Source organism: Wolffia australiana, chromosome 2, assembly GCF_029677425.1.
Source record: "Wolffia australiana isolate 7733 chromosome 2, ASM2967742v1".
Classification (NCBI taxonomy): Eukaryota; Viridiplantae; Streptophyta; class Magnoliopsida; order Alismatales; family Araceae; genus Wolffia; species Wolffia australiana.
In genome coordinates this window covers 13,217,539-13,289,627 of record NC_135836.1, presented here as the reverse complement: position 1 = coordinate 13,289,627, position 72,089 = coordinate 13,217,539, and the positions used below count along the sequence as shown (strand labels likewise).

The 72,089-nt window shown below is 43.9% G+C and overlaps 1 non-coding gene across 1 annotated transcript; it reads right to left on the bottom strand.

Annotated features, from left to right (window-relative positions):
• Positions 1-21,635: 21,635 nt before the first annotated feature.
• On the bottom strand, positions 21,636-21,739 carry LOC144700382 (small nucleolar RNA R71). Its single transcript, XR_013580745.1, has one exon. It is a non-coding gene; the product is annotated as a small nucleolar RNA R71 (small nucleolar RNA).
• Positions 21,740-72,089: the final 50,350 nt, after the last annotated feature.

Here is a 72,089-nt window from a genome sequence, read left to right as displayed (position 1 = left end):
TCGCCCACAAATGGATCGGGTCAAACCCAATCCAGATAATGCGGGCCTTTGGTGGGCCACCGCTGGGCCCCCGGATGGCTGCCGCCGCTGAACGGGTCCCGTTCAGATTGTACAGGACCCTGTTCTGCCCAACGGTGGCCCCGTTCCGTCGAACGGGGCCCCCTTGTTCAACCTACGGTGGCCCCGTTCCACTGAACAAGGCCCAGCTCCGACCTGTGGAGGCCCCCTTCAAGCAGAACGAGGCCCCGTTCTGCCATGGGAAGGTAACGGGTCCTCTTCACGCTGAACGGGAACCCGTTCCACCCTGGACGGACCTCGTTCAGCCACTAAACGGGGTACGTTCAAGCTCTAGAGAGCTCAGAACAGAATGGGGTGGTACCCCGAATGGGATTTAACCAAAACAATGCAAAAACAACTTTTTGCACTCCGTTTTGGATGATTTTGATGTCGTTCTTCATCCAAATCAAGGCAGAACCTGGCTTTGATACCACTGTTGGGTTCTAGTGGCCTAGATCTGGATGAACAAGTCAAAAGGATGTGCAGCGGAAGTCCTTTTGCGTGAATCTCATTCGTGATTTCCTCGATCCCGGAGCGAGACGAGTTGAGCTGCTCAAGTGTGCAGCCTCTAGACGTATCCACGCAGTCCTTGGGGTGTCGGATCTCCTCCTTCTCGTTGACAAGCCCCATTCTTTCTTCGTCGGCGCCGTTACATCGTCAAAATCACATCAGGGATGGAGAGGGGTGTGGGGAGAGTGAAGAAGAAGGGGAAAGGCCCTTGAAGAATTCTGGCCTTGGTGAATTTCATTCAGGGCCTTCCCCTATTTATACTAAGTGGGTATTTTTCATCTAAACCCCCAAAACTTTAGTATATCTTCCAACGTCCAAAAGACCATTTGCGTGTGACCCTCTAGGCCCATGTATCAGTCTAGTTAACGACTCCAGTGGCCCAATAACCTTTATTGGCCTTCCAAATTAATTAACTATATCATCATATAGATTAATTCATGTCGAATTGATTTAACCCAATCGATAGGTCGAGACTCCGACACGTGGGGTGCCAAGCTCCACCTCGTGTCCTAGAAGATACAAAGGAGTGTGTATCGACCCACTCATGGAACCTGTTCGTCATCGGTTATCGTGTATGTATAATCCCGCATCCCCTTTAGGCTCCTTGGACGAATTAGGGTGTGGTCAACTGTCAAACCCTAATCGGTCATCAGAGGTATTACTGATATATTTGGAAATCATCAGAGAACTCTTCTCCGATATTTCACTGCCTCGGCCAAGGACTTAGTTGCATCGTCTTCCTTGAGCTGTCACCTCTTATATCGAGAGTGGACGATCCTGTTTTGACCACTCAATCGCCTTCGTGTACTTCTTGATGCAAGCGAACTAAGACCATTTAGAATCCCATGATTAGAGACTCGTTGGCCATAGCCTAACTACAACCGTTCGTCCACAGGACGTCTTTGGTGTCTTAGGTATAAGGACCACTTACACAACCGTGACGTGAATCAACCTGATTGACAGTTCGGTATAATACCATTCAGGGATTCGTACGGATCAATTCAGTGGACTCTTTTCAATAAAGAGCACCCACTATCTATCCCTAGTGTCGCCACACTAATGGCTACGGGACCATCCATACTCCTTATATGGGTGAGGCTAGATAGTGCTATTCTATCCAGATACTTCGATGGCCTTCTCGCATATCCTTCGAATAGGGATGTTTCGAACACATGCTTAAAGACTAGTGATCTCTATATTACGATCCCATCATAATTCACTAAATCCGATCATGTATTCGTGGACTTCATTATACGCATCACACGTGCACTATAATGAATTTGTTCTATTAATGAATATGGAACGAGATGTGGAATGTGTGATTGGCTTGCCGGCCATAGATATTTCCATCATCGGCCTGGGGTGGCCTTGGGCAGCCCTTGATGGGGCGGCCTTGGGGCAGCCTTGGGGCAGCCTTGGGGCAGCCTTGGAAGTGGCGACCTGAGGCTGTTTATGGGCGGCCTCAGGCAGCCCTTGATGGGGCGGCCTGAGGCGGCCTTGGGCAGCCCTTGATGGGGCGGCCTGAGGCGGCCTTGGGCAGCCCTTGATGGGGCGGCCTGGGGTGACCTTGGGCAGCCCTGGATGGGCGGCCTAGGGCGGCCTTGGGCAGCCCTGGACGGGCGGCCTAGGGCGGCCTTGGACGGGCGGCCTAGGGCGGCCTTGGGCAGCCCTAGATGGGGCAACCTGGGGCTGCCTGGGGGCGGCCTTGGGCAGCCCTTGATGAGGCGGCCTTGGGGCAGCCCTGGAAGGGGCTGCCTTAGGGCGGCCTGAGGCTGCCTATGGGCGACCTTGGGCAGCCCTTGATGGGGCGGCCTGGGCACCCTTGGGCAACCTAGGGAGGACGAGCGGGAGAGAGAGCGAGAGAGAGAGTGGGAGGGGAAGAACAGGGGGCAGGCCGACGACGCGAGGCGGTGGCGACGGTGGAGGCGGAGGCAGAGGCAGCGCAGGTAGGGTTAAAGAAGGGATAGGGAGGCTTGGGAAGTCCTCCTAGAAGAGTTAAACAAAAACTCGTTTCTTGAATAATGACTGCCTAAGTGTTTCTTGAAACAATGGCCTATACATATAAGCCTTGCAGGAAAGAGAAAATACAACTTAAAGACGAGAAATTAAAGACGAGACGTGCTTCGTGTCACGCCAAGGGGCAATTGTTGATTTACCGGTGGCGACGTGTCATGATGCGTGACGGAGTGTGCGTGCGTTGAAACGTGCGCAGCGGAGACGTTGCAGCGTGTCTGTGGCGAAGGTGTTGACGTCGGTTGACTGTGGCGGCGTGTTTGTGGCGGAGGTGTTGACATCAGTTGACTATGGCGGTGTGTCCGTGGCAGAGACGTTGACTTCGGTTGATGGCGGCGGCACGTCCGGTGTCGATGCGATGGCGTCCACCCCAACAAGGGCTCTAGAGGGCGTCTGCACTTTCCTTCTCCTCTGTGGAAGAACACGGTGGGCTTTGATCACCATTCCATAGCTACCCTCAATGGTGGATGCCAATTCTGCTGGACATGCATTCTTCCCAAACGAGCGAGTGGCCTTGCCTCATCATTAGAGACCGGCAATCTCTGCACAAGTTACTTCTTTCCACTTCGTATCCCCTAACTTATTGCAGTATTATTACACTCCTCAGTGCTGGTCTACGGCTGCTCATCCACCTTGTGAGAATTATTTGACTACTACATAGGAATAGCCACTGTTTTGTGATAGACTAATCCTTGGCTGCAACGAATTAGCTAGTTATGGGCGACGCTCCGGACGCCACCAGACAATGACACGTCTCCTACGCTGTTGGTCTTCGAGCTGGTCCCTCGGGTCATTGGGAGCCTGGGCAAGGCTCGACACCACCTAGTGTCGTCACCTGGACTCCACCCCGAATCAGTCAGTCGCTTTGTTTTCTTGTTGAATTTCCCCTAAGTTTGCATGCAAACTATCATGCTGTTGACGTTTTCAGATCGTTCAATCCCTGTGGTGTGACGTGACGGAATGACCCACGTCATGTTACATCAGGACGTGTCAGTGAACCCCAGAAGTTGGGGCCTGTGTGTACGTCCGCCTAGGATTCATTGCGTCATGTAGTTACATCCCATTAGGGAATTATCACGGCCTCCGGCATCAGGGGATTTGTTTAAATGCATAAATTTACATGACATCGACATAATTTTTACCCTTCATCTTCTATATTGAAGCCCATGCAAGCCGATTCGTCCTAATTTCAGACAACCTCTTCTTTGCCTCTACTGGTGAAATAGTGCACTAAAATATCCAAGAAACAAAACTCCTTGTTAAAGTCTATTCCATGCTATTTTTATCAACAAGACAATTTTTTGAAGCATCATCCCATATTTAGATAATTTGGCGTTGTGTATTTTGTGCAAGATGAGTACAATGCTAACCACTAACTTTTGCCATTAGCAACATTGGCCTGAAGATTATCACATGCATATTTTGATAATTTATTGAAAATAAATTATTTTAAACGTCCATACAAATTCATAACATCCATAATTCTACCATTTAATCCAGGATTGAACACCTTTAATGGAGGAAAACAATGCAACTTAGGATTCACATCATCAGAAAACTAGGGTTGAAGGAAATAACTTGGAGGTTGTTTCAATTTTTTGCAGTTTTATTCAAGCTAAAAGTTATTTCTAGCATTCATATGCGTCTGTAATCAATAATCATCCCATTTGATCCATAAATGAACAATTTTAAATGAATTAAGCGAGAAAATTAAAAATCATTGAGAGATAATATAAGGGAGAAGCACTGAAAGATTCATCATGATTTTTATTATTCTTCAGGTTTACCCAAGTCCAGGGATGGTTGGTTTGTAATTTGTCGTAGAAAACTTTGAAAGTTTCACACAATAGACCGAAACTTCTAATACACATTTCAAGATTTCAAATGGTGAAGAGGAGGTAGAGGTAACAAGAAGGGAATAAGAGATCAAGAGATGGGTAAAAGGAACATAAATCTATCTAAAAATATTTTATATGAAAAAAACAATATATCAAACAATTAGTTATTGTTAAGTACCCTGTGATATATTATGGATGAATTTATTTGGATCAATAGATGGATTTATTCATATTGGAGAGTTCAGGTAGATCCAATAGGCTCTTCGGGTGAATTAGGTGAAGGGTTTACGGGTCAAGTAAAATAATTGTTTAAGGGCTGAGTCATACGATGTTAAGCATTGTTACTTTATGAAAGACTTTGAGGGTCTAGAAAGACATAACTACATCGAAATTCTATTTTTTGGTATCCAAAAAATAGCATCAAGGACTAGGTGCATTGTCTAAGAAAACTAAGTTTACTTTAGCCTTTACCTAATTTCTTAAATATGTAGACTGTATTTTAGAAATAAACCAGATTCAACTAAATCAAACTAAAGTAACAAGAGTAACCCTATTTTAGTTTGGTCATACCTTGGATACTTAATATAACACAAAATTTTCTTTCTGCATAAAAATCTTATCATTTTTTTCTTGATAAGCATTGTTTACAAGCAAAACGAAAACACACATGACCCCAACATGACAACACGAATGACATGACACATGATGACACTAACATGAAAAGACCAACACGACAAACATCAACACACAAACATGGTAAATCAATGAACATGTTAAGCACGTGCCGACAAAAGTCAAAATAGTCTAATACGCGGAGGTGATTTACACGGGGTATTGGAACCTCGGGTGTCTTCACCTTCCCTTGGCATGCCGATCAGGCTGGACGTGAACCAAAAGGGCTGTTGATGATGATGTTGAAGGCTTTGAAGACGTCTTCGATGGAGTGGGCTGACACGCTCCATCATCATGATGTCTATGCATGTCTCCAGGACAATGATAATGCTACATTATGGATGCTGATGACAAGGAATTATTAGCACTACTAATGGTAATTTCTGAATATCTTACAAACATGATGTTCAAACTAGTTGAGTAGCAATACTTGGAAGATGGGTTCTGGCGTCTAGAGACCAGAGTAAAGAATCCCATGACTGGCGACAGAAGCTTGTTTCAAGAAGTAGTGGAATCTCCAAATGGCTGTGTGAGATTCAGAAATGGGTCTACCTTGTAGATTTTCAGCAAAGGAAACATTCTATTGAGTCATCAAGATGAAACACCATTGAACTTGGGTAATGACCTCGTGTCGAGAAATTCAAAATTTTCCTAACTCACCATGTGAATGATGGTCCAGATTCTTTTTTACCTAAATCCAGGTTGATAAAGCTACATAAGTTGAAAAATGATATGGTCAGAAGCTTGTGATTGATATTGAAAAAGTATATACTACAATAGCCAGAATAAAATGATTACAGTACTAATCTCTCTTGTAGCTCAAGGACGATGTGCTATTCATCAATTTGATGTTAAATGTGCATTTATAAATTGGAATTTGGAAGAAGTTTATCTGAATCAACCTAAACAAAAGGAAGTGACCCATTTCTAATGAAGTTATAAAAAGATATCTAGACCCTGAAACAAGCGCCTAGAGCTTGGTAGACTTAATTCAACAAATGTTTATTTCTCTTGGTCAAGATTCTATTTTACCTAAATCCAGGTACATAAAGCTAGGTAAGTTGAAAAAGTATATGGTCAGAATGATTACAGTATTAATCTCTCTTGCAGCAGAAGGACGGTGGTGTATTCCTCAATTTGATGTGAAATATGCATTTATAAATTGGGCTTTAGACGAAGTTTGTCTGAAGCAACCTAAACAAAAGGAAGTGACCCCTTTCTAATGAAGTTATAAAAAGATATCTAGGCCCTGAAACAAGCGCCTAGAGCTTGGTAGACTTAATTCAACAAATGTTTATTTTCTCTTGGTCAAGATTCTATTTTACCTAAATCCAGGTACATAAAGCTAGATATGTTGAAAAAGGATATGGTCAGAAACATGTAATTGGTTTTGAAGAAGTATATACTCCAATAGCCAGAATGAAAATGATTACAGTAATAATCTCTCTTGCAGCAGAAGGAAAATGACATATTCATCAATGTCATATCAAATGTGCATAAATAAATTGGGATTTGGTAGAAGTTTATCTGAAGCAACCTAAACAAAAGGAAGTGAGACCTTTGTAATGAAGTTAAAAAAACATCTCTAGAGCATGAAACAGGTGCCTAAAGCTTGGTAGACTTAATTTGACAGATTTTTATTTTTCCCTTTTATTCAAAAGAATTTCAGAGGATCAGGCAGTCTACTAGAGAATTTCTGGTAAATATACTTGCTGATTAGTGTAAATGGTAATGATCTCATTAGGACATGTCCAATTATAAACCACGTTGAGAATTTTAAAGCCCAAATGAAGCAAGCATTTGAGATGGTGATCTTGAGATATTGGAAAATTGAGGTGTCTCAAGGGGCTGGACAAATTTTTGATAAGAAGGGTTATGATATGAAGATGCTAGAGAATTATGACATAAAGTATTTTAATCCAACTTCGATTCCTTTGGAGGCATGGCGCAATACTAGCATGAAAGTAATTAATCTGCTAGTGAATCCCATGAAGTATGGAAACATCATTGTAAGTCTAAGGTGTGTGATCCATACCAGACCTGACATATTGTTTTAGTTGATTTTGCTAGAAGATTTATGGAGAGTCAAACTGCTGAACACATGGCATCAGCCATGAAAATATTAGGGTATGTTAAGGGGACACAGTATTTTGCTCTAGTCTAAGAGAAAGGAGGAAAATATGTTCTCATAGGTTATTCAGATAATGATTAGGCTATAGATGGAGAAGTTTAAAAGAGTTCAACTGGTATGGTGTTCTTCCATGGGACGACTATGATCTGCTGGGGTTTGTAGAAGTGACAGGTACTGGTAGTCCCATCATGTGAAGCATAGTTTCTGGCCACCATGGATGCAGCATGGTAGGGTTTGGGGCTAACTCGATTGATAGGAAAGCTAAAGAGCACAAAGGCATTGACTTTAAATTTAAAAATACAAAACAATTATTCTACTGCTTTGTTTAAGAGCATTCTTCTATCTAAATCAGCAATTTTGTGTATTTTTTCTATCATAGAATATCATAAAAAATTTCCTTTTTGACCTCTAGCTCTTTCCGCTATTCATTCCTTTACTCTTGTTCATGATAAATGGGTGTGAGGCCTCTTCAACCACCATGTCTCCTACTGCAATGTCACCAGGCCTTGCGATTAGCAACCTTGAGAGGAACTCTGTATGTTGGGATTGTTTCTCATTCCCCTCCATATTCTTGTGTTTAATCAGCTTAATAACACTCAATTTATGACTTTCATCTTCTCCCTATGCTTCTCAGTTTCCTCCATAATATTGTATTTAATAAGCTTAATAACAACTTATTTGATGACTTGATCCCTCTGGTGTGCTTCACCTTCCATGCTTCATGGACAAGTGATAAAGCAAAATTGGATATGTTAATATGTCGCCGTTATTAACTTCACTTAAATGAAATAATATTTATGAATTTTTAATCTCACTGAAAGATTTATAGCATAGAGTAAGGCCATCTTGTTAGGGATTGGCTCATAATAGTCATGGAATAATACATTAGGAGAATAATACATATGGAATTTTTTATGATTAGTATTATTATTTTTAAATACATGGATAAAGCAGAATGTAGGGAGACATCTCTGGAAATGGATAATCAGAATGTAAGAGTGAGGAACCGTGAATAAATAGAAAACAGCTGTAGGAATGCGTCAGGGAGAGAGATAATTTAATAGGTTATATAATAGTATTTTACTCTATTGGTGTTACTAAAAGGTGAAAACGTGTATAATGAGAACATACATAGATTAGTGAATAAAGGTAATTTGTAATGAATTTTATGAAGTTAGAATTGCAGAGCACTAAAAATGATAACCGTTTGAAAAGAAGATGGGTGTAAGGTGTCTGAATAAATGTCCATGAGTAACAGTATTACATTAGAATAAGATTTTTTCAATTTATGTTTTCAATTTAACGAAGTTTGATTTTGTATGACTATAGTTACATAGCATCTATATCTATCATGAAGAAATATCTGTCGCCTTCAGATTCCTTGTATGAGCACTTAATTGTCCAGCTTTGCTTACTCCACCTCTCTAAATAATTCTTTCATCGACCTTCCCTCTAGAGTGAGGAGCTGTCAACCCCTTGTTGTGAAAGGTTGAAAGAGGAAGTAACCAGACACTGTGGAGGATCTTCTTCCACTTGAGATTTCAACCTCAACTTTTGAGTTCAGCAAGAAAATATGTGTTGTTAACTTGTAAACTCAAGTTTTATAAAACTGAAATATTCCTAGAACTTCCTTGAGCGTTATGAGACCACTTCATGCTGCTTTTTGGTAGTGATTAGGAAGAGATATGCCTTCCCATCATGAAACTTGGTCAAGGGTTGATGGAGCATGCCACCCAGCTCCACCGGAGACACCTACATAGACACTATCGTCATCATCGACAGCCCCACTGGTTCAAGTCCAACCCAACCGGCATGCCTAGGCGACAGTGAAGACGCCCAGAGTCAAATACCCCAGGTGAAAGCACATCCATTATTTTTTGGTTAGTTTGTTTTATCGTGTTTGTGTGTTCTTTTTTGTTGTGTGTGACATCGTTTTATCATTATCGTGTCCATTATTGTATCATTATGATGGGACATGATTATTGCATCATGCATCATTTTGTTTCTGTCTTGTTATCGTATGCCATTGGGTCATTTGCTTCTTTAGATCTTATATTTTCCTTTGGTTTTAAAGGGGTCCTATAAGCATGGGCACCCCTTGTTGGACCTTCATAGGGGGCCCATCTTGATTCCCTATATAAGGGAGAAGGGGGCGGCCTAGGTCATCAGACCAGAAATCATCAAGTTGGAAGTTTGTTCATCTACTGGTCTCGACAAGAAGGAGAAGAGCAGAAGGGAATGAAGCACAAAGAGAAAAAGCTGGAGGAGGAAGAGTTGAGTGCCACCAAACGCCGTGGTTCTGCCATGAATGACACTTGGGGGTTCCATTGCACTCCCATGGTTCTCCACCCCCTTCGTGCATGTCAGACCTGTCACGCATCGTTAGACACTGCGTCACATCCTTAGAACCATCTCGGGATCATCGTAGGCACCTCATGATAGCTATGTCGTATGCATGAGATCCACCAGAGGTGCCCTACGCCTAACCTGCTGGTCGTAATTGCACCACAACAGTGCTCGACATCTCAATGGGACGAGTCGCCACTGACTGCATGTGACGCGACCACCGCTGGAGGTTGAATCTTTGCGAGCCTATACGCATTGACCGCATGCTCATTGTCATTCTCGGATGACTGAACGCCCCTGGTGTCCTGGTAGCGAGGCCGAACATCAATGCCATTGTCACCACAGATCCCTAGGTCATCATGTTAACCTGTCCTAAAGCAACATCCGGCGTGTACCGAGTTTGACCATGCACCCTCTGGTCGAGAGTGTCTTCGGGCACCCCTCGACTATGGGACGACGTGCTGCTCGTCATAGGCTTTGCCTGTCCCGATGCCGGTATAGATATCTGGATAGCGGATATCCGTATCGGATATTGGTTGATACAGTGCCGATATCCGATACCGGTATCCGTCCCGATATCGGCATCCGTCTCCGTCTCAAGGGGACAGATGACGGTACCAGATATTGGATGTGGATATCAAAAACCGATATCCACATTGAATTATAATAAAAATAATATTACTTATCAAGATCTCACATTTCCCAATCGCATAGATAACGTGGACACGGGAGTACCAAAAGAGCTTCCTATTTAGTCATTCATCTCATTATATATATACAGGCGAGTATTTTTAATTTCTTCCATATCGGATAGAAGGATTCGGGTTTTGTGTTAAACTCGAAATCCCTTTATCCCATATGGAAGGAAATCAAAATATTTGTCTCTATTTATTGGATGGCATACTCATTCATTAATAAATTAATTTATATATATAATGCCCTTAAAATATAGCGATAATTGATATAGATATTATTTTAACATTAATAATTTATCGGCCTCATTTAATATATACAAAAAAAATTCTACTATCTTCCTTGTGGGATAACAAGATTCTGAGTTTGCATTAAACTTCGAATCCTCTTGTTCCATTTCGAAGAAAATATAAAGTTTAAACTCTATATATTAACTGAGATTCAAATAAAATAAAGCCATTTGATCCGGATACCGGTTCCAATATCCAGATATCGAAAACTGATATCCGACATCTGGTATCCGTCTTGGACATCCGGATACCGAAAAACCGATATCTGGTATCCAATACCCTGTTCATCTTCACCCCCCGATATCCGATACCGATATCCGTCTAACCCCTTATAGACGGATATCGATCGATATCCAATATCCGATATCCAGCCCCGTCCCATATTTTCACAGATATTCGATATCGGTTGTCCGATACCAGATATCGGACGGATATCGGTTGGACATTTGCTATTGGTCGATACTACGCCAATGGAAATTGCCTTTGGGCACTCTTGACTCCATGACACAATGCTTCTTGCTCAAACTCCTGCACAGAGTGTCTTGGACATCCAGATCCCGGACATGGCACTATTGCTGATATACCCTTGTTGCCTAGTTGCCTGCTGGTCGCATGAATCGTTAGGGTGCCAATGCGTCTGGTTACCATGCTGTTGCCCTCTGCTCACCCGGAGATCATCGTGGCCACGTCTGCAATTGTGCCACGTCTTTGGGCCGCTCATTAGCACTACAACCGCTGCGTGCAGCCGACACAATTGCTGCTTGCACGTGCACCTGTGTCGCTGAGATATGTCATTCGTTTGAGTCACATCACAACTACTCTTCTCTCCCTCACCCTTGCGTCTACCCTTTGACAACACACTCTAGTGCTGCCTCCTTGCAACTTGTCGAGCTACACCAGGCTCTTTCTTGGCACGCCTCCACCACATTTGTTTGCATCGGTCCACACGCCAATAAAGACACTGATGGAGACGCCAATGACGAGTGTCACTGTTAACGAGGTACATCGCTCATCTCTACTCATCAATTATATTACCCTCTTCAGTATGCTTTTGGCTGCACTCTATCACGCTTGGGTTAGATTAGGTAACTGAATATATCGAGAAATCTACGTCACGACTGAATTCCCTAGTATGCGTTGAGCCCATCTGTTAGGTGTGAGCATCAATAGAATTACTTCGTTCGATACCGTAGACATCGTCGTCACTTTGATGAGGGTCAGAAGGTTACCGTCACTATCATCAACTGCCCACCGCGGGGCTTAGAGCTCAACGAAACCCCACGAGTCGGGGCCTGCACGTACGTCCGCCTATCCCGTTAAGGAATTGTCCATCTAATGATATCACCGACAATGTCCGACATCATCTTGGTATCGGAGCATCATCTCGACACCCTTTGGATGACGTCCTTGACGATGTCTGGCATTACGGGTGATAGGGACAGCGACTAGGGGCAGGAGAAGATGAGCTTGCCCCTAGGCTGTTCAATTCCTTTCTTGGAGGGCTTAATAGCTATGAACCCTATTAAGTTTCTTTGGTCATCATCTTGGTTTGCAAGGTCTTGCCAGTTTTTATCTCTAGTTGGCCCATCTTCATTTCTCTACATCCGCTCCCGTCGTTGAGTCATCACTTCATTATTTGTTAGTGAGATGGCCAGGGGGATTGATTAACGTATGGTAATCTGTGCATTACCACGGCCCGGGTTGTATCTCAAGTTACCAAGTTTGCTAATCCCATACTGTAAATTGCAAAAAGAATCAAGCCTATATATATTGCAATATCAAATTTCATATGAACTAAAGAAACAAACCTCCACGTGCATATGTGCACAAGCCTTAATATTGTTCTCCCTCTCTCTCAACCTCTCTCCTGCTCTCCCTCTCCTCTTGTTTCCCTCTCTCTCTCTCACCCTCTCTCCACTCTCCCTCTCCTCCTCTCTCCCTCTCTCTCTCGCACCCTCTTCCTCTCTCTCACCCTCTCTCTCTCTCTCTCTCGCACCCTCTTCCTCTCTCTCACCCTCTCTCCCACTCCCTCTTCTCCTCTCTTCCTCTATCTCTCACCCTCTCTCCCTCTCCCCCTCTCTCTCAAACTCTCTCCTGCTCTCCCTCTCCTCCTCTCTCCCTCTCTCTCAAGCTCACTCATTCTCTCTCCTGCTCTCTGTCACCCCCTCTCTCTGTCATCCTATCTCCTGCTCTCACTCTCTGTCTCTATTCCGTTAGTCCTCTATTTTGCTCTCCCTCTCTCCCTCTCTCATTCTCTCTCACACACACTCTCCCTCTCACAATCTCTCTCTATTGAACTCCCTCCCTCTCGCCCGCTCCCTCTCGCAATCTCTCTCTCTCTTGCATCACAAATTTATGCGCATACAACTTCTCAAACATGCTAGCAGAAATTTGGGTTCTTTACATACACTTGGGTTACGCAAAGTGGTTGATGATGAGTTGGGACGCACTCGACCGGATGGTCCTCCATCAACCCCAGCCACAACAACCGATGGACCTACATGATTGCGTATGGTAATGGTTTTGACAGGCTGGGCTACAAGATAGCCCATCTTCATGATCCTTTTTTTTTTGCTCTATTGCAAATAAAATACAAACACCCAAAATGTGCATAAAGTGTCAATGTTCTACTCATTCTCTTAGTTTTGACAAATCATGCTAATCATAGGAAAATATCAAAGCCTTTATATAATGTGATCTAATGTATGAAACTTGAACTATCAGTTAAACACATAGTTATATGCATCGTAATTCAAATTCATTGCCATGATTTTACCTTAAAATCATTAAATTGCATGCACAATATTTGATAGGTCAACCAGCACTCTTCCCACCTCACTGATCTTGGTTATGTTGTGGACTGCCACAGGCGTGACTGAGTGTGAGATACGTTTTAGGTTAATCAAGAAAAAGAATGCCATGGACCAATTGTGCTAAAATGTGTAGCTGATAACAAGAAAAATCTAAGTACTAAATGGATAAAAAACAATTGCTAAAAACTTAAGTTGAAAGGTACTACTTCACAACATAATGCCTCCATTGGAGCCAAGGAACTTTGGGCTTGTTCCCATGGAGACCATGCATATCCTAAAAATATACATCTGAGCCACTATCCACCACTACTCTGTAAGTGTGAGAACTACCTTTCATGGGCGGATGTTTTTACACTACGCAACCTATGGATCTAGGCTTCTTAATGGTGATCCAAAACATTAAAGTATATCAGGTATGACTAAGTCAAAGGTAGTGCTCGTAGACCAATTCAACCATGGCCTAGATGCCACCAAGGGAGGTTTTATTTATGTAAGGTTTAATTTCTAGAAGAATTTATATTAGTGACATGATTGTAAATATCAAAATAATATACAGACCCCGCTCGCCCACGCCCACGACACAAAGGAAAAAGATACAATAGTTATATTGTTCTATGTTGTTGTGGAAACCGCAAGCGTCAACAGCTCATACGTATCCCTCCAAATTGATGATGTATTATGTTCGCGCTCATTAGGTATCATCTTGGAGCTCCATGAAGGGTACAATGTCTAAGTAGGGCAGCATGCATTCTCAGCAGTAGTTTTCCATAGGATATGCTGCTCGTGGGAGCCGTTGGGCACAAGAGTCAGATGCATGCAGAGAGCTGCCATGCCGAGTCTCTCAATGCAATGGCAGCCTTGAGGCTCTTAGGGAAGATCTTGCCAAGTAGTGACGTAACACGATGAATGCTAGGATCGAGCGCCACGTGTTACATCACAGATTAACAAACAATGAATGCAATGATTATGAAGTATGCATAGTTTAGAGTAAACCAATGAGAAAAGCCGCTGGCAATTGCTGACTATGAAAGACGATCGACTAAAGGTTTGAAAGTGGAGGATTAACGGTCAGACTCCCAATGACCATTAGAATCAACTAGACTCCTACTTAGTGAAGTATACAACATGTCCAGAGGTGTCCTTGACCTATATTGTTAGGTGACCGAACGTTCATCACAAGAAAAACACTACCTCTCGACATGAGGTGACTACTCCTAATGAATGGTCAGTAAATCAGGGCAGCGGAGCAAGTAGGGGAAGACGACACTAAAAGAAAGAATAATATTGCTAAAAAAGGGGAACAGCTGTACCTGACGTCTCAAGACCCAAAAGTCCGTGGCAAGGGAGTCGTTTCACAGAAGATAGCAATAGTCGTTAGCGGACGGCAGGCGTGGGTGTAATACTGTGTGCGCGAAGCATGCTAAGGGCACATGGAGCGACAGACCATGCAGAATAGCACGTAGGGGTGCTAAGCGTGCGGAGCGTTTAGTGCGGCCATGAGCCAGTGTAGTACGTAGAGGGTCGTGAAATGTGCCCGAAACGTGTGAAGTGCACACGAGTTGACGACAACATCGACAACGACGACATGGTGTGGGTGACAACTGCCTTGACAACATGGCATGTACAGAAAAGCAAGGGCGCAGGTCACGCGGACGGGGGCCATGCTGGTGTGGGGCAGGTGGGTGCAAGGAGCGTGGATGCGTGGCCGGGCACAGGCGCGGGACGCGCTAGTGCAGGGCACGCAGGTGCAGGGAACAGTGGCCCAGGCCTGCGGGCGCGAGGGGCGCCGACGCAGGGACCGTTGGCGGAGTCACATTGACGCGTTACCGGCTGTGGGCACGTGAGCGTGGTGAGCCTGGGCACAGGGCACAAGCATGGGGCATGCAGGCGCAATGTGTGCATGGGGCATGCAGGCGCAATGTTGGGGCACATGGGTGCAGGGGTGCACCGGCATTGGGGTGCAATGGGGCAAAGGCGCACGGGCGTAGGGGCACGGCGGTGGCAATGGCGGCAGTGGCGATGGCGACGACGGTGATGACGATGGCAATGGCGGGGGTGGTAGTGACCGTGAATATCAAGAACAGAGCCAAGAAAGGCAGTTCTTGTGGGTTCTTGAATGATAACTGATCAAGAAACTGACCTTCTTGTTGCAGACTTTCAAAATGCAGCTAGGGGAGGTGGTGGTGATGACGGTTCCTCCACGAAATCTAGAAGTGGGCAGGACATCATGGCAAGAAATTCCCAAAATTTATGCTAGGCTAGAAAACTTTAAAGACAATCTCCCAAAGGGAGGAGACAGGAGCACAATCGAAGATGAACTTTCACCTTTTCAATTAAACTCTAATTGGCTCCTTGGGCATACAATCCCTTTACATCGGGGAGGGAGGATGCCCAAGTGGAGTAGAAATAGGGGAAAACCGTCTTGTGAAGGGTTTCCCTTGAAACATACATCGAAACAACGTGAAAGAAAATGACCATAGACGAGGCCGAAACATGGCGGCCCAATCCAAATCATTCAGAAAATAGAAATACAATAAAATAAATGCATAGCTCACAGTTATTGATGATGTCGAGTACTTGAGCGAGCGTAGCGGGCATTGGCTCGAGCTGCGTGACGAGGTCTGTTAGTGTTCTTTGGCATGGTCAGTGCGATGGTCCCCCATCAAGTAGTATAAACGGAATGGGTGTGAGAGCATACAACATAGTTGTGTAAGCATCTGTCGTTTGATTCCCCTTGCAGCTGGTGACAAATGCTTGTGAGGCGCATTGGACACCGTGTGATGGCTTAAGTGGGAACATGAGCATGAGCATACACCAATGGGAGTATGAGAGTGCACAAATCATATTGACTATGAAGTATGAGTCTCATTATATGCTCATATTATGAAGGTTTTGCTACTCGTAGAGGAAGCCACTGTGTTTCACCATAGCCTTGATTGATGTCCAAGTCTAACTCTATAGAAATGTGAGAAACCAAAAATGATACTTCCTCTGTTGTATCAAAGGACAGCACCTTTGCCCGCTGGCCCAAGTCCCCTTTGGCCATACAATCCATGTTGAGCTTGCAAGAACCCATTGGCGGTGGGTACCAATGGACACTATGTAGCCGCATGGTGATGCATGTGAAAGCATCCAAGATGCCCTAGGTGCAGAGTGTGTCACACGTAGGAAGTGAGCATTCTTAAATAGGTAGTACCAGGCGATGGGTTCACCGTTGCAATTGCTTGATGCGTCTCATTACATCTTCTGCACTCTTTATGGACCCCACAGAATGAGAAGTCTATTATTTTAATCTCTATTGGGAACTCTTTGTTGAGAATATTATTCTTTGAATTTTGGTGATATTATTTAGTGGATTATCTATGTGAGTTTGTCTATTTTAAATGGATGTACTGTCTTATCTTTAAATAATGAGGAAAGTCTCTAAGTTGATATTCTAGGAAAAGTTGAGAAGACAACATGAAGAGTACAGTACATTTGAGAAAGGGAATAGCAAGTTTTCTTAAGGGTTGATAAAACATTTGAATTCAAAATTCATATGGTTATATATGAAGCGTAAATTTTGTTTTGTGATAAATATTCCAATATATATTATAGCTCATTCAGAAGTTAAATGAAAAATAATAAAATAAAGTATTGGTGTTCTACTTGAATTCCTCTTCTTTTTCCTTTCATCTGGAGTTTTTTCTTTCTCGTCAGTCTCTCACAATTGGTTTAATAGTTCCATGTCACGATCTTACTCTTCCTTACTCATTAGACGATGTGAATTGTAATTTTTGAAGCTCTACATCTTTAATAGAATGAACCTCTCTATCTTTGTGAAACTTCTGTAAAACATGAAATGAAATACTTCTCTGCATCTAATTTCAGTTTTAAATTAATTTTTTTTTTTGAAAATTTATTTCTTTACTACCTTCATTTTATGTCTCCCATAACTCTCTACAATGCCAGATACATAATTTTGCAGAAATTTACAGCTTAAATTTATTCAGAGAAAAAAGTCGGCATCTATTGAACACCATTGAATTTTGATGAACTGTATGGAATCAAATCTATCAACTCCATACTCTAGTTGGAACTGAGCCACCATATTTTCAAAATACTCATTTTGAAATATCATAACAGAAAATAATCATACTTGTATCAAGGGGAAATCCTGAAAACTAGGATTTTAGGTTAAAGAACCAAACTTAGGAAAAACTATGTAGGAGAGTCTTGGACCAAATATGGAGGCATATTGATGGTGCACGCCATCTTGACCAGTCAAAGACGTCGTCCGCACCACCTGCCATCGTCATCGACCATAGGATGAAATTATGCTCAGTTTTAGGGTGTTCAGATTTCTTTTGTCCCCTCCATCTATTTTTGTTTACGTTCTTCACGATCCCATCCACTTATTTTCTCGAGTCCGTGTCAGCCGTCTTATGGTCTTACTTTATTATACTTTATTTTGTTTGGTTGTAAGGGGGGCACATTATATGAGGGCCCCTTCCCCCTTAATGGACAACTACTTCGTCCCCCTTAAGGACCCATTAGGGGCCCATTAATTCCCTTACTTAAGGGAAGAGGGGGCACCCTAATGAACTCAGACTTGTTTTTCTTGAACAGGTTGAGTTTTGCTATGGAAGACAGGTCTCACCCCCTTGGACAAAAGAGAAGAGAAGAAGGAGGTAAGGAATAGAGGATGATGGAGGACCATCCTGGAGATGGCGCGCCAGGACGACAGCAGCCACGTCGAGCAGCCCACACCGATGCTCGCCACCCGGGGTTCAAGTACCCCGCCGCGTAAGAACTCCTATCTTTACTTATGTACATTTCATGTTTGTTTGTATTTTCGGAGTAGTGGACTGGGCCAATGTTGTTGGGCCGCGTCCTCGTCATTTCCCTTTTACTTTTATAATTGTATTTTTGAATTTGTAAGGAGAGGCCGAACCACGTCTTGTGGCGGTTCGTCCTCTCCCACGTTCTCTTGGCATCCATCCTCCCTATATAAGGGGATGGCATGCCCAACGAACATTTGGAGTCATTGTTGAAAAGTTTATTCACAATTCGCCTCCCCCCTATCGTAGTTTGTAGCGTAGGGGGTTTGGCTAGCCCCATCCACGTCGAGATCACTCCGTGGTTAGCGCCCATGTCTCTCTCATCGAGATCACTCCGAGATTAACGTGCTTAAACGTGCCGTCGAGATCACTCCGGTACGCTTAAAGAAATTCAAGAAGTTGACACCGTCAAAAGTTGAAAAGGCCTTCGTCGAGATCACTCCGGAGGTTCTTGGAGGCTTACGACGACGTCGACGCGACGCCGACCTAGGAGATCCGCTCCATCAAGAGAGCTCTCCCATACCGATCAAGAAACCCGTTCTTGACAGGTTCTTGATCTCCACTCTCCTCCATCTCCCATCTCTTCCACCCCTTTCTTGAAACCCCAACCATCCTCGTCCTGGTCTTCCTGTTCGTCCTCCCACATTCTTGATCCATTTCCCCGCGTTCTTGATCCCTCCTTCCGCGTTCTTGAACCCTTCTTCCACGTTCTTGATCCCTTCTTCCACGTTCTTGAACCGTTCTTCCACGTTCTTGATCCCTTCTTCCACGTTCTTGATCCCTTCTTCCACATTCTTGAACCGTTCTTCCACGTTCTTGATCCCTTCTTCCACGTTCTTGATCCATTTCCCCGCATTCTTGATCCCTTCCTCCCACGTTCTTGACCATTTCTCCCCCCCCTTCCCCCACGTTTTTTAATTCTTAAAATCTTGAAACCTCAACCTTCCGCCCTCACTTTCTTGATCTGCCATCCAACCCTCGTTCTTGAATTCTTGAAATCTTGAATCCTCAACCCTCCGCCCTCTCTTTCTTGATCTACCACCGTTCTTCCCTTCCATTTCTTGGATTCCCGTCACCCCTCCCTTCCCAACCCCTTCTTAGTTGCCCTACCCGGCCAACATCGCCATTCCGCCCCCCCCACTAGTCCAATCACTGTCGCCTTCGCCCCCCTCGTTGCCACGCCTCTCCCCGCCGGGACCCCACATTCGCCCAACGCCCACACGAGGTGGCCACCTCTGCGCGCTCGCCAACCTGCCCGTGCACGCACCTCAAGCCCTTCCGGCCACATGCCCGCCCACTGTACACCGTCAACCTTGCCCGCCATAGTCGTCCCGCGCCCTCTGACCACGCCGCTGGGAGTCAGCCGCATCCAGATCGTCGTCTCCAACGATTCATCCGCACCTCGTTATCAGTCGGGACGATTCTCTACGCCGTGGACTAAGCGACCCAAAGGTCAGTCTCGTCTTCCCTCCATATTTCCAGCATTATTATCTTCTCCAGTCTCGTCACCTGCTATCGCGTCCTCTGCCCAACTTTCCTTTGCACTGATAGGATAGCCACCATTGTCGAGAGTACGGAATTCTTCTGGTTGAAAGGATATTCATTGGACTAGGACGCCGAACACTCCAGGGCCGTCATACGCCCCTCACCGCTTAAGCATCTAGTTGATTTTGCAGGTCATTGGGAGTTTGATCTTAGGATCATTCTTCTCTCGTTGATCGGCACGGCCGAAGCCATTATCCGTCGATTCCCTAACTGCTCATTCACCATTTTCTCATTCCTTGAATTACATCTCACATCATTCGCATCATAATTCCTGTGACGTAATACGAGCCGATGGATCCCGGCCGACATCGTATTACATCATATTGGTATCAGAGCCGGTCGTGTTAGCTTTCGCTTAATACGGTCGGTAGGATATTGCTAGAGATTTTATCGATACTGTGCATGTCATATTTCGAAATTCATCTGCATAGTGCACGTCATCTCATCGCATCTCATCCATCACGTGCATACCATTTGAATATTTCTAGGTTGTGGATGGTTGACCATAGAATGGTTCGTACGCGAGCCCAATGTCAGGAAACCGACTATGTTAAACGAGATGAAGATCGTGATAAGCCGAAAATAGGGGTAAAAATTATGAATTTTTAGCCCTTGTCGTTGTGAATTCTAGCTTATGCAATAAATTTTATAAAACTCTACTTAACATGGCTTGAGCGGCATGTACAAGCCCTGATTAGGATTGAGAGGAGAAATTGAGGGATTCACCTAGGCATTCAATTGCATTCCAAAAGAAAACTCTAAAAAATTTAGTTTTAATTCTTAGGATACTCAATTACCCCATTTTAGTTCTGAATTATCAACTTGCAAAAAACAACCAAACCCAAATTAAAAATTCCTACCAACCTCTCTAATTGAATTCTTTGATCCATCCAATTGAATCAATTAATTCAATCTAGAGCCCACATTTCTTCCATTCTTCTCACCTCTTCTACCCCCCTTTCTCAATTCTCATCTAATTAGGGTGACTTGATCCTCGTTGAAGATCAAATTCACTCTAATTAGGATTAAAACACCAAAAAGATAATCACATTGAACTTCCTACTTGCTTCCCTTGGAGGACACTCACACTTATCACTATACATGTTAAGTAGAGTTTTATAAAATTTATTGCATAAGCTAGAATTCACAACAACAAGGGCTAAAAATTCATAATTTTTACCCCTATTTTCGGCTTATCAATTGGCGTCGTTGCTGGGGAAGCAACGCTAAGGAATTCAACTTGTCTTTATTCATAAACAAAATTGGGCAAGTGTTGATCTATTTTTTGATAAGAATCCTTGTATCAATTTTAAATTCAAAGTGATTTGGTGGCTAACGACTAACGGGTGTTGTGTTTGAATTAGTGGTTTTGTACGAAGCTTAGGTCTGGATTTGAATTAGGGAGCAGTGACATAAATTCCCCTGTAGTAGACTCCGACACACCGAATCATCTTTCACTGAACCCACATTCGTAGAGGAGACTTTGACTAGAACGTTACCAATGGACCCAATAGGCAATGGAACAGGAAATCCTGAGGTAGTTAATGATGGACGTAGGAGGATCAGAGAGTACTCCACACCAGCTGAAACCCCCATCTTAACCAGGGTATCTGCCCCCATTGGAGATGATATGATGTTTAGAATTGATCCACACCAATTTCAGTTATTACCATCCTTTTTAGGGAAGGCAAATGAAGAGCCCTATGACTTTTTAAAAAAAAATTATGAAGCCTGTGATAGTTGCACTTATCCCAGAATTTTAAAGGAAGCTGTGAGAATGAAACTATTCCCTCATGCCCTTAAGGATAGAGCCAAGAATTGGTTTATAACATTAGGGACAAATTTTGAATGATATGGAGAAGAGCTTTCTAAAAAGATATTATACAATGGCGAGGACAAACTCTTTCAGAAGCATGGGAGAGATTAGAAATTTTCAATAGGGAAATGATACATTTAGCAAAGCATGGGAGAGATTGATGGGGCTCATTAGGAAGTGCCCCCACCATGGCATTCAAAAATGGGAGTTAGTGCAAATTTTTTATGAAGGCTTGAATGATGTGGAGAAAGGCAGAGTTGATATTTAAAGTGGAGGAGCAATAGCAGATATGTATGAAGATGAAGCCATGACACTCCTACAAAAAATGTCCGACAATTTAGCTTATCACCAAGATGCCTCCGATCATGTTAGGGTTACCCCTCGGAAAGGTGGATTGTTGGATGTTAGAGGGGTTGAACCCCAGATTACTATGGATCGAATTGAGAAACAGATAGGTGTAATGATGGGAAAAGCCATGGAAAAGATGAATGAAAAAATGATCTCGTTATGGCAAGGTCAGAATAGTGGAGGAGCACCCAACCAAATAAATCGATGTGAAATGTGCTCAAGTGATAGCCACACCAGAGAAGAATGCCCTATGATTTCAGAAGTGAATGCTATAGGCAGGCAGGAAGGGAGCAATGTTCAATGGGCCACTAGAGGAAACTTAGGAGGACAGGGATGGAACAACAACAATTGACCACCCCAACAACAGTTTCAACCCAAGGCGAACAATCCCCATCACCAACAACATTATCAACCTTACCGAAATTTTTCAAATCCCACTAATGCGACTCTCACCAAGGTAATCGAGGAGCTGCAAGAAGACAAGAAGAGGATGATCAAGCTTTTTGAAGAAATGGAGGAGAGGCATCGGCGGGAGATGGAGAAGCTCAAGGCGGAGATCGGTCTTCACAGCAGTCAACAATTTGTGCACGGGGGAGCACCGCAAGGTACTTGTGAAGACCCTATGAAGATGGGCGCCAAACCAGGTAAACTCCCTACTCAGGCCTGTATTAATCCTAGCAATTTACTTTATGTTGATGACATGTGTAGCGTAGTGAATGAGCATATTCATAACATGCATGCCATGACTGAAAAACAAGAAATAGGAGAACTGAGTGCTATATCAAAACTTAGGAGTGGGAAAGAATTGCCTAGTCCATTTGCAGCTGTAGAGAAACAAAATGAAGTGGAGGATAAGTTGGAGGAACTAGAAAAAGATGAGGATGAAGGGGTAGAGGAAAATCTGGAAAAGGAACCCGACCCAAAAACATATTGCCCACCTATCCCTTCCTCGTGCTTTACAAGCGAAGAAAGAAAAATCGAAAGATAGCCTACTTCTTGGGTATTTGAAAGAGGCTACGGTTGAAATTCTTGTTTTAGATGCGATACAGTACATCCCTGATTATTCAGAATTTGTGAAAAACCTGTGTACACCTCCTAGGAAGCAAAAGAGGATTCAACTTTCTGAGAATATTAGTTCAATACTTCTGCATGAATTACCTCAAAAGTGCAAGGATCCGGGAGCACCAATGATTGAATGTGAAATTAGGGGGGAAGTATTCACCAAAGCCTTACTTGATTCAGGAGCAAGTGTGAATATCATGCCTAAGGCTTTATTTGAGACCTTTAAATTTGGTGAACTACAATCCGTAAATTTAGAATTGCAGTTAGCGGACGGATCAATTAGAAGACCATGTGGACAGTTGGTGGATGTGGTGATGAAAGTAGAAAAGTGCTAATTTCCTGTGGATTTTATAGTAGTGGATGTAAAAATTTCAGGTAAAATTAGTCATGCACCGATTATTTTAGGACGCTCGTTCCTAGCGACGGCAAGAGTGAACACTGATTGGAATGAAGGAAAAATTAAATTGCGCATGGGAAAAGAAGAGGTTGAGTTACCAATTTCTCAATTGATGAAGTACCCCAATAGTAGCCAGGAAGATATATATACATGTTCCCTAGATGATGACGATGATGAATGCCATGCCATAAAGAAAGTAATATATGATGTGATGGCGGTGAATGAGAGTGTTTATGAGAGGGAGAAGGATGACCACGATGAAATGAAGGGTGAAAATATGAATGACTACATATCTACGCCCACTGACGAATTAGAATTGAAACCTCTTCCTTCTCACCTTAAATATGCTTTTTTAGGTCTAAGAAAGACATATCCAGTAATAATCTCTTCAACCCTCACCATGGAACAGGAAATTAACCTATTAGACGTATTACGACAGCATAAGAGTGCTATTGGATGGACCATAGACGACATCAAGGGAATTAGTCCTGATATCTGCCAGCATAGAATTTTTATCGAGGAAGGATCCAAACCCTCAGTTCAACATCAACGTAGATTAAACCCTTATCTTTACGATGTGGTGTCAAAAGAGATTACCAAAGGGCTGAAAGCAGGATTCATTTACCCAATTTCAGATAGTAAGTGGGTGAGTTCAATTCATGTAGTACCTAAAAAAATAGGGATTACTGTCCAAAAGAATCAGGATGGAGAAGAGATCCAGACGAGGGTAGCATCGAGTTGGCGAGTATGCATAGATTACCGAAAGTTAAATCTAGCCACAAAAAAAGACCATTATCCTCTACCTTTCATTGATCAAATACTTGAAAAATTAGCTGGACAGAGTTTTTATTGTTTCTTGGATGGGTACTCAGGATATAATCAAATTAGCATTCATGAAAGTGACCAAGATAAAACTACATTCACATGTCCTTTAGGAACATTTGCTTATAGAAAAATGCCATTTGGACTTTGTAATGCACCAGCAACCTTTCAAAGGTGTATGAGTGGAATGTTTTTTGATCTAATTGGTACATGTCTTGAAGTTTTCATGGATGACTTTTCCGTGTTTGGTGAATCTTTTGAGTCTTGTTTGTCTAACTTGGATAAAGTGTTACAGATTTGCGAAGAAAACAAGTTAGTGCTCAGTTGGGAGAAATCCCATTTTATGGTGGACAGGGGGATCGTCCTAGGTCATCATATCAGCAAGGAGGGGCTGGCTGTGGACAAGGCAAAGATCGAGATCATCAAGGAGCTTCCACTTCCATCGACCCTAAAGCAACTTAGGGGTTTTTTGGGCCATGCCGACTTTTATCATCGTTTTATTAAAGATTTTGCCAAAGTGGCTAAACCTCTCACTTTGCTTCTATCTAAAGACAAAGAACTTATTTTGAATGATGAATGCAATTTGGCTTTAATTTGATTAAAGAAGCATTAGTTACGGCTCCCATCTTACAAGCTTCAAATTGGAGTGAACCCTTTGAGATTTTTTGTGATGCTTCAGATTATGCAGTGGGAGCTGTTTTGGGATAACGCAAAGACAAGAAACCGACAGCTATTTATTATGCATGTAAGACTCTCGACGCCGCTCAGGTAAATTACTCTACCACAGAGAAGGAATTACTTGCAATTGTCTTTGCTTTGGATATATTTCGATCTTACCGAATAGGGAGTAAGATTATAATCTTTTCAGATCATGATGCACTTAAACATTTGTTAAGTAAGAAAGAGACAAAACCTAGATTAATGAGATGGATCCTACTTATGCAAGAATTCGATATTGAAATTAAAGACAGACGGGGAGTGGATAATGGTGCGGCTGATCACCTCTCCCGCCTATCATTGCCATCCCTAACTCCCATCACAGATTCTTTTCCTGATGAGCATATTTTAGGAATTTCTACACGGAAATTACCTTGGTATGCTCATATAGTAAACTACTTAGTAACCGGGCAATTGCCACAAGGTTGGGATTATGATGATAGAAAAAAGTTTTTTAAGGATATCAAGTATTACTATTGGGATGAGCCTCAACTATTTAGATTGGGAGTTGATCAAATTTTTAGGAGATGTATACCAGAGGATGAACAATGGAGAGTCTTGGAGTCGTGTCACTCATCCTTGTGCGGAGGACACTACGCCTCCAAGATAACTGCACATAAGGTCCTACAATGTGGATTTTATTGGCCTCATCTTCATCGGGATGCATATGAATTCTGCAAGAGATGCATTCGATGTCAAGCGGTGGTCAATGTAAGTCGCAATGCTTCTATGCCTCTACACCCTATTCTTGAAGTTGAGTTGTTTGACCTTTGGGGCATTGATTTCATGGGACCCTTTCCTCCATCTTTTGGATATGAATATATTTTGGTAGGTGTCGATTACGTCTCTAAGTAGGTAGAAGCCATAACAACACGAAAAAATGATCATAAAGAGGTTGTTAAATTTGTCAAGGATAATAATTTTTCTCGGTTTGGTTGCCCACGAGCCATTATTAGTGATGGTGGAACTCACTTCAATAACAAAGTTTTTAAGGAACTATTAAAACGATATGGAGTTCATCATCGTCTTACCACCCCTTATCATGCTCAAGCCAATGGCCAAGTGGAAGTCTCAAATAGAGAAATTAAAAAAATCTTGAAGAAAATTATTAACCCTAATGGGAAGGATTGGTCGAGCAAGCTGCCTGATGCGTTATGGGCGTATCGGACTGCCTATAAACTCCGTTAGGCATGTCGCCATTCAGGTTGGTGTTTGGAAAAGCTTGTCATCTTCCTTTAGAAATCGAACATCGCGCTTTATGGGCTATCAAGAAACTTAATCTATCTTTAGATGATGCAAGTGAACATCGTTTATTGCAGCTGCATGAATTGGAGTAGTTGCATAATGAGGCATATGAAAATTCACACATCTACAAAGCCAAGATGAAAGCATTCCATGATCAACATATACACAGGAAAATTTTGCCCCTGACCAAAAAGTATGGCTCTATAATTCTCGACTGAAACTTTTTCCAGGAAAGCTTAAATCAAGATGGGATGGACCGTACGTAGTATGTCAACATTTTGACAATGGGTCTGTCCTCATTCGAGATCCAACACATGGAGCAGAATTCAAGGTCAATGGGCAGCGTTTGAAACCCTTCCTTGAACACGAGCCGCATCCCCCCAATGAAGACATTTCTTTAGAAGCGGCGACAACACCATCTACTTAAGAACAAGATTTGCTTTCTTTTCATTATGTTTTAGGATTCATTTTATTTGCATGATTTTCTTTTATTATGATAGCTCCTTACTTTTGTTGTATCTCCTATGGTAACTTTGACCAGGTTGCGGGTGTATGTAAGTCAGCAAATCAGAACTATCGCTAGGATCTCTTATTTATAATGCCATCGGGCCCAATGTCTTCAATATCACTATTTGCCCCTCTAACCTCAATTTTACTCTTCATGATTTCAGTAGCTTTGCATTGAGGACAATGCACGTTCTACTGGGGGGGGGAAGTTAGTTCATTTTTACATAGCAAACTATGGCTCATGCATTTAACTTTAAAGAATTCTACATGAATTGAACCTGCTCTTAACAATCTTTAGCATGCACATTCATGAATTAATTCTCTTTCATCCAATGGTTTGGGAACAAGTGTAGAGAAGTTAGGCTCCTAGAGCGGATCAAGAACATGTTGAGGTGCAACACAAGTGATTTTGAGCGATGTGGATTCAATTTCAAATTGGGGAGGGTGACTAGTAGGTGATTAGATGATGGAAAGTCAAGGGTAGAAGCTCTATGCTTCAAAGGGGAGTGATGAGTGAACTGAGAGCCCCCATTCCATCAGCTCAAATAGCTGATCCCATTTACGTATTTCGTCTCCCCATTAGCCTACTTCCATTCCAAAATAGTGAGCAGTCATTCTCCAAGTCCTATGCACATAATCCACCATCTCCATCCACCTTATTGTTCCACACACTTCACGCCATTTCCATCACAACTTGACTCCACCACCTTGCTTCCGCTACCGAGGATATGCCTATCTCCCAAGTACGTCTATCTTCCTTTCCACGGTATCACTACTATACTGCCTCTTTGTATCTTTTTCTCTCCATAATTCACTCTGCATTATCTAAATCTTATTCTTCTGTGCTCTATCTCTAGACCAATGTCATTGTTATGACACTCATGCTAGTTGTGATAACATGTTTGAAAACCATTTAGATGATGGAAAGTGTTCCATTTTTTTGTCATACCCCCCTCTTCGATATAAAAAAAAAGAGGAAAAGAAGAAGAAGCAAAAAAAAAAAAAGTTTGAAAAAAAAAAAAAGAAGAAGACGAAGAGAAAAGGGGGGTTGACTTGCGCAATTTCTTGTGTTAATATTCCGTTCATGATCATATTGTTCTCTATCTTTGTATCATCACATTGGTCCCATCTCTTCTATCTCCCCCACTTCTTCTAAAAATCTTGGGAGTAGTTTCTCCGAGGTAGCACTGCACCCGTTGGACCATAAATATCTCATTGTTAACGCTCACCCTAACTCTTTCACAAAGTTTCCGTCTCCCCCATCACACGCCTTACAAGTCTGTCATATATCCTTCTCGTTGTCTTCCACATTCTGTGCTCAATAGGAGGAAATGGCGTCTTCTATGCTTAGGAAGGAGAAAAGGCTAATGGAGAGGCAAGTACTAGGTGGCTGCCACCCTGGGAGAGAGTGATCTTACTTGCGAGAGATGTGAGTCCAGCTTCACATGAGTATAGAGAGATTACCTAAGGAGTATAGCGTCATACCTAGAAACAAGTACACTCCCTTCTCACCCACTTAGGCATTCAAACCAAGGAGAAAGAAACCCCACATTCCTGAAAAGATCGGAGCTCAAACTGTCATTTAATGTTGTAGCTCGGCTTGTGATTCATACACTTAACACTTCCAATACTTGTTGTCTGACCTACAGAATGAAAGAAATGATAATGCGGCAGAGTACTTAGATGTTGCTAAGGGACTAGCAATGTCTAAGTAGGGGGGTATATGATAACACCCTAATTTTGATCTTTATTTCATGTTATTAGCATGATTTCATGCATTTCAAGAGCTTAAAATTGGGCTGTTATCATATATTTGCATGAAAATAATGTTTGCAAGTAATTTCTGATTTTTCCCTAATTTTATGTTGATTCTATGAATTTTAAAGGATTTATTGAAGCTTGAAATAATTATGTTTTAATGAAAATGGCATATTTAATATTTTATTTCGACATTTATCATCATGGGAATGAATCAGTGAATTTTCTAGAATTTTTTACAAATTTTTAGGATTTTTCTGAGATTTATTTGAAGAGGAAATGTATTTATTTAAAGGAAAAAAGTATATTTATAATAGAAAAAAAAGTATTTTTATTATTTTCTATCTTCAAGGGGCTTTTTGCAAACTTTCGTTACAAAAAACCCTGAAAACAGCTCTCGGTCGCCACTACAGGCGTAAAGATCCAATTTAAAATTTTTCAGGGTTTTATTGCAATTTTTAATATATATTTTTAATGTTTTTAGGAGAAATGAGAGGAGAGAGAGTGCGCCAGGGGCATATACGCAATTACTTTTGGGCGGCATCCAAAAGCAATTCCAGGCTTTTTATGGAATTTTCTACAAAAAGGAGGATTCAAAATGCGCCAGCCAATGAGAGAGCGACACGTCATCGCGTGTTTAAAAACGAAATTAATAAATAAATCAGTTCTAAATCCAATGGATTAAATTGGTTGAAAATTGATTATTAATAACTTTTGATCCTGAAGTCCGATTGAGATGATTTTTTTATGGATTTGTTCGTCTTGATCCCCTCTTTCTATATGTATGGTTGGTTATTCAGAACGTGCATACCATTTGAATATTTCTAGGTTGTGGATGGTTGACCATAGAATGGTTCGTACGCGAGCCCAATGTCAGGAAACCGACTATGTTAAACGAGATGAAGATCGTGATAAGCCGAAAATAGGGGTAAAAATTATGAATTTTTAGCCCTTGTCGTTGTGAATTCCAGCTTATGCAATAAATTTTATAAAACTCTACTTAACATGGCTTGAGCGGCATGTACAAGCCCTGATTAGGATTGAGAGGAGAAATTGAGGGATTCACCTGGGCATTCAATTGCATTCCAAAAGAAAACTCTAAAAAATTTAGTTTTAATTCTTAGGATACTCAATTACCCCATTTTAGTTCTGAATTATCAACTTGCAAAAATCAACTAAACCCATGTTAAAAATTCCTACCAACCTCTCTAATTGAATTCTTTGATCCATCCAATTGAATCAATTAATTCAACCTAGAGCCCACATTTCTTCCATTCTTCTCACCTCTTCTACCCCCCTTTCTCAATTCTCATCTAATTAGGTTGACTTGATCCTCGTTGAAGATCAAATTCACTCTAATTAGGATTGAAACACCAAAAAGATAATCACATTGAACTTCCTACTTGCTTCCGTTGGACGACACTCACACTTATCACTATACATGTTAAGTAGAGTTTTATAAAATTTATTGCATAAGCTCGAATTCACAACGACAAGGGCTAAAAATTCATAACAAATTCTAGAAAATTCACTGATTCATTCCCATGCTGATAAATGTCGAAATAAAATATTAAATATGCCATTTTCATTCAAAAATAATTATTTCGAGCTTCAATAAATCCTTTAAAATTCATAGAATTAACAGAAAATTAGGGAAAAATCAGAAATTACTTGCAAATATTATTTTCATGCAAATATATGATAACAGCCCAATTTTAAGCTCTTTAAATGCATGAAATCATGCTAATAACATGAAATAAAGACCCAAATTAGGGTGTTATCAGATTGTGATCACGATCTCCTCATAGGGGATCCTCTGCTAGAGGAACCGATAGACGAACGTCTTTCGATCGAGCCAGTGGATCCCGAAGAGGTATCATTACCTCCTACACCACCTAGGGAACCCACCACTCAGGTCCCAAGACATCCAGTTGAAACGGCGCCCGCGGCACCTCGAGCTTCCGAAGACCGGAGATCCTCTACCGCCGTCCCTACTCGTAGGGCACCGGTAGACGAGGCCTATGACGAGCCCTTGGCTCGAGATGTTCCCCGACGACCGGGAAAGGCTCCCGTGCAGGAGCATGCCGCCCCGGAATACCGATCGCGAGACCCCGAGGTCCCACCACCACGATATCGACGAGCGGACGAATGGGAGCACGATCGTGATGACCGCCGACGATCCCCTCCCCGGGAGTATCACCGCGACGACCGACGAGGATCCCCGCCACGGGAGTTCGACCTCAAAGATAGACGGAGATCACCACCACGGGATGATAGGCCAGCACCCCGCTACTACGACGACCGTTCCTATTGCCCGGATAGGAATTACTACCCACCCGAGACAAGGGGTTCTCGGCGTCGCGACTGCCCAGATGATGGGATGCTCAACCCCAACCGCATCCCGGTGCGTGATGCCCCGCACTATTCATCCCGCCCGGGTAGCCCACAGCTGCCACCCGTAGCACGATGACCGGATGTCACCATTTATGGTGACAGCTCCGCATACCCACCCCGCTACAGAGCTGCGACTATTCCCGCTCCGGACCGATACGAGGAGGCCCCAACACCGCCCCGAGCACCATCAAGACATGTGCAGGATTACGATCGCGCGCCACGTCGGGGTCATCACCCTGACGACGATAATTGGTACCCGAGGTACCCCGATCATCCTCCCCACCGGGAGGATGCTTGTCCACTACGGCATAGGTCACCACCGAGACGGCCTTACCGTGACGATTACCCGGATGAACGACCCTACTACCATCCGGTACCTCATCACGATGACTACTACGAGGACCGTCCAGATTATGATCATCATCGAGGTGCACCTCAACGACCTCCTGCCCGTCGTCCCGACGACGAGCATGAGCGGCGACGAGAGGCACATCGCGCGATGATTCAAAAGAGCGTCCGTATGGAGGTCCCAATATTTGAAGGGTCTAGGAACCCTAAGGATTACACAGATTGGGAGTCGGACCTAGAGAGCTATTTCCACCGGTACCGCATGGATGACGACTGGTACCAGCCGATCGATCCCAGCCGACATCGTATTACATCAGAGGAATCAGGAGAATCAGGAATTGGGGAAGAGGGAGTTAAGAATTCTTAGCGCAGGCACACTCTCACTGCAAGCGTGTTGCGGCCAGGTCGACCTCGCATTCCCTCGTGTGCCCTCCCAGTTCTAGCGCTGGATTGATCGAGTGGGAGATGTGGATTTTCATCGCAATGCCCATCCCCCACAAAGGATGCCCGCGTACTCCAAGGCCTTCAAGAGTTGACAAGAGCCTCCAGAGCTGGATGGAAATGGCCAATTGAACCTACCTGTGCAGCAGGTTGAGGATTGGGGGCGCCCGATCCCCATAGAGGATGCTGGCATACTCTAGGGCCGCTACGAGTTATCGAGAGTCTCTAGAACAGCCGAGAACAACCAACTACCTCCATGCGGGGCAGGTTAAGAATTAGCGGCGCCCCATCCCAATAGAGGACATCATCGTGCTCTAGGGCTTTGAGGCATCGCTAAGACTCTCCAAAATGAGACTGGAACAGCCAACGAACCACCCAGTACGGCAGGTTGAGAATGGGCCCGGCACGTTCATAGGCATGATTAACGATGCTAACTACCTTGTCATGCCCGCTGTTCCTAGTGATCCCCCGTGCCTATTCTTGTGGCTGAATAATTGATAGGAAGTGTCCCCGCGATCAAATTTGGAAGGGTTCGTCAATACCTAATGCTCCACCGTCCCGCGACATCTGACAGCCATGCAATAGCACCCAGACCTATGTCACAGGCCCCCCGTCAGATCCCTGGTCTTCTCACCACCGTCTGCTTTTCTTCCTGCGCCAATCCACTAGATGCGTGTGCTCTACTAGGGGACTTGCGCACGTCAACAGATGCCGACTCATGAATGACTGAGTGACCTTGCTTCCACCGCCCTTCCTTGTGATCCTGGTCACCCATCGGTGGTGACCTGCCTAAGTACAAACTCCATTTGTACGCTCCTACACTCTAATCAGTGGAGATAATGATGCTCTCCAACACCTCTCCACTACATCCGCCCCAGTTGCTAGATCGACGAACAACCTGCAGAATGAGCTGCCCGATGATGTGGTATGTCATCTCTCTGCCGCTTGTTACATTACCTTTTGTAGTACACTTTCAACTTGACTCCACCGCGCTCGAGCTATGTAGGTGAGAGAGGAAAGATTTGAGGGAAAACTACAAACACAAGTGAGTGTCTTACCAGTACAAACAAGTCTGTCCATTACGTGCGAGCCCTGTGGGTTGATTCTCCTCGGGCTATAGACATCATCGTTGATAAGCCAAAAAATGTATGTAAAATATGTCGTTGTTTGGGCTTTTAGACTTGTGCAATAAAATTTATAATTTCCCTTAATCACCAAATATGAATATAGAGCAAGTAAGGTTTCGAACCATAGGGAGGCAACAAATGAGAATTTTTATCCAATTTGAATAAATTAATTCAAGAATGAATTAATTTTGCAATCTATAAATCTTAATTATCCTTAATAAGTTCTTTAATTAATCAAAATAACGTAAAACTTAATTTTGATTTTAATATTTGGGTCAGAAAATTCAAGATAAGAATATTATAATTTTAAGCTCAGATTAATTCAGATTATTAATTTCCCAATTATTATAAATTTTAAAAAAAATTTATGAATTAAAATTGGGAATTAAATAATCAAGAAAGAAATTTTTATATTGGAGTTATAGATAGATGAATTTTCGATTCAAATTTTATTTTTAGGTTTTTTATATATTAAATTAAATTCCTATTTAATAAAAGTTGAAATCTAGAGACTGAAACTAAACAAATCAACCTAGAGAGAGAAAGTGAAGAAATTGGGGAAAAGATGAAATTCAACCCTAAATCAAAAATCTAATGAAGCAGTAATGTTTTAAATTAATGTAGAATTAAGGAGCAAAAACCAGATCTTGAATCGGAATCAAAACGAAGTGATAATCTCCTTCAAAACAAACTTCTAGGGCATGTACATTTCGCCAATGCCTTGGCGTTTTAGAATCGTTCAAGAAGATGATTGAAATACAAATCAGAAACTTACAAATTTGAGTTCAGAAGCAAGATCTGTCGACTTCAAGAATCCCTCCTGTGTCCTTCCTGGCCAATTACTTGGGGGAGATGATCCAAAAGTGATTTTCGCCCTTTTCCAAACCTCCATTTAAAGATCCAACCATCTGGATTATGGAGGGGGAAAAGAGGAACCTACCCTCAAAATTTCAACCAAATCGGACATGTAGATCTCAAGATATCAAGGTTTTAGTGAGAAAACATCGGAGCCGTTGGATTTATTTATCTCTCCTCCAATAAGCTTGGAAATGGCGCGTTTTGATTGGCTAGCATGATTATTTCTCGTTTTTTGCGTTCTCAGATCACGCCCTGACACGTTGTTGTGTGCGTCCTCGGCCCGCAATCATTGGCAAGTGATTTCGTCATTTGAATGGCTAGGAATGCTCCATGTCACCCTGAAATAATAAAAAACAAAAGAAAAGGACAAAAGGTCTTTTTTAAAAAGCAAAATATTTTTTTATTCTCTTAGCCGCAATCTTTGACCATTCTTCTCTCTCTCTTCTCTCTTTTATTTTAAATCATAAGCCGCTATTCTTCTCTCTCCTCTCTCTTTAAATATTTTAAATCATAGCCACTGATGTTGACTATTCTTCTCTCTCTCTTCTCTCTTTTATATATTTTAAATCATAGCTGTTTATGTTGACTATTCTTCTCTCTCTCTTCTCTCTATTTATTATATAATAATAACCACTCATTCTCTCTCTCTCTTTATTCTTATTTAAATAAATATATCCATTTATTCGCCCAAATTTTTGGCAAATGACGTGGATACTCCTTAGTAAATATTTAAATATATTACAAATGCCAAATAAATAATATATGTGTTATTTAAATATGTAAAAATCATTTCTTGGCTATATAATGGTCAAAAAAGTATATAAAAATATGCAAAAATTCCATAAAAATCATGGAAACACTTACCAACCTTTAGCCAAGTATTGAAAGCCCTGTAAAAAATATTTCTTCACTGAAATGAAGTTAAATTCCAAAAAAAATGATAAAAAATCAGAATTAATAATAAAATAAAAGGTTAAATGATCTATCTTTATTTTAATATGATAACATGCAAATATAGTCATTAAAACACATAAATATAATGTAAAACTCATTAATTAATCATGTTAATTTCCAAGCTATCAATCGTCCCTTTGATAATGATTCGAAAGGCCAACGTCGCCGATACTAGCGACCCCTCTGGAGCATAGAGCTCGGCATCTCCCTCGACTCAGAGCTTACATGTACGATACGTAGGACATATACTCGTTATGGTTTATCTTCCTGAGGGACTAAAATGGCCGTAGGTACTGAGCCATTGTCGTTGGTACCGAGCGGATGACGTTCGTGATGACGTCCGTAATTAAATTGGTATCAAAGCATCGTCTCGATACCCGTTCGGACGATTATAGCATCATCGTGGGGCATCAAATTGGTATCAAAGCCAGTCTGTGACACCGCACAGTTAATATTCTGTATCACATCATTTCCAAAGAATCTATCTAGGTACCTTGAGGGACTAAAATGGTCATCCAAACACGATCGAGCAAGAAGGCTCAAGACACAAGTTCAACCTCCCCACGATGAACCAAACCATCACCCGACGGGAGAGGCCATCGTATGGCATTCTTGAACCAACATCGTGCGATGCCCGTAGGCGGCCCATCACAGCCACCTACAGAGCCTGCATGGACAGACACACCGATGCGGGTGCCGCCGGACCGCCCATCCACATGGGCAGATCCATGTCCCCTGTGGACACCGACAGTCCCCACATAGCTCTCTGCGGTCACTAGGTGTTTTGTCACCTAGTGAGAATGAGGATAGGGCAACAACAAGCCATCGCCCACATGGGAAAGCTCCCATTGATGAGGCCACACCCTACACCACTACCGCACACGGCCGAGAAGGAGGATGCGGCCCAGGAAGACCACACCCATAGCGCCAACCCTAGGAGGACCCATACGAGGAGCAAAGGGCGTCGTGTGCGTGGAGCAGATGCTTACACGCCCAGTATCTCCAATACGCGCTGCTGCATTGGAGCATATGGCTTAAGGTCGAGCCAGCGAGCCACTCCAGGTCTCTCAACACCCAGAACCTTTGAGGAGCTTCGAGATCGATGCCCGGCCTGACACCCCACACGCGACCCACAAGACCTTCATGCCTATGATAGACGATACCTACGGGATGACTTTGACTGTAGGTACAAGTCTGACTTGCCTGTCTACTGAGATGAACATGTTTGGGAAGATGACCAAAGATACGAGGCTGACTTCCTGGCCCGCCGAGATGACTACGTCAGGCACGACGATCATTGTTCCGCAGCCGACCTATCAGCCTGTCGATGTGAACACCTCTAACACCATGACCGAGGACACAAGGCCTGCCCATTGGCCTGCCTAGACAACTATGTTGGCGTGACGACTGTGGTTACCGACCCGTCGATGCGAACATGTTTGGCGCCACGGTCAAGGATACGAGGCGGACCGACTGACCTGCTAAGACAAACATGTCCAGCACTATGATCACGAGTACGACGCTGACCTACCAGCCCAGCGTGACAACGACGTCCAGCTCCTCAATCGTATACACGATGAACCACCGGCCTGATATGGGGACTACATCTGGCCTCATCATCGGTAGTATGAGGAACCTCACGAGGTTCCCTAGTACCGGCCCTACGCGATGACTGATATCCACACACCACATGACGGTCATCCCTGACACTCGGATGACCACGATCGCAGCCCAGCCCTACCTCGAAGATTCGCTGACCCCCATCAAGAGGATTACCTAGTGCCTGAACAATGCCTAGATGACAATGAACGCCGACGAGGGGAGCACCATGTTCGAATCCATCAGCACGTGCGTGCCGACATCGCCGTCTTCAAGTGGTCAAGGAAACCCAAGGAGTTCATCGGCTGGGTGTTGAACATTAACTTTTACTTCTGGTGGTACCATATGGATGATGACTTGTGCATCAAATATGTGGAGATGAGACTTGGCACACAGGCCAATATCTTTTGGAAAAATGAATGTGTCGCCGTTGAGCGGCGAGGATGACCCAGCACATCATTGGGTGAAATGGCGCAAAAGTTGAGGAGCAAGTGCGTGCCTCACCAAATGTCGTGATTCCTCTCGCAGCTCGACCTTTGGCAAGGTCGGCTTACCGTGCTAGAGTACATGGAGGCATTCGAGGAATGCCAAATGCAGTGTTGATTCGTGGAGGACCTGCAAATCATCAGCTGTCTATTTGCCCAAGGGCTACCGCGGACCCTGCGTAGCAAGGTTCTTAACTACAACCCCGCAGAGGTCGATGAGGCCTACAACTTGCATATGGAGCATCCAAGCGAGGAGGCTACTACGCATGCCACTCACACAGTGCCTCGAGTCATGCAAATTCAAACCACAATACACGTGGCTGTTTTCGCTTCCCAGAACATGGGGGGGCAAGGAAGCGCCCCCGCTACCTTAATGGGTTCTACCCCACTTGCTCATGCCGTCACAAATGACACTTCAGCCTGCAACACCATTAATGTCGGACATTGTCTAGGACGTCGTCCGGTTGGCACCGAGTATGATGGCTTGGTACTGATAATTGATGGTGGTATCAAATGTCAACGGTGTCATCGTCTGACGGATAAACCCTAACGGGTCGCACGTAACAGGTCTCTAATAGAGGACCATCTTGGAGACGTCACAGTGGGACATCATCAGCCACACTGAGCAGATCGCGCCGACGTTCGCCACCCGGGGTTTAAGTACCCCACGTAAGTATTTCCATTTCACTTACGTTTGTTTTCTATTTTGTTGTATTTCTGAATTTCATGGATTGGGCCAATGTTGGGCCCCGTCCTTCGTCTTTCATTTTATTTTCATTTGTATTTCAAATTTGTAAGGAGAGGCTGAACCACGTCTCGCGACGGTTCGCCCTCTCCCCACGTTCACTTGGCACCCATCCTCACTATATAAGGGGATGGCATGCCCAAGGAACTCTTTGGAGTCATTTTGTTGAAGAAAATCACAACTTTTGTCTCCCCTACCATAGGACGTAGCGTAGGAGACTTGGCTAGTCTCAGCCACGTTGAGATCACTCCGTGGCGTAGAGCCCTCGTTCCCACGTTGAGATCACTCTTTGGGAATGTGCGTAATCGCTCCGTTGAGATCACTCCGGATGAAAGATTTCAAGATCCAAGAAGTCATCACTCCCGGGAGCCTAAGAGGTCTTCGTCGAGATCACTCCGAGGTCGTCTGAATGTTGCCGGTCCGTCATCGACGTCGCCTTCCTCGGGATCACCGAGGTTCTCATTCAAGGCTGCCCAAGGTACCCTGGAGCTCCATCTTCTATAAGGGTTCTTGGGTTTTTACTGCCCAAGAACCCCATTCTTGGTATTGCTCCTCCATCTCCACACCTCCGCCATCCGTTCCCCCCCCCCTCTTTTCCATCATTCTTGCCCTGCTTCCCAGTTTCCCTCCACCCCCCTCCATCCTTCTTACCTTGCTGCCCACCCTCCTTCCTTCCCATCGTTCTTTGCTCCTCCGTCCACGCCAGCGTCCACCTTCTTGAACCCAAGAATCCACCTTGCCAGAATTCCTCCACGCCCTGCTGCCTATCTTTCCTCCTTTTCTTTGACCTTGCTCAGCCGCCCACGCCCTCCTCCTCCTGTTCTCCACCACCGCCGCCCTGGACTATCCCGCCATCTCGCCCGCATCTCACCACCATCCCTTGCCACCCTCGCCCACGTGCAGGTCTCTGCCGCGCGCGCCCCGGTCCCAGCCTCCCGCGAGCGCTCACGTGGTCATCTGCCGATTCCGACCACCGCACGCGCCCACAACGCGTTCCGGCGGCCCATCCGCCACACGCTTGCCGCGAGCGTCCACTCAGAGAGTCTGCCCGGTCTCTCGCCCTGAGCGCTCCCCGCATCCCGCCATGCCCGCGCGCGCCGCGCGCCGTCGATCCATCGGCCAGCGCGGGCAGCGCGCCAGCCTGCAGCACGCCTGTGCGCGACCACCTCCCTGCGCGCGTCGTTTGCTTCCCTGCCTACGAGTGCTGCATGCTCCTGGAACGCCCAACAAGAGAGCACGCCACCGTCCACGGCATCAGTCCTCTTCAAAGCTGCTTCCTCCTCGGCTCGACTGATGACTCTAAAATATGTCTTCAAATAATCAAGTTCTCAAGTTTAAATTCATTACAATTATCTTGTGAATTCATGCTAAGTTCATGCATATATATTGTTTTATGAAATCACTAACCCCACTTGATTCTTTGAATCAAGTGGAATATATTTAACGTTTTATGGCTAGTGAACATTCAGAAACAGGTTAAGAAGATCAAGGAAGAGAGGAGGATCAACAGAAGTGGGCAAAAATTCGAAGTGGCAAAAATTACGAAAATGCCCCTGGGCATGACTTAAGAGAAAACCTATAAATACTCTCTTGAGAGAGGAGTTTAGGTGTTCAGAATTTTCTCTAAGGAAACTAGGGCTTGGAGAAGAGGATTTCTGCACCCTCCAGGAGCTGATGAGCTTTTGGAGTTGGAGAGGAAGAACAGACTGAAGATAGCTTGGATTGAAGAACCACGCCTCGCCGCAAGGCCGTGCCCCCCGACGTGGGGAAATCGCAAGCTTCAGCCCTGTAATCCCTCTCTTCTCAGACAATTTTGGTTGGGTTGGAAGAGTCACAAGATCTTCCAATGTTTCCCAACTGAGGATTGTTTCGTTTAGATTTGATTTCAGTTTAAACTTTGTTCCTTTGTTGTTCAAATCGTCTTCCCAAATCTTCCAAAAGAACAGAACTCCTCCGCATCTCCACCACGCCGTGTGCAGCAAAGCCGCGCCAGCCGCCGTGCGCCAGCGTGCACGCGGCGCAGCACGCAGCGCACTGCGCGCGGCACACAGCTGCGCGGCGCCGCACGCGCGCAACGCCGCGCTGCGCGCGCCGCGTGGCGCGCAGCGCGGCAGCGTGCAGCGCGCGCCGCTGCAGCGGCAGCAGCCGCGCAGCGCGTGCACAGCACGCTGCGCACGCACAGCCGCACGCGACGCAACGCGCGAGCACGCAGCGCGCAGCACGCAGCCGCAGCGCGCAGCACGCTGTTGCGTGCAGGCATTCCGTGCATAGGCAGCCGCCGCGCGCTGCATAGTCAGCGCAGGAGGCCGCCAAGCACGCAACACCTTGCGCGCAGGTTGTCCCTGCACGCAAGGTGTTCGATCCTTTGCCCCAAAGGGCAAAGGATCTGTCTACAGAGAAATTCTCTGTAGACGGCTTGATTAAGTTGCACTTTAACGTACTGAAAAGGAATTTCCTGCTGTTTTCTTTTGCTCCCTGTGGATCGACCCTCACTCGCCCTAACTTGTGAGGTTTATAAATTCGTTGAATAAGCTTAATCCTCACACATGTTACTGATAAATAACCAGTAAAAAACACAGTAAAATTGAGCTTATCAACTGGCGCTGCTGGGAGCACGGTATTACAGTAGAAAATTCTATTTTCTGAATCTACAGTTATCTCTCTAAACCTACAGTCATTTTGGTAAATCTACAGTCATTTTTGTGAATCTACTGTCATTTCTCTAAATCTACAGTCATTTTTGTTGATTTTTCTAGAGCTGCAGGACTTGACAATCCTCAGCTCATTGTTATTCTAACTGTTTGTTGTAGATTTATGGTAGTAACACGCTCAAGAGCTGGTGAAAAGTCTGCAGAAAAAGACATTAGAGACGCCACTCCGGATTCTCTGATGACAGAACCAGAAATTCAGCAGAGAAATATGGCTGAAGAGATGCACCAGCAGAATGAGAGGAGGAGGACTATGCTGGATAGGTCCACACCGTCGGGAAGCTTGCGTCAAACCGATGTAAATCTGAACATCGGTGACGGTATTTCCTTTCGATATGACAATGCATTAATTCATTCCTTACCTGAATTTAATGGACTGCCTGCTCAAAACCCATTAGAATTCCTTGATGATTTTCACCTTAGGTGTTCATCTCAAAACGTTCCAGGGATATCTACAGAAATTTTAAAATGAAATATTTTCCTCTAACCTTAAAAGATAAAGCATTTTCCTGGTACCGCAATTTAGGAATCACTTTTAATTCATGGGAAGAGATGCAGGGAAAATTTCTGCAGAAATTTTACCTCTCTCCAAAACTAACTTTTATAGAAGGAAATTCACAACTTCCATCCTCATGATGGTGAGGCGTTTAGTGAATCATGGGAGAGGTTCAATGATCTGTTGAGGAAGTGCCCTCACCATGGAATTGAACAATGTCAACTAGCTCAGATATTTTATGAGTCTCTCTCTGATTTTATGAAAAACAAGGTAAACCTCGCCACGGGTGGAACGTTTTATACTGCATATGAGGATGAAGTCTTTGATATTTTGGAGAGAGTTGCAGAAACTGATTTGCAGGAGATTGGAGCCAATCAGAATGGGAGGAATGTGCAGCCCAAGAGAGCAGGAGTTCTGCAGGTCAACGCCAAGGAGGGAGAGCTACAAGCGGGCCTAAGGGAGACCAACCAGAAATTGGAGGAGCTCACCTCTACCTTGAAGAATGTCTTCCTAGGTAACTCTCCCATCATTAAAGCTAAGATCTGCTCTCTCTATTTTAGCAGGGAACATGAAGATGGAGCTTGCCAAGCCATGGAAGAAGAGGTGAAGGCTTTCAACCAGCCGCAACAACCGTGGGCGGGTCAAAAGCGGTCAAATTTCCAAAACGGAGAGGCCTTCCACCAAGGAAACAAGCCGGCAGCTCAACCCCCGTTCCAGCAGAGACAACAATTCCAGCACAGGCCTCCACAACAGTATCAGGTTTCATCGCAAACTCAACCTGATTTCTCCACATTAACTCCCGTCATTTCAGATATGATCGAAAAGCAAAATCAAAAGTTGCGGGCGGAAATGGAGATGAGGATGCAAGTGATGATGGAGTTTCAAACGAAGCAAATGCTGGATGCTCAAGAGCAGATGAGGAAGATGCTAGAAAGCCTCAGACCTGTCCAATCTGAACACCAAGGTATACCGTTAGATTCTCCTTGCACATCTTATAAACTTCCCACGAAACCGTCCATCAATCCATGCAACTTGCATCATGTGCAGCATTCCATTCATGATGAGACGAATAGAGATGATCCTGAGGTTCTAGCCATCTCAAAATTGAGAAATGGGAAAGAACTTCAGGATCCCTATCGGACTTCTATAGAGAATTCTAAGAAGGAACCGAACCACAAGAGGGAGAAGGAGAGGACCCCTACGTGGAGGAGCCTCTACCTTCTACGAGTGGGCAGCATGTTCCCTACCCTTCCGCTTTAAATAGAAAAAAACCGATATTTGATTATGAAAACCGACTGCTAGAGAATTTTAGAAAAGCCACCATGACTGTTACTGTCGAAGATATGCTTAGGTGTGCACCTTCCCTAAAGAAGTACCTTAAGGACTCTTGCACCATTAAAGCCTAGGAAGTGGTTAAATTATCTGAAAATGCCTCTAGCATTCTTAATGCCATCCCTATCAAAATGAGAGACCCCGGAGCCCCTTTCATTACATGCGAAATAGGAGGAAACACCTTCTCTAAAGTTTTATTAGATACGGGAGCAAGCATAAGTATCATTCCGACCGCATTATATGAGGAGAGTGGGTTTGGAGAGTTGGAGGAAATTCATATGGACCTACTCTTAGCTGACGGCACTGTTAGGCAACCCGAGGGAAGGTTAACCGATGTCATGATCACTGTAGAGAATTGTGAAATCCCTGTAGACTTTATAGTGACAGATGTAAAGATATCGGAGACATTAGTTTAGCTCCTATCATCTTAGGTAGACCATTCTTGGTTACGGCAAAAACGATTATGGATTGGGAGAAGGGGACGGTTGAGTTTAAAATTGGAAAGGAGAGAGTTCAACTGGATATATCGAAAATGATGAAATGTCCTGTAGGAAGCAATGAGGAGTTAAAATTGTGTGCAGAAGATGAAGGAGAGGATGTGGTTAAAGAATACTTGTCACAAGTAGAGGGTAGAGAGCTAGAGGAGGAGATCATAGACCCCCTTCGGTAGAGGTAGGGCCAGAATTGAAACCTTTGCCTCATCCTCAAAGATGCATATCTAGATGAGCAGAAAATCCTACCGGTAATCATATCTTCATCACTATCCTCTGAACAGGAAAAGGACTTGCTAGAGGTACTTAGGGAGCATAGAAATGCCATAGGTTGGACCTTTGATGATATTAGAGGAATTCCATCTTTGATCTGTGAACATAGGATATTTTTAGAAGAGGAAGCAAAACCTTGTAGAGAGCATCAAAGGAGACTCAACCCTTACATGAGAGAAGTTCTTGAGAAAGAAGTGATTAAGTGGTTGAATGCAGGAATAATTTATGCTATATCCGACAGTAGATGGGTGAGTCCTGTACACATGGTACCAAAGAAATCTGGAATTACCGTAGAAGTGAACGAAAAGGGGAAGAGGTGCAGAAAAGATTGACCACAGGGTGGAGGGTGTGCATTGATTACAGGAAATTAAATAAGGCGACAAAGAAGGATCACTACCCACTACCCTTCATAGATCAAATACTAGAAAAACTGTCAGGGCAGCAATATTTTTGTTTTCTTGATGGTTATTCAGGATACAACCAAGTAAACATCCATCCTGATGATCAAGAGAAGACAACATTTACGAGTCCCGTAGGGACATATGCCTTCAGGCGTATGCCCTTCGGGTTATGCAATGCCCCCGCCACATTTCAGCGATGTATGAATGCCCTATTTTCTGATTTAGTAGGCGAATGTTTAGAAATATTTATGGATGATTTTTCAGTATTTGGATCTACCTTTGAGAACTGCCTCCTAAGCCTCACCAAAGTATTGAAGAGGTGCATTGAGTCCAACCTTGTCCTAAGTTGGGAAAAATCTCATTTCATGGTGCAGGAGGGAGTAGTGCTGGGACACACGGTCAGCAACCGTGGATTGGAAGTGGACAAGGCCAAAATCGAAATCATCCAGGGCCTTCCACCTCCAACCAACCTAAAAACCCTTAGGGGTTTCCTCGGCCACGTGGGTTTCTATAGACGTTTTATCCTTGATTTTGCTAAAATTTCTAAACCTCTTACAAACCTTTTATCGTCTAAAAATAATGATTTTGAACTAACACTAGAGGCTAAAGATGCATTTTATAAATTGAAAGAAGCTTTGGTTAATGCGCCTATCCTGCAAGGGCCTGATTGGACCCTTCCTTTTGAACTAATGTGCGACGCTTCTGATTTTGCAGTAGGTGCAGTGTTAGGCCAAAGAATTGATAAGAAACCCGTGGTGATCTACTACGCCAGCAGGACCTTAGTGGACGCACAACTGAATTACACCACCACCGAAAAGGAGCTGCTGGCCATTATTTTCGCTTTAGAAAAGTTTAGGTCTTATTTACTATGTAGTAAAATAACTGTTTATTCTGATCATGCAGCTATTAGATACTTGTTAACGAAGAAAGAGGCTAAACCGAGATTGATTAGATGGGTGCTTTTATTACAGGAATTTGATTTGGAAATTAAAGACAAGAAAGGGTGTGAAAATGTAGTAGCCGACCATCTCTCACGAATCATAGGCGCCCACCTGAACAAATTAATGATGCATTTCCTGATGAATTTGTCCTAACTGCACAAGGAACATTCGTTCCTTGGTATGCACATATTGTCAACTTTTTAGTTTCAGGACAAATTCCTACAGGTTGGACTTCCCACGAGAGAAAAAAGCTACTCAAGGATGCGCGATTTTATTTTTGGGAAGATCCGGAGCTGTTTCACCAAGGACAAGATCAAATTCTCCGACGATGCGTCCCCGAGAGCGAGCAACGAAGCATCCTAGAATTCTGCCACAAAACCAGGAGGGGTCACTACTCGGCCAAGGTAACAGCTCATAAGATTGTTGAATCGGGTTTCTTTTGGCCTACATTATTTCATGACGCAGAAATTTTATAACAGTTGTTTAGCATGCCAAGCATCCATCAATATCAATAGGAAAGATAGAATGCCCCTACAACCCATCTTAGAAGTGGAAATATTTGATTTATGGGGAATTGATTTTATGGGTCCATTTCCTAGTTCTAACGGTTATGAATACATCTTGATGGCTGTTGACTACGTCTCCAAATGGGTAGAAGCCATTCCCTCCAAAACCAATGACAGTAAGGTAGTGACCAATTTTATTGAAAAACACATTTTTTATAGATATGGATGCCCACGAGCGATCATTAGTGATGGAGGTTCACACTTCACAAATTACAACTTTAGGAATCTCCTCAAAAAGTTTGGTGTTCATCATCAGTCACTACCCCATATCATCCTCAAGCCAATGGACAAGTTGAATTGTGCAATAGAGAGGTGAAGAAAATTTTGAGGAAAATAGTGCCCAGATGGGAAAGATTGGTCCAGGAAGCTAGACGAGGCGTTATGGGCTTATAGGACAGCTTACAAAACCCCTCTCGGCATGTCTCCCTTCCGCCTTATCTTTGGCAAAGCTTGTCACCTACCACTTGAGTTAGAACACAAGGCCCTTTGGGCTATTAGAAAACTCAACCTAGATTTGGATAGAGTCGGCAAGCATAGACTTCTTCAATTGAATGAGTTGGAAGAGTTAAGAAATGAGGCTTATGAGAATTCAAAGATTTATAAAGCCAAGATGAAGATGTTTCATGACAAGAGCTTGAGGAGAAGAATTTTTGTGGAGAATCAAAAAGTATGGCTTTACAACTCTAGACTAAAACTCTTTCCAGGTAAATTGAAAACGCGATGGGATGGTCCTTCCTTGTTCAACAGGTTTTGAGAATGGAGCCCTTACAATTTTAGATCCTACGTCTCAAAGACGATTCACTGTGAACGGGCAACGGCTCAAACCCTACTTAGAAGAAGAAGATCTTCACAGCCCCATGAATATTACGTTAGAAAAGCCATCGCATGATAGCTCATGATCCGATTAGTTTTGTTTTTACTACATTTCATATTCTCTATGCTTGATTACTTTCCTTGTTTTGTTTTTGTTTCTGCGTTTTTGTTTCTGTTCTCGTGTGCAGCCACTCCGATCCACGCCCACCTAACACGTCACTGGACAACACGCATGCTGATCGCTGCCCTTCCTTCCATGGTTTGGTATTCCTTTCTCCTTTCTCTCAGTTATGATTTGTCATGTAGGAACATGCCTGTTATTGAGGGGAGGGAGTACATTTACATGCATTATCCATGAAATTTTTTCGTTTTGCATTCACAAACCATGGATATTTGATGATCTTAGGAGATGATTGTCCAATGATATGCATGATAATTCGATTCTTTTCAAAGGGTAGAAATGCAAGAGTGGCCAGCTAGGGAATCCTAGGTGAAGTAAGCCTAGCTAGGTGCACTACGATCCATACCACGACAGTCGTATCTATTACCATTATACTTCTCTCACCTCACCATCCACCTCGGGTTGAGTTAGCACTTACATGCACGAAAATTTTTTAGCTTTAGTGGAGTAGGGTTAGTGTTAGCTCATTGGCAGTATTATTATGACGTGAGTGAAGCTCCTGACCCATGAAGGATACATAACTTCGTCGGGGGAATAAGCTGCCGGTCTACTAAGGACGGCACATGGGTAGTGGATAAGCGCCACCAAACTATCAAGTGAAAGCTGCACTGCGCATAAACAAGCAAAAGCTTGCATCATAGTACTAAAGTTGATTGTCATCAAAATGACCAACAAGCAGCAAATGCCAAATAAAATAAAGGTGGAAAAGCTGTCTCCGTGTGTTTGAGCCGATGCTACTATAGCCATAGTATTGAGCTAGCATTAATGCCACTCTCTACGCCTCGTTCAGTAGTGCGCTTGGGGTGTTAACTCGATCTTATTCCATATACTATGTACTTACTATATGTACTCCATAGATCATGTGCACTTAGTTGAGGTTTAAGGCTGAGATAGATCCTAAATTTCTTCTACGCTGGTCAATTTTAATTGCTGAAAATACTCCTTGAGAAGAGCATGAATCAAAGTTATCGGAAGTCAAAACTCACCTTGAGATCATCTTTTATTCTCACCTGCATGTCATTACTAAGGGACTAGTAATGATCTAAGTTAGGGTGTTTGATGACTCTAAAATATGTCATCAAATAATCAAGTTCTCAAGTTTAAATTCATTACAATTATCTTGTGAATTCATGCTAAGTTCATGCATATGTATTGTTTTATGAAATCACTAACCCCACTTGATTCTTTGAATCAAGTGGAATATATTTAACGTTTATGGCTAGTGAACATTTAGAAACAGGTTAAGAAGATCAAGGAAGAGAGGAGGATCAACAGAAGTGGGCAAAAATTCAAGTGGCAAAAATTACGAAAATGCCCTGGGCATGACTTAAGAAAACCTATAAAGACTCTCTTGAGAGAGGAGGTTAGGTGTTCAGAATTTTCTCTAAGGAGACTAGGGCGTGGAGAAGAGGATTTCTGCACCCTCCAGGATCTGATGAGCTTTTGGAGTTGGAGAGGAGGAACAGACTGAAGATAGCTTGGATTGAAGAACCACGCCGCCGCAAGGACGTGACACCCGACGTGGGAAATCGCAAGCTTCAGCCCTGTAATCCCTCTCTTCTCAGACAATTTTGGTTGGGTTGGAAGAGTCACAAGATCTTCCAATGTTTCCCAACTGAGGATTGTTTCGTTTAGATTTGATTTCAGTTTAAACTTTGTTCCTTTGTTGTTCAAATCGTCTTCCCCAAATCTTCCAAAAGAACAGAACTCCTCCGCATCTCCACCACGCCGTGTGCAGCAAAGCCGCGCTCAGCCGTGCAGCGCCGCAGCACGCAGCATGCGCGCCGCACCGCAATCAGCGCACGCAGCACACAGCGGCGCAGCCGCGCGACAGCGTGCAACGCGCCGCCGCCTGGCGCGCGCGCAGCCGCGTGCAGCCACGGCAGCGCGCCAGCGTGCAGCCGCGCCGCAGCGCGCGTCGGCAGCGCGCGCGCAGCACAGCTGCGCGCACAGCCGCGCAGCACGCAACCGCGTGCAGCACGCGCCGCGCGCACGCAGCGCGCGGCGCCGCGCTGTTGCGTGCAGGCATTCCGATGCATAGGCAGCCGCGCTGCATAGTCAGCGCAGCAGAGGCCGCCAAGCACGCAACACCTTGCGCGCAGGTTGTCCCTGCACGCAGGTGTTCGATCCTTGCCCCAAAGGGCAAAGGATCTGTCTCTGAAGAAATTCTCTGTAGACGGCTTGATTAAGTTGCACTTTAACGTACTGAAAAGGAATTTCCTGCTGTTTTCTTTTGCTCCCTGTGGATCGACCCTCACTCGCCCTAACTTGTGAGGTTTATAAATTCGTTGAATAAGCTTAATCCTCACACATGTTACTGATAAATAACCAGTAAAAAACACAGTAAAATTGAGCTTATCATCGACCGAACCCGCCGCCAACCTGGGCAATCTTTCTACGTCGTGGACTAACGACATTGAGGTACCACTCGTCTCTTCTCCATCCTACCAGTATTATTACCGCTTGCAATCTCGTCCCTCGCTATCACGTCCTCTGCCGTCGTTTACGATACATTTCATGGATAGGATTAGCCACTACCATCGAGAGTAGGGATTCTTGAAGGTTGATAGGGTAATCACTTGATCTAGATGCCGAACACTTCAGGGCTGTAAAACGCCCCTCACTAATTAGTCGTCTAGTCGGTCTCCAGGACATTGGGAGTTTGATCTTCAGATCACCCTCTCCTCTTCGATCGACACGGCTTGCATCTTTATCAGTTGATCCTTCCTCTGCTCTTTCATTCTTTCATCAGTTCATTGACTTGCATCATACGAGAACACATCATATCCCTGTGGCGTAATACGAGTCGTCCGATCCCGGCCGATCGTATTACATCAGTCTCCTCGTGCGTACCGGTAAAACACTCAAGTTTGTCGTAGTTGATACGCCTAAAAATGCGTGTAAATATGTCATTCATTTGATGTTTAGACTTATACAATAAAATTTATAAATACCCTTAATCACTAAATATAGAATATAGAGCAAGCAAGGGGTCAAACCACAGGGAGGCAGCAAGTAAGAATTTTTATCCAATTTTAGTGAATTAATTCGAATATGAATTACTTTTGCAATTAATAAATCTTAATGATACTTAATAATATTTTTAATTAATAAAAATTAAGTCAAAAACTTAGATTTAATTTTCATTATTTCGGTCAAAAAGCTCAAGATAGAACTATTTCAATTATAAGATCAGATTTATTCGGATTATTAATTTCCCAATTATTATAAACTTTGAAGGCAAGTTTTATGAATTAAAAATTGGGAATCAATAATCAAGAAAGGGATTTTTAAATTGGACTTCAAGATTGATGGATTTTCAAATCAAAATTTATTTGTAGGTTTATTGTATTTAGTTAATTTTATAAACAATAAAAATTGAAATCTAGAGACAAACTAGAAAAATTAATCTAGAGAGAAAAGTGAAAAATTTGGGGAAAAGATGATATCTGACCCTAAATTAAAAATCTAATGATCCAGAAATTTTCAAAATTGATGTAGAATTAAAGATCAAAAACAAGATCTTGAATCAGATTCAAAATGCAGTGCTAATTTCATTCAAAACCACTTCTAGGGCATGTACATTTTGCCCATGCCTTGGCGTTTTGGAATCGTTCAAGAAGAATATTTAAATAAAAATCAGAAACTTACAAATTTGTGTGCAGAATCAAGAACTGTCAACTTCCAAAGAAAATCTTGTGTCCTTCCTGGCCAAATCCTTGGAGAAAGCTTCAAAAAGTCAATTTCGCCCTTTTCCAGGTCTCTATTTAGAGATCCAACCATAGGAATGTAGAGGAGGAAAAGACAAACATGCCCTCCAAATTTTAACCCAATCTGACATCTATATCTCAAGATATCGTCATTTTACCGGCGCTTAATCTCCACCGTTGGATTGATTTATCTCTCCTCCAAGTAGCTTGGAAATGGTGGTTTCTGATTGGTTCCGCAGGATTTTTTCTCATTTTCCACCTTCTCGGATCTCGTTCTGACAGATGATTGTCCGCTTCAAATGGCCGCAATCATTGGAAAGTGATTGGCTTCTTTGAATGGCTATAAAGAAGCCACGCCGCCCTATGTATATTAAAAAACAAAAGAAACAAAAGCAACCACAATTTTTGAAGTTTTCATCGTCGATTTCCGCGTCTACAGAGCGCGCAATCATTGGGTATTTGAAAGACTTTTGAATGGACAGAAACAAGTCACGTCGCCCTATTTTATTTTATTTTGTAAAATACGCAGAAAAAGACAAAATAGCCGCAAGATTTGACCCAAACGCGTCGTCAATTCTGCATGCATTTAATGCACGTGGTGAATCGACACCGCATGCGCTTATTCCATTATGTCGGTTAGCGCGTGCATTAAATGCACGCGTTAACGACCTAAAAAAAAAAAGTAAACGTTGCACGTGTATCGGTTAGCGCGTTCATTAAATGCACACGGCTAACTAATTCACGTGCAAAAAAACACCTTTGTCGGTTGCAGCGTCATGTATGAGCTATTGATTGGCTGGTTATGGCATCACGATTTGCGATGCCATAATGAGCCAATAATGCTCATTCTCTCTCCCTCTATTCTTATTTAAATAAAATTCATCCATTTTTTCTCCTGAATTTTGGGCGAATGACATGGATGCCAGTTGATAAATATATAATTATATTATAAAATGCCAAATAAATTATATATGTATTATTTAAATATATAAAAATCATTTCTTGGCTATATAATGGTAAAACAACCATATAAAAATATGGAAAAATCCCATAAAATTAGGAAAGCCCTTACCCACATTTAGCCAAGTATTTAAGGCCGTGTAAAAAATTATTTCTTCACTGAAATGAGGTTAAATTCCATGTAAAAAATGATAAAACTCAGAAATAATAGTAAAATCAAAATGTAAGTGATTTATTTTCATTCGTATATGATAACATGCAAATATAGTCAGTAAAACACATAAATATAATGTCAAACTCATTAATTAGTCATGTTAATTTGCAAGTTATGAGTAGTTTCTCTCAAAACCTCTCTCACTAACCTAGCCCGAGTGTGGTGGAGTACCTCGTCAGCGTGGCTTGTGGTGCAGAGTTTGTCAACGGTCAGCGTCGGTCAATGCGGGTGGCGCGGAGAGGTGCGAGAGAGTGAACGACGGCTCGATGAGTGAATGATGATGTCGGAGCGAGGTAGGGGTCACAACTCCAGCCAGCTACCAATCTTAGTGGGCGTAACCGAAGGGTTGCACATTGTCGACGAAGATGGCAACTTTGACGAGCAGGCAGCAATGGCGAGATCCGCCTTCGAGGCAAGATACCTGATCGGTCGCGGACGGCTGTCAAGGTGGTGTGGTTGGTCGATCGGACTCACCGTACACTGGGAGGGTCGCCTCACTAGCACTGGGCTAACCATTGTAGCATGAGTCAATTAGGGTTGTCTCAACTCAGTGGTGACGTAGGTTGAGCTCTTGGTGGGGAAGTGTCATGGGCGACGAGCTTCAGCAGCTAGGAGTTTGTACACCGCCCAAGGGACGGGCGGCGCTGATTTGGATACCCCAGGAGTGTTGTGCCATCTGTGTCAGCAGGAGAAGTGAAAGGTGCAGGCCTCTAGTGATGTCCATGACCAAGCTTGGTGAACACGAGCCAATGCATTCCCGCGAAAGAGTCACGAGCCCACGTCTCACCGTGGGGTTGGGATGAGGTCACCCAATGGTCCCACTAATGGAACAACAGCTAACATATGCATCCTTTGCTCTCGCAAGTTCTCAGCACCAACAACCAAGGTCGGCGTACTTAATTGGCCTGCGAGGAGCCCATCTTCCAATTGGTGAGCACCTTAGCATCTATGCCCTCCTCTCACAATTTACCAATGTCGGTGGCCTAGGTCAGCGCGCTAGGCTGCTTGGTGAAGAGTACAGCCTCCAATTTGGCACTGGCATCTTCTTCTCACAATCTACCAACGCTAGCGACCAGGGTCGGTGAGCCTAGGCCGCATGGGAAGGAATCCAAAGTCCCTTTAGAAAACGACCAATTGCCCATTAACTTGGGGCAATCCGCCAAGTCGTGAGCCCAAAATTAAACAATCATAGTGGAATAAGTCCTTTGATCATCTCACGGAATTAGCTGGGCAGAATGGCCGCCACGAGGTTGGACAAGGGGGTCATTCAACAGTGTTGATCGTCATCCGGTTGGCCAGTTGCAACGGAAACTCAATTGGGCGGGTCAGGAGTTCCTTCGTGAACCACCAAATGTCCTCGAATTTTTGGAGCTTGAATCCCCAATGAAAATCATACACACTCCCCCAGCGATCAGGGGGTGGGAGAGGCCTACAAGCAGGTTGATCCCTTTCTCTAACCCTCCTCGTTCTCCTTCAACTCCTCCCCCCTCTATATTCTTCTATGAACGAGGGAGGGAGACTAGAGAGAGAACAACAATATGATAAACTTCTTCCTTGTCTTCGATGACGATGGCGTACGTTGCAGACGGCGTCGTCTATGAATCTCGATGGCGTGCGCCATTAACCACTGTCAATCAAGCGACAATTACATGCTTCAAGTGCCAAGGAACAATGTACCGAGCTAGTCAATGGCAAATGATGTCAGACATCGTTGAGGACGTCATCTGACAAGTAATTCACTATGAGATATAACTACGTGTTGACATGAACCCTAGGTGGATCTACCTTCAGGCCCCGACTTGTGGGGAGTTGGCCAAGCTCTGATGACGGGTATAGTGACCTTCTGACCCTTGTTGGAGCAACAATGGCGACTATGGCGTCGAACGAAAATGATGCAACATGTACGGCCGGGATCGACGGCGCGCATTGCAACACAGGGCGGAGGTGAACAAACACGTAATTTGTTATTGAATGCGGGGAAGCACGTTTATGAAATAACGAGAAGTACGGCAATAACTGAAGTAGGACGAAGCCTTGAAAGAGTTCCCACACGTGTCACGTACGATCCGACTCCCAATGACCCGATAGATCAATCGAAGGATGCCATAGGAGCGGGTATCCTTGATCCAACTATCTATTCCGGAAACAAAGTGTCCGACGAGAAGACGAGAGGAGATAGCTACCCCAAACCCAACGTATGGGAAATGGCAAAAGGCGAGGCCCGATGGAGGAGCACGTGAGAAAATATTGCAAGAGGTAATAATACGCAAGAGAGGGGTTAGCATTGTGACCTGCGGACTAAGGTCCGGTAGTCGCGGTGGTCGAAGCCGAGTTTTAATTGGCGTGGCGGTCCGGCGCGGCGAGTCAAAAGATGAGTTGGGGTGGTTGGCCGATGACGTCAGAGCGTCGAGGAGCAAGAGTGTTGCCGATGTCTGGCTCAGCTCGGAGGGCTTCGGACGGGAGTCGGACGGGCGAGGGTCGTGCGGCCGCGGGTCGAGGCACGGGCGCGGCCCTGGTCAGATTGCCGTCTTGGAAGGCGATCGGGCGCCTGGTCGGATTGCCATCGGTGCTCAGTGATGCCGACTGGGCGGATTCGGCCGGCCTGGGCGCGGACCTCGTGGAGGGCGGATGGGCGTCCGAGGCTGGTTCGCAAGCGGTGTTCAGCGGCACCGGTAGGGGAAGCCAGTGGGGGCTGTGGGGCGGAACCGTTTCCCCTCAGTTGGAGGGCAGACGGGCATCCAAAGCCGGGTCGACAACGGTGCTCGGCGCCGTAGGTTGGGGAAGCCGATGAGGGCTTCGGGGCAGAACCGTTCCCCCTTAATTGGAGTGCGGGCGTCCGAGGCCCAATCGGTTACCCACTGGGGCGGCGGGCGCACGGGAGGCCGAGGACGAGGCCGAACGACAGCGGCGGACACCTTGGTGACCACTTGTTGAGGGCGGCGGCGATCGGGCGGTCCCCAGGGTGCAAGGGCGCCTATGGGACCTTGCAGCGGTGCTAGAAGACGTCGGCAAGTAGTGGCGGCGGGGGCCAGAGGCTATCGGCAACGGCAAATGAGGGCGGCAAGTGGCGGGCGGCGGCAAGTGGCGGCGAGCGGCGGCAAGTGGCAGCGAGCGGCGGCGACAAGCGGTGGGCGGTGGCAAGTGGAGGCGAGCGGCGGCGACAAGCGGCGGGCGGCGTGCGAGCGATGGCAAGCGGCGGCGGCGAGCAGCGGCGGCGGCGGCGGCGGTGGCCGCTGATGCCCTTACGCTTCTCCTCTTGTCTTTTTTTTGGTCTTAACAGAAATGCCCTTCCGGATCAGCATTTTTACCTTCGAGTGCCCTTACTTGAATCAGTGTCACACTGAGTCAACTCAGTGGTGACTCGTTGGTACTTAAAACTGGGTTGGACTGAGTTGACTCAGTGCGGGAATCGGTCCGTCTGCCCTGAGTCAACTCGTCCTTGACTCGGCGTCATCCTCCTTTGGCGAGGGTTGCGGCGGCAGCCTGAGAGGGCACTCCGGCGATCTTGGCAGTGGCTGGTCGGCGTCTAGAGATCCAGGGGGTTAGTCTGGCAGTCCGGCGACCCCCTGAGGACTCTACAAGGCAAACTGCGCGCATGGGCGGTCGGTCCTCCTTGTCGATCGAGCTAGGGTCGGCTGGGGGGGAGTCGGCATCTCGGCGGCGTAGTCGGCATCTCGGCTGGCAGGGGAGGCGGCAGTCGCGGCGGCGGAGGTGTGGCATCTCGGTGGCGGCGGTAGTGAGCATTGGCGGTCCCTCCTGCAAGAGACGGAAGGAGGGCGGCGGCGGCGGCGACGTGGCAGCGGCACAGTCTAGTGTAGTAGGTTCGATCTGTAGAACGACGACGACTGGCGGCGGGGGGCGAGGCGGGGACGGCTTCCTCTTCTCCTTCAACGGGTCTCTTCTTCTAACAAGCTGCAAAACACAATTCAACTTCTCTCTAATCTCCTATAGGGCATCTCTTCTATTTTTATAATGGGAGAGAGGGAACCCTAGGGGCGGCCCGTAATTAGGGAAAACCCCTAATCGAGCCGTAAAATGCGGTTTGAAGTACGACGGAAGGGCAAAACACGGAGGCCCTCCCCAAACAAAAACATAATGAGAAAGTTCAGGAAAATGCGAGGAAAATAAATTGGGGACGCCTTCTTGTCACACCATGTATTTGAACTCCAGGTCCTTCTCGTCAGCTCGAGCTTCTCGACATGGTTGCTGACGTGCTGGCGCGGGTTGATCTGGAGCTTCAACTTGCGGATGGTCCCCCACTAGAAAAACTTCCGTTGGAGGTCGCACATAACGAACGAACTCAACTTGTAACTGGGAATCCACTAGCAATGTAGTTTTCACAATGTAATCTCTTACCTAGACTAACCCAAGTGTAGTGGAGTGCAGCCAAAAATAAACTGTAGATCGAAATGTAACGGGGGAGAAAGGACTGGCGTACCTTGTCACTAGCATCGTTGGTCGTTGGAACCTTTATTGGTGAACGGGCTCGTGCGCCAGGTAGACGGAGGCGTGCAGTTGATGGGTGCGGTTTGCTTGACCGACGACATCAGCGCAACACTAGAGAGACAAATGGGGAGAAGACACAAGGAGGAAAGAAGGACCGGTGGCAAGTCGGCACGAGGGGTCGTCCTAGGCTTGGCAGGCAAGGCCAGACAGCGAGTGATGTGGCTTAGAGTGGCTCACAACCGAACAGGTGGCGTGCTTGCATCTGGATGACTTCAGGTGTGGCGGGGATGCGAACGCAGGCGAAGCACAATTTAGTGTTGGTGGTGGCATAGGTCACAGCACCGGGGCTGCACTAGCGTCGTGTGTGCCAGCGCAAGGCAAGACACGAACAACCTGGAAGTGTGGGCGCAGTTAGCTGTTCAGACGCTTCGTTCAACCCTGGGCTGCGATAAAGCTAGCTTCAACCAATGGCGTTTGACACCTGTTATAGGGCCAAAAGACTCAACCCCAGGACTCGGAGAGGGTCAAGGGCGTCGCGTAGAGAGCAATGCATCTGCACGCGAGTGTGGTTCAGCGATGCGGTGAGTCACGATCGCACACATTGTGGTGAGTCACGTCGCGTAGAGGCCCCACTGCACACATCTGCATGCGGTGAGTCACGTCGCATAGAGGGCAATGGACAAGACAGTTGCGGCGAGCAAGGACTGTGATGCGGCGTGGTTTCAATGACGCAAGAGACGGTTCTTTCTTCCTTTTCTACTACAGGTTAGTGGCTTGACTCGGCACGATTCAGAAGCACGCATGGCATGAACGACGACAGCCAGAAAGAAAAAGGATTGCCCGAAACAATCGTGTTGATCAATGGTCAAGAACAGAACTGCGTGGTCACACCGTTTGCCGGTGCACTGACTTTCCAAGACCAGACACCCGATCGTGCGGGCAGAGCAGTGGCAGCAACCTGAGGTTTTAGCGGGGCCACGTTGATCATGTGCATGCAATGTGCAGCGGTCTCTGCGATTGTGACACGAAACATAGGTCACAATCACACCCAGATGCCTAAGAAAAGAGAAGTATGCGTTGACACTGGATCAAGGCCTTCCCACCGTTCTATTCATCTCCCTCTTCTCCTCCTCTTCATTCTTCCTCTATTCTCTTCGGTGACATCAGAAAACGGAGGTAACGGCAAAAAACACAACTTCAGGATCTAACATGAATGTGGTCCTGTCATGACCTTATATAGGGACATATGGACCCCTTGCAATGAGTCTAACAAGGGGGAAGCCAATAAGAGACCCCCCCATTTACAACATAAATAAATAAATTATGAGGTTAAACTATGTGAAAATAAAATGACATTGATGGATATGAAAACACGATGATATGGATGCGTCACGAGAAGTAGAGTGCACTAGTCATGACAAACACAAAACATAAATTAAACGAATGAAAACACATGATGAAAATGTGAACACGTGTGTGGACGTGCTCTAGCAGGGTATTTAAACCCCAGCATCTTCACGAATGCTTTGGCATGACGGTCGGGTTGGACACGGACTTGCGGTGTGATAAGCTCAAATTTTGGGTGTTTTTACTGGTTATTTATCAGTTAAATCATGTGAGGATTGAGCTTATGCAACAATACTTATAACCTCACAGCCTTAGGGCAAGTAAGGGTCGATCCACAGGGAGCAGAGAAAACAGCATAAAATTCTTTTCAGTTTACTGTAGATTATCAGTTCAAGAATTTTAATTTCAGCTTTAATGTTCATTTAAACTAACCTCAATTAAGTTCTACAAATTATTCTTTGTAAAACTTAACTGAACAGAGCCGTCAGTAGAGAATTTCCTGCTGACGGTGTGCTCTTGCCCTTTGAGGCAAAGGAGCAAACACCTTGCGCGCAGGTGCGGTCTGTGCGCAGGTGAATGTTCACGCATGGGGTTCCTGCCCGTGCGCAAGTGCTACCTGCGCGCGGGATGGCTTCCTTATGCGCAGGCTGCTGCTTGCGCATAGCGCGGCTGCCTGTGCGCAGGCAGCTAACTGCGCGTGGGGTTGCTTGCCTGCGCGCGGGATGGCTAGCCTGTGCACAGGCAGTTACCTGCGCGCAGGCACGGCTTGGGCAACTCGCAGCTAGCTGCGCGCAGCCTCTTCTGCGTGCGGCGGTGCTGCGCGCGGCCTTGGCTGCGTGCAGCGTTGCTACGCACGACCTTGGCTGCGTGAAGCTTGGCCTGCTGGCAACCTAAGCGGTGGCCTTGGTTGCTAGGTGCCTAGGCCCTCCTGCAGGAGTCGATTTCACAGAATTTGCTGAAGAACATTTTAGGTTTTCATAAAAACGAGAGGGAAAATCAATCTGATCAAACAAATAACTCAAAGATCAAACTAGAAGATGAACAATCTCATTTGGAACAACAAGGAGGTACCACTCAGCACCTTCCCCTCCAACCTTGATTGTCTTTGTAGGGAGAGGATGCACCAACTGAAACTGAAACTCTCACACCACCTTGTGTCACGCCCTTCCGGCAAGATGACGATCGTCGTGCTCCAACTACTCCTCAGCTTGCTTCTCTCCCAGCTCCAATGCTCATCAGCCTTGGAGGGTCTGCAGAAATCCTTCCTCTCCAAGCCCTAGCTTCCTTGAGAGAAATTCTGGATAACCTACAATGAGCCCTTAAGAGGCTATGTATAGGTTTCTCTTAAAACATGCTTAGTGGAAAAATTAGGGCTTCTTTCTTCTTGATTTTTCGCCAGCTCTTCTTGATCAATTTCCTCTTTCTTTGGCTGCCTTAATCTGTATCTGAACTCACTAATCGAAAATGTAAGATCTAATCCACTTGATTGAAAGAACCAAGTGGGGTTCGTGAATTTGTAAAATAATGCATATGAATGACAACCAATATGGATTAGGTGGATGTGATTGATGCTTTTATGCTCAAAAACTCTAAATGTTTGATGACATATTGAGAGTCATCACAGTGCTACTGATGGCGATGATGACGGCTCCTATGATGTTTCGTCAATGTCATTTTGACGCACTCAATCATTTGTCCTCGTCCCTCCTGATTGGTACCGGAGAGACCAAGCAGAACCAGAATGGAAAAGTGGGACTGTTACCTGGCGACAATTATTGCATAGATGAAGCGATTGTGAATGGGTACGAGTCACCTGACCCACAGGTTGGGTACATCTAGATAGTGGATTCCGATACAACTCCGTCACTCGCTCCACGCCCTAGCGTTTGACGACTCGCTAGCATCGTCACTAACTGCACAAGCACTAGTGGGATGTCCGTCCCACCTAGTGTTACATCACAGTTTAACCGTGTGCCTATCGCATAGAGGCCAGCCCTGATGGCCGACACGGCTCTACGGACATTGGTCTTCTACACGTTTGTCAAAATTAACGGCAAAGCGTGTAAGTTGATGGTGAATAGTGACAGTTGTGTCAACGCCATGTTGGATGCAATGGTTGCCTGACTAGGGTTGGAGGCCATGGCTCATCCTACCCTTTACGATGTGTTGTCCAACCAACCACGCCACCTGCTTGGCTACCCATGCCATTCGCCTAGAAGGAACACATGTCACCCCCATTGGCTTTACCTAGGAGATTCCTCGACCTAGTGGAGACCCTGCATTGTTCTGAGTCATGGATGACCAGAGGCGGACGATTTGCAACCGCCGTGCCATCCTTGAGTTAACAACCAATCGTTGTTGCCCTACCCCATGCGGTGCGCACACGCATGACTCCCGGGGGGCCCACACCATAAGGTTGAGCCCACCCGAGATCGCCAACGGCCATGTCTATCGACGACCCCATACCCTAGCACCCGTAGATTGTGTCCTAATGAATGCCCCCAATATGTTTTGCCATTGCATCATCATCGTCATGTTAGATCCATTCAAATACATGCACAGTGCAAGCAGGCTGCCGACTTGCATCGCCGACTCTGAGTGTCCAATGAGGGCAACTGAGTGATGGTGAGAATTTGGCCGAAGAGTTATGCTCTTGGGTTGGCCACAACGCTATATATTCGTAGCACCACCCCATTCTCGACCCCCCAACGAGTGGGCGGTTACGTCTACATCATCGAAGTCCCTCGTTGGTGCGGGACCAGCTCCCCGTTTAACATGGGGGGAATGACCCCGTACCGAGCCCATTCTCTCCCCTCCGACCCGGCATTTCTAGACCCCATCATTGTGAGCGAGTTTGCAGCGACTACTTTTGTAGCATGAGCCAATTGATTGTATATTGTTTAGGGAAATTAACAATGCAGGGGATGACGTACCGCAAAGCCTCCTACACAGTTCAAGCTACACCAACGACGACCAGGTGTTCTCCAACTGCCGCAGCTAGGTACCCCATTTCCTCAAAGCCAAGTTCTTCCGATGCAGGAAGGATTGATAGTGCAGGCCATCTTCTGACCCCAACGTCGTGCACACCCCCTGCCATCGCCGTTGACCATAAGATGAAATTATGCTCAGTATTATCGTGTTCAAATTTCTGTCATCCCCTTGATCTATTTTTCTTTACATTTTTCTTGATCCCATCCACTCATTTTCTCGAGTCCGTGTCAGCCATCTTATGGTCTTACTTTATTATACTTTATTTTGTTTGGTTGTAATGGGGGCACATTATATAAGGGCCCCTTCCCCCTCAATGGACAACTACTTCGACCCCCTTAAGGGCCCATTAGGGGCCCACTAATTCCCTTAACGGAAGAGGGGGCGCCCTAATGAACTCAGACTTGTTTTTCTTGAACTGGTTGAGTTTTGCTAAGGAAGACAGGTCTCACCCCCTTGGACAAAAGAGAGGAGAAGAAGGGGGTAAGGAATAGAGGAATCAGGAGAATCAGGAATTGGGGAAGAGGGAGTCAAGAATCCTGAACCAAGAAGGATACAAAACTTCGTCGGGGGAATCAGCTGCCGGTCTACTAAGGACGGCACATGGGTAGTGGATAAGCGCCACCAAATTATAAAGTGAAAGCTGCATTGCGCAAAAACAAGCAAAAGCTTGCATCATAGTTACTAAAGTTGATTGTCATCAAAAATGACCAACAAGCAGCAAATGCCAAAGAAAATAAAGGTGGAAAAGCTGTCTCCCATGTGTTTGAGCCGATGCTACTATAGCCATAGTATTGAGCTACCATTAGCACCGCTCTCCACGCCTTGTTCAGTAGTGCGCTTGGGGTGTTAACTCGACCTTACTCCATATACTATGTACTTACTATATGTACTCCGTAGATCAAGGGCACTTAGTTGGGGTAGAAGGCTGAGATAGATCCTAAATTTCTCCTATGCTGGTCAAGTTCAATTGCTGAAAATACTCCTTGAAAAGAGCATGAATCAAAGCTATCGGAAGTCGAAAGTCAACTTGAGATCATCTTTTATTCTCACCTGCATTTCATTACTAAGGGACTAGTAATAATCTAAGTTAGTGTTTGATGACTCTCAAATATGTCATCAAATAATTAAACTTTTTAGTTTTCATTCATCAAAATTATAATGTTAATTCATGCTAATATCATGCATATGCATCATCTTATGAAATCACTAACCCCACTTGATCCTTTGAATCAAGTGGAATATATTTAACATTTTATGGTTAGTAAACATTCAGAGACAGGTTAAGAAGATGAAGGAAAGAGACGAGGATCAAGAGGAGCGGGCAAAAATTCAAAGAAGCAGAAATTATGAAAATGCCCCTGGGCATGACTTAAGAGAAACCTATAAATACTCTCTTGAGAGTTGATTTTAGGTTGTCCAGAATTTTCTCTAAGGAAGCTAGGGCTTGGAGAGGAAGGTGTTCTGCAGACCCTCTAGTAGCTGATGAGCCATTAGAGCTGGGAGGAGAGGCAAGCTGAAGAGTACCCGCTCAAGAAGATCGCCGACTCGCCGGACAGGACGTGACACGAAGCCGGAGTGATTGAGCTGGTTCAGCTTCGTATTCTTCTCCCTCTTGGACAACCTCGGTTGGGCTTGAAGCAACCTGCAAGGTTCTTCAGCAATCTCCAACCAGAGTTGTTTATGTTTTAGTTAATCCAAAGTTTTTTTGTGTTTAATTCATCCTACTTCTTGTTTTCCCTCAAAAAAATCTATAGCCCTCTACTGAATTTGCACTAGAATTTCTCACACGCAGCCAGCAATCAAACCGCCTGCGACCCAGGCCTCAGTCTAGGTCGCCAGCGGCTCAAGCTGCTAGCAGCACTGCGTGCGCAACAGCTGCCCGCGCGCAAACGCTGCCTGCAGCAGCGTAGTGCGTAGCAAGCCCGCGCGTAGCCGCCACTTGCAGCAGCGGCGCACCCAGGCACGCCCGTGCGCAGGCACGCCCGCTTGCAGCAGCTGCCCGCGCGCAGGCACGCCGCGCGCAGGCACGTCGCGCGCAAGCGCCGCTTGCAGCAGCTGCCTGCGCACACACGCCGCCGGCAGCAGCCACGCGCAGGCACTCGCGCGTGCACAAACACCCGCTGGGTGTTTGTGAAATCGCCCCAAAGGGCAAGGGCAAATCCTCAGTAAACGAAATCCTTACGGAATATTTGCTGCACCGAGACTTTTAAAGAAAACTCTGTCGTTTGTACTGAAGATCATTCACCAGCGTTTATACTTGAGTATTGAAATTTAAAAGAACTGATTTGATAGACAGAATTCTTCTGCTGTTTTTTGCCGTCTCCCTGTGGATTGACCCTCACTCGCCCTAAGCTGTGAGGTTATAAATTTCGTTGTATAAGCTCAATCCTCACACGCATTAACTGATAAATAACCAGTAGAAACCACTAAAATTGAGCTTATCAGTACTCCAAGGCCTTCAAGAGTTGTCAAGAGCCTCCAGAGCTGGATGGAAACAGCCAATTGAACCTCCCTGCGCAGCAGGTTGAGGATTGAGGGCGCCCGATCCCCATAGAGGACGCTGGCGTACTCTAGGGCCGCTGGGAGTTATCGAGAGTCTCTAGAACAGCCAGGAACAACCAACTACCTCCATGCAGGGCAGGTTAAGAATTAGGGGTGCCCCATCCCCATAGAGGACATCATCGTGCTCTAGGGCTTTCAGGCATCGCTAAGGCTCTCCAAAATGAGACTGGAACGGCCAACGAACCACCTAGCACGTTCATAGGCATGATGAACGATGCTAACTACCTCGTCATGCCCGCTGTTCCTAGTGATCCCCCGTGCCTATGCTTGTGGCTGAATAATTGAGAGGAAGTATCCCCGCGATGAAATTTGGAAGGGTTCGTCAATATCTGACGGTCCACCATCCCCCGGACATCTAACAGCCACGCAATAGCACCTAGACCTATGTCACAGGCACCCCGTCAGATCCCTGGTCTTCTCACCACCATCGGCTTTTCTTCCTGCTCCGATCCACTAGATGCTTGTGCTCTACTAGGTGACTTGCGCACGTCAACGAATGCCTACTCATGAATGATTGAGTGGCCTTGCTTCCACCGCCTTTCCTTGTGATCCTGGTCACCCATCGGTGGTGACCTGCCTAAGTCATCGCACGCCTTGCCCGTCGTATCACTTGCCTTCGAACTCCATTTGTATGCTCCTGCACTTTTGTCAGTCGAGCTGCGGACTCTCTCCAGCACCTCTGCATCGCATCCACCCCAGTCCCTGGATCCACGAACAACCTGCACGACGAGTTGCCCGATGACTAGATAGATCCTCTCTCCACCCGCTTGTTATATTACCTTTTGTAGTATACTTTCAACTTGACTACACCGCGCTGGGGCAAGGTAGGTGAGAGGGGAAAGAATTGAGAGAAAATTACAAACTCAAGTGAGTGTCTTATCGTTATGGATTTTAGGTTGATTCGGCTCTATGGATTGATTCTGCTCAGCTTGTAGGCATCATTGTCCCTCAAATGAAGGATTGAGAGGCCAACGTACATCATAGTTAGCCATCTTTCTCGAGTTGGTGCCTCCACGTACGATACGAAGGACACATTCATTGAACATCATAGTTACATATAACCGTTAGGATTTATCTTCCCATCAGACAAGGACACTGTCAGCGTCTGACCCCTATCTAGGTACCGAGCCATCCTCCTCAGTACTCACCGATGTCTGACATCAAATTGGTATCAAAGCATCATCTCGATACCTGTCCAGAGGATGACACCAGCGTCGTCCAGAATCACATATGACCTTTAAAGGCCTGTTTACATCCTGATGAAGATAGAAAAAGTTTGGATGCTTGTCGATAAGACTCAACCGGAAGAGCTGTAAATGTCTCCAATCCAATTATCTTCACATAGTGTTCTGAGACAAGACTGTCTGGAGTGCATATGAAATCCTAAAAACTAGTATTTCAGGTTGAAGCACCAAAGTTAGCAAGAACTCTATAGGAGAGTCTTGGACCAAATATGGAGGCATATGATCTTTAGAGACCTGTTTACATCCTGATGAAGATAGAAAAAGTTTGGATGCTTGTCGATAAGACTCAACCGGAAGAGCTGTAAATGTCTCCAATCCAATTATCTTCACATAGTGTTCTGAGACAAGACTGTCTGGAGTGCATATGAAATCCTAAAAACTAGTATTTCATGTTGAAGCACCAAAGTTAGAAAGAACTCTATAGGAGAGTCTTGGACAAAATACGGAGGCATATGATCTTTAGAGACCTGTTTACACTTAATGAGGAAAGGAGAAATTAAGCTCCTTAAGTAGAATACTCAAATAGAAGAGCTGTGAATGTCTCCATTCCACTTATCTTCACATAGTCTTCCAAGACAAGAGTGTCCAGAGTATGTATGAAATCCTAAAAACTAGTGTTTCAGGTTGAAGCGCACAAAGTTAGAAAGAACTCTATAGGAGAGTCTTGGACAAAATATGGAGGCATATGATCTTTGGAGACCTGTTTACATCCTAATGAGGAAATGAGAAGTTAAGATGCATGTGGAGAAGACTTAATCTAAAGAGTTGTGAATGTCTCCATTTTGGTGACCTTCATATAATGTTATGAGACAAGAGTCTTGAGAGTATGTATGAAAAATCTGTAGCATAGAAAATATTATGTTTTTCTAGTTAGAGATCATCATGGGTCTTAGAGACTCTTTGTAGCTGGATTTTAGAACGAGGTAGTTATTTTCTTTCACCAGTGTAAACGATTTTCTCTCAGTGAGATGATTAGTGAGTGTTAATGTAGGAATATAAAAATTAACTTTGGGAAAACGAGAGGTAATATTTTCAAACCACTAATTTGACACCCTTTTTAGTGTTTTCTATATATTTGTGAGTAATATTCTGGGGATATTGAAAATCAATTAGGGCAAACATCCTACATTCATATGCTTCCTGCCCTTTTAAATGGCCTCATGTAGAAAGAAACTAGAATGCTTGTTTTCCATCACAGCATGTAGCTCTTTTTTGTCACTCACCTTTTGTTACATCAAAACTTATCCTACAAACTTTATTTGAGAGACTTGAAATGTCCCCTAAATATCACTAAGGAAGTTATTTGCTAATTCAAAACATTCATCTACACTAACATCCCAGAAACTCCGTATTTTTTTTTATAACATAAAACACTCATGTATATTGTTGATTAAAATTAGTTTATATAGATTGTTTACTTTAGAAAAAAAAATTCCAGGATATTTTCAAATTAAAAAAATTAAATTTTTTTTATGAAAATGCAAAAGATATATTTCTAAACAAAAGTGATAGTATTTCAATACTTTCTATCTATTGTCAAACAATTTTCCTTTGAGTATGTTTTATATATTTATTCCATACATTATACCCAACAAATGTTATTGATAAGCAAAAAATGGTGGGTAAATTATGCAATTTTATATCCCTTGTGGTTGTCAGTTTTAACTTACACAATAAACTTTATAAAAACCTTACATAATATGCGTAGTGATAAGTAAAGGTATCGTCCAAGGGAAGCTAGTAAGGAATCCAATTTGAAGACCTGCTTGAGTGATTTGACCCTAATGAGAGTCAATTTAATCTTCAATGAAAGATCAAATCACCATTGATCTAGAAATCACCCTTGTGCTTGAGTGATTAGATGAGGAATATAGAAAGGGAGGTAAGAGTGATGAGAGGAATAGGAGAAATGTGGGGCTCTAAATTGAATTACTTGATCCAATTTATAGGACCAAAGTAGGCAATTAGAGGCATTCATAAGGAAATTTGATTGTGTTTTGGTTGGTTTTGTATGTTTAATAATTCAGAAATAGCTACACTATTAGATAATAAAATGGGGTAACTTCATCTCCTAAAAATTAAATATTTTTTATACTTTTTCTAATGTGGAATTGGAATAGCTAGATTAATCTCTTAATCTCTCCTCTCAATCTCAGTAAGGGCTTGTACATTTTGCTCAAGCCTAGCGGTTTAGAAGTTCAGACCAAGTTCAACAAGAACGATGAAGAAATTAAAATAAACCATCATTCAAAGTACATTAAAAACTTAGATATAATGAAAAAAGGTACCAAACAAGTTGATCAAAGATGGAGCTCCTCTCTGTCTTGCAGCTGTGATAGAGCACCATCCACAATGAACTCCTCCTCTCAAAATTTGGCTTTTATACTTAGGATACATAGTAAAAATTACCATTTTACCCCCATTTTGTAATTAACTTTTATCTATCAATGTAGGCTTTATCTGAATGATTCAGTCATACCGGTAGAAATAGGAGGTTAAGACGAGCAAATCCATAAAAAAGTCATCTTAATGAGACTTCAGGATAAAAAGTTATGAATAAATGAATTTTGACCAATCTTAGCCATTGGATTGAAGTTCGTTTATTGATTAATTTCTTTTTAAACACGCAATGATGTGTCGGATGCGAATTGGATGGAAAATATTTGAATCCATTTGTGGGTTGAATCTGCAAGTACTTCCTTGGCGAAAAGAAAATCTAACAAAAAAGACAAAAAAAGCGTTAGTGGTACGTTTTAACACGCATCTAGGGATGTGTTTGCACAGCGCGCATGAATTGCAAAATGCCACGTGACTGCCCGTGCGTGCGCCTTGTATGCATCGCACGGACGCTGAAATTACCCCCCGGTGACCCCGTCATCAAGCGCCGGATTCTCATCCGACAGCTGTGATGAGGCCACGTAGTTCGCCCCAAAATTGATTTGTCATTTTGCAGCTAAGTTCTTTTTAAAACGCAGATTTTCCGCATGACGCCGCCCAAAAAATAATTGTGCATATGCCCTTCCTCATTCTCTCTCCTCCAAAGTTTTCCTGAAATCACAAAAATACCATGACAATTTTCAATTAAATCCCCGCAACCTTTTCATGTATCTAGGCCCATAACGAAACTACCGAGAGCCATTTTTAGGGGTATAATTGCAACACGTATTCACGAAAAGCCCATGAAATTTTGAAAATTACTTTAAAACTCATTTTCCCCTTATAAATATATCCTTTTCCTCTTTAAAAATTTATTTCTTCCTCAAACAACTTCCCTGAAAAATTGAATAAAACCCTAAAAATTCCATACAATTCTAAAAAATTCAATACAATTCTAAAAAATTCAATACAATTCTAAAAAATTCACAGTTCATACCCTCACTAATTAACCTCAAAATTAAATTTTAAACCTGTCATTTTCATTTAAAAATATTTATTTTAAGCATAAATAATAAAAAAATCAGAAACTTACAACTCTGATTGAAATACAAATCAAAATTTTGTCCTCTCAACCTCTTTGATTGACACATTTGACCCTATTCTTTGGATCAAATAAGCCAGTTAGAGCCCCCTATTCTTCTATTCATCTGTTCTCTCCTACCTCCCTTTATAAATTTCTCACTTAATTAGGGTGATTTGATCTTCATTGAAGATCAAATTAACTTTAACTAGTGTCAAATTATTCAATTAGATCATCAATTGAATTAACTTACTAGCTTCCCTTGGACGATACCCTTTACTTATTACTACACATCTTAAGTAGGGTTTTATAAATTTATAGTATAAGCTAAAATCAGCAACAACAAGGGGTTCAAAAAATTGTAAAATTCACCCCTATTTTTGGCTTATCACCTCTCACTCCAGAAGGAGGCACATTACTATGTAACATCTTTCCTATGAAAGTAGGAATCATGATAAGCCTAAAAATGCGTGTAAATATGTCGTTGATTTGGCCTTTAGACTTATACAATAAAATTTATAATTTCCCTTAATCACTAAAGATAGAATACAGAGCAAGCAAGGGGTCGAACCACAGGGAGGCAACAAATAAGAATTTTCATCCCATTTCAAAGAATTAATTCAAAGATGAATTAATTTTGGAATTAGTAAATCTTAATTATGCTTAACAATGTTTTTCGTTAATCAAAATCAAGTAAAAATTAATTTTGCATTTCAAAATTTCGGTCAGAAAGCCCAAGATAGAAGTATTTCAATTATAAGATCAGATTATTTCGGATTATTAATTTCCCAATTATTATAAAATGATAAGACAATTTTTATGAACTAAAATTGGGAATGAAATAATCAAGAATTGGATATTTAAATTGGACTTCAAGATGGATGAATTTTCCAATCAAAATTTAGTTTTACATTTTTTATATATTAAGTTAAATTCCTAAACAATAAAAATTGAAATCTTGAGAGAGAAAATAGAAAAATTAACCTAGAGAGAGAAAGTGAAGAATTTGGGGAAAAGATGAAATCTGATCCTAAATTAAAAATCAAATGATGCAGAAATATTCTAAATTGATGTAGAATTAAAGATTAAAAATCAGATCTTGAATCAGAATCAAAATGCCATGGTAATTTCATGCAAAACGAATTTCGAGGGCATGTACATTTAGGGTGTTATCATTATTCTAAGCTGTAATTTGCGATTTCTGGTCATGTGACAGTTAGAAATGGAGCCATCGTGTTTTCATATCATAATTCGTGGAAGCATTCATGCAAGGTAAACTAATGCCTCACAAGTTGAAATAGACTTCATATATATTTGCTTTTGGCTGATAATTCAGCTTCATACATTGGTCAACATTATATGAATTCTTTTTTTCTTTTTTGGATTTAGGATGATTTGAGCAGAAATAATACAATGAATACAAGATAATCCTTTCACGTACATTTTGATGTTTTTTTTATTTTTCAAATAAAACAAAAGGATTTTTTTTATAGGATTATGAAAATGGGCTAAGTAGCAGCCCAATCTGCTAAAGCCAGAGCCATGGGCAGTCCAGACTAGGGACGCCTAAGGATCAGTACAGGCCACTACCACCATTGAGCAGTGTAGAGCTAACATTGCCAAGGCCCATGCATACATGCAAGGGGACGTTTATTCTTTTATTATTTATCATTTAACATTGCCAAGGCCCATGCATACATGCATCACCATAGGAATGTTCTTGCCTGCATTTTTTTTTTCTTTTGTAACCCTTTTAGAATATGATTGTGGCAGCCCTATTGCTGCTAACAAAAAGACACTAATAGAATGAATGAGACAGAGGAGCAGAGAAAGAAAATTTTGATGAGTAGACTGCTCATGAGAGGGATCTAAAGACAATGGTGATGTCACTTGGGAGCGATGTCAGGTAAGTCTGCTACATTCCTATGAGGTTACACTTAGGTAAATACGCAGCATAAAATTAAACCGAAATAAAAACTAAAATTCATATATATATATATATATATATATGTTTCTTTCAGGCATTTCCTTATACAGCTTGGCAGCATCTAATCTTAAAGCAGATTTTCTGCATTTCTTCTTTTCATTTTTAATGCAACAGGCAATTATATTACATTCCCACTACTCCTTAAATCATTGTTCGTCTTAATTTTCTATATTCACTCGCATAATAGGATTTTATACATCTATAAAAACAAAGTTTAACTACAAGGCAAAAAAACTAGTGAAAAAGCCAAAATTATAAAAATAAAGTTTAACTATAAGGAAAAATAAGATAAAATATTTAACCAAATTAATTCAGATTTCATATAAATTATTCCATACTTTTTTAGATCATTTTGAAATTGGAGTTAAGGAAATATTAATTAATTGTTCTTAAACACATTAAAATCTACCTTAATAGCAGCTTTTCGTACTTGATCATAGCAGTAGTAAGTGAGCTTGATCACAGTTTCTAAAACAGTGATGTAACACGACGGCCTAATCATTTGGCTTGTGTGACACAATAGGGAACCGATCGCGGGGTGATGCACTAGCGTGATGAGGTGTGTACAAGTATAATAAAAGTCAACGAGAAATACGTTAATGGCTGTAAGATCCAGGGTGTAGCTCAGGTGATGACATAGAGAAATGCCGCGGCCTGTCCAAGCTCCCAATGACCCGTGTGTCCAGCTCGAAGGCCGAAGGAGTGAGGAATAAGTCACCGCCGGATAGCGTCAATTCCGTCATCACGAACAAGCCAACCCAACACCGTCAAAGACGTGCCTTGACACAAGAAGGTTTCTAACATATGTTGTCATCTTAGGGTCTCTCAAGGCAGAGGAGCAGACCAAGACCGGCACTGAAAGAAGTAACAATACAACAAAAGATAAAGGGAGTGGAGAGAAAAAAGGTATTAACCTGTGGAGAAGGCAACGACCCCGTGCTGGCGAGTAGTGCAACACGGCCGATGAAGGAGGGCCGAGAGGGTTGTTTGTCCAAGAAGTCCATTGACCTTGGACCAGAGAGGTCGAGTCAGCCCCGAGGAGGCGAACGGGCACTATCAAGCGCAGAAAGTGGCCAAGATAGTGGGCCTTGACTAGTGCACACGTGTTGTAGGAGTCAACGATGATGTAGTTTTGCTCGCTGAGGTTTGGTGTCCTCGGGCAGTCTAGGCACTAATAGCCTGGTTGCGGGGCCCCCCTGACTTGTGGTGGATTGCAACACACGTACTTCTTCTCCAAAGGTGGTTCGAGGCCAAGGAACCCACGGGGGGAACAACAGGGACCATCACACCGTGCTGGTGGGGTTGTTGTTGATGGCCAAGATCCAGGCGGTGGCTGGTGGTGCTACGTCGATTATCCCAGACTTGACTTATAAATGAAAGAAAAACAAAGAGGAGGCCCCTGAAAGGGGCAATGGTGGTTTGACGACATAACAAATAATCCATATATTTTTTCTTTCTCAAAAAATAATCTGTCCAAATCGTTGCCCTTCCCCTTCCTTTTATAGTGAATTAGGAGTGCCCTAATGGGAATTCTTTAGGAATTCATAAAACAGTTGGCAAACAATGCAGTCCAACCGTTTTATGAATTGCGGTCAAGAATTGTTTTTCCATAGAAGATATGGAATTCATGCTTTGGAGTATTTTTTTATCTCCCAATTCTATTTGGAATCATACAAACTTTTAAATATTACTCTTTGGTATGATTTGGCTTACTCAAATTCTCTGTCATTTTGGGACCACCTGTAGCTTCAGACCTTCTGCCTTCCAATTCTCCCTCCAGATGAAACTTCTCTCCATTTCTTGATTCCCCACCTCTGTTCTTCTCTATTTAGGGCTAAATACTCTCGCCACTCAGACCAAGAGATTCCAAGAGAAAGAAAAAAGAGATTAACAAATTTAAGTCTTTGCTTTCTTGTTTGAGATACAATTTCCACAATAGTTAGTAAATTCTCCTTGCTTGTAGACAAAGTCAGGTTTCACAGGTAGGAAATATACCAGAACCTTCCTCATTGACATGGGATTATTCATTAATGCTTTTTGACGGTGATTGGGTGGAGATTTGGCTTCTCAGTGCCAATACTTAGTCGTTGTAATTAGAAACAACAGCAAAGGGTAGAAGTGGATGATCTTGCCCCTTGAACATTTGATATGTGTCTTGGAGGGTTCAACAGTTATGATTAGATTGTAGCCATGGATCCTCTTAATTTCCGATGGTCATCTCTAAGTTAGCATTATCCACGATCTTGTCCATGTCAGATTTGATGTCTAGTTGGTCTTGCATCATTAGTCTGCAAGAGCACTCGCAACTACTTTTTCGCTTGTAAAAGACAGAGAGGTATAAAAGTATGTAATTTGAATCCAATCGTTTGATCTTCTTAGAGAAGATCCATGGTCAGGATTAAAATATAATCTTAAGCGATGCACATTTTGACATGGGCTTCGGGCTGGGTCAGTGTGAAGCCGAGAATTGGCCTTCATTGTGACTTATTCTTACAACGGTCGCTTGGCCTAGTAATAACCTGTTATATTTGCCCTTGCTTATCCTGAACATTCATTAAGCTTTAATTGTTAATCCATCAATGGTATATAAATATAGAAACCATATAACATGTAAATTTAAAACCAAAAACAAATGAACTTCCCCTGTGTCCACACACAAATACTGATATCAATTAGCTTGTGTGTTTGTGCTTGTCATGCACTCCCTTCACCTGGGGATGCAGTTGTGGTCGTTAGCAGCCGACATGCAATTGTGAGTGTAGTGTGCCTCTTCTATAGGTCTGCGGTTCCAATCGATCAGGCAGCCACTCCTTCAAGTACAACCTTTTTTATGTAACATAGTAACGCTAGGATCGACAGCACGTGTTACAATACAAGAGACAAGGGAATGCACCAAATGTTATGTGTGCACGACTTAAGAAATACTCCCGGTGAGAGGATAAGGCAAACTGCTGAATAAGAATTACGATTTAATTGGTTTAACAAAAGAGACCATCATAATTAGACTCCCAATAACCACGTAAAATAACTCTAGATGACCAATGTCGAGAGGAGTACAATGACCCGTAGGCATCCAAGACTTCTTCTATCAAGCAATTCAGACACAAAACCACAAAGAATACCCTAGCTCTCGATGGCAGTGGCTATCCTATTTATTGTACTTTAAATCTCGGCAGAGGAAGGGATAGCAAAAGACAACACTACAAAATGTAATAATATTGAAGAAGGGAGCAATGGTACCTGAATGAGCGCATAGTCCTTATAGTGATGGGAATTCTCTGGACATGTTGGAAGGACTCAGATCGTCATCAATTCAGTAACGTAGTGACAATGTTCCAACAATGTGGCATATTGGCACGGTGATAGACTGCACATTTGAGCAGTTGACCTTCCGGCGCTAGGTGCTAGGGGACAGCCTGCGCGGGCACACATCGCAAAAGCGGCGCAGTTGGGTCATAACACACGGGCGTAGTAGCATGGGCTGGGCGCGCGGCGACAGTGCAGGCAGGGTGCACGAGCGATGCGGCTGATCACTGTGCGTGGCAGTTTTTACCATCCACGAAGGCTGGCGATCATGTGCTTGGTGGCATGTGGGTGCGTGCGGACGACTTGGCAGCG